Source organism: Symphalangus syndactylus, chromosome X (assembly GCF_028878055.3).
Source record: "Symphalangus syndactylus isolate Jambi chromosome X, NHGRI_mSymSyn1-v2.1_pri, whole genome shotgun sequence".
Taxonomy (NCBI): domain Eukaryota; kingdom Metazoa; phylum Chordata; class Mammalia; order Primates; family Hylobatidae; genus Symphalangus; species Symphalangus syndactylus.
This window is the reverse complement of record NC_072447.2, coordinates 107,318,579-107,390,667: the sequence shown is the minus strand read 5'-3', so window position 1 is coordinate 107,390,667 and position 72,089 is coordinate 107,318,579. Positions and strand designations below refer to the sequence as shown.

The 72,089-nt window shown below is 41.6% G+C and overlaps 3 protein-coding genes across 5 annotated transcripts; 2 read left to right on the top strand and 1 right to left on the bottom strand.

The window, feature by feature from the left end:
- Nucleotides 1-1,082: 1,082 nt before the first annotated feature.
- Nucleotides 1,083-4,193, top strand: TCEAL5 (transcription elongation factor A like 5). Of its 2 annotated transcripts, XM_055268926.2 has the most exons (3): nt 1,083-1,210; nt 2,542-2,609; nt 3,294-4,193. In XM_055268926.2, exon 3 carries the CDS (start codon nt 3,321-3,323, stop codon nt 3,939-3,941), a length of 621 nt encoding a protein of 206 aa, XP_055124901.1. In that variant the 5' UTR covers nt 1,083-1,210; nt 2,542-2,609; nt 3,294-3,320; the 3' UTR covers nt 3,942-4,193. The 2 variants fall into 2 exon arrangements, with proteins under 2 accessions (XP_055124901.1, XP_063491167.1); XM_063635097.1 differs by lacking the exons at nt 1,083-1,210; nt 3,294-4,193 and adding an exon at nt 1,232-1,717 and having other exon boundaries at nt 2,542-2,610.
- A 19,381-nt stretch (nt 4,194-23,574) lies between these two features.
- On the top strand, nt 23,575-25,769 carry TCEAL8 (transcription elongation factor A like 8). Of its 2 annotated transcripts, XM_055268749.2 has the most exons (3): nt 23,575-23,684; nt 24,085-24,157; nt 24,745-25,769. In XM_055268749.2, the coding sequence occupies exon 3, from the start codon at nt 24,783-24,785 to the stop codon at nt 25,134-25,136; it is 354 nt and encodes a 117-aa protein (XP_055124724.1). In that variant the 5' UTR covers nt 23,575-23,684; nt 24,085-24,157; nt 24,745-24,782; the 3' UTR covers nt 25,137-25,769. The 2 variants fall into 2 exon arrangements, with proteins under 2 accessions (XP_055124724.1, XP_055124726.1); XM_055268751.2 differs by lacking the exon at nt 24,085-24,157.
- A 24,124-nt stretch (nt 25,770-49,893) lies between these two features.
- Nucleotides 49,894-51,987, bottom strand: BEX4 (brain expressed X-linked 4). The gene is made up of 3 exons (XM_055268693.2): nt 51,841-51,987; nt 51,320-51,398; nt 49,894-50,933 (listed from the first exon to the last, which is right to left on the bottom strand). The coding sequence occupies exon 3, from the start codon at nt 50,926-50,928 to the stop codon at nt 50,566-50,568; it is 363 nt and encodes a 120-aa protein (XP_055124668.1). The 5' UTR covers nt 50,929-50,933; nt 51,320-51,398; nt 51,841-51,987; the 3' UTR covers nt 49,894-50,565.
- Nucleotides 51,988-72,089: the final 20,102 nt, after the last annotated feature.

The following is a 72,089-nucleotide window of genomic DNA, read 5'->3' as shown; positions in this document are numbered from 1 at the left end:
AGGTATATTCTTGGAGCGAGCAACAGAGTCATGTGCCTGAATGCAGGGGATGAGAAATTCTAGAATATGAGGGGGTGGAGAAGAACACCTTCCCCTGATCTTGGCAGGGCAGGGAGGATAGGACCATTTCTGCATCCTTCACATCTCCTGCAGCCTTGGTCTCACAGCTCTTCCCTTTGCCTAGAGCTAAACATTTGAATGAAAATAGCCATGAGCCAAATTTTTTAAAGAGACATTTTTGAATTTTCTGTCAACCATCAGATTCCAGCAAGTCTATTTAGCACTCAGTAATCATTTGGGAACATTAAATGTGTGTGTGTGTGTGTGTGTGTGTGTGTGTGTGTGTGTGTGTGTGTGAAATAGAACGTGAGAGAACCAGCTATTTATGAAAAAATTTTTAATGTATATTTTGCTTGTTGCCAATTGAATTCCTTGTGTATATGGCAAAAGTTAATATTATGAACTTAATTTGGTCTCTCTTCTGAGTAGAAAATTTTGCAATCTTTTAAGTTTTTCTCTCTCTTAAACACTTTCTCATAAATGAAATAGCTTTATTTAATTTTGTGCTTATAAGAATAACCCATGCTGAGGAGAGTGAATTAAATAAGACCAAAAAAATTTTAAAAAATAAAACCCCTATTTTAACTACTTGTATCCCTACTTGACAATCCACCTTGTACCCATTATGAGAAGGTCTGGTCCACAGGCAGAATGAACATCAGTGGCTGCGTGTAGAATTAGATCGAGTAGGTGCCTTCGGATAAATGGAGAGAAAGAAAAAAAATTACTCTGAGATGTACCAATGGCCAATAGCTCTAGAAGAAGGTGCAGTCCCTCCCGGATAACCACGGAAAAATAAATACATACCACACAGAAAAAGGGTCACATTTGACCTCTGGGATTAGCAAAGACCAAAATGAGTGACAGGGCCCCGTGCCTTGGGGCGAGAGGGCTAAGCCGCGGTTGGGGGTGCGGAGGGCGCTCAGACGGACAGACTAGTGAAGGGAAGAAGTGGGCTGGCTCCTGACGCACTTTCTGCGGGTGGGAGGGGAACTAGGGACCCGAGCCCACTGGTGACGTTTTTCTCACGTGATCTGAAGCCGACGTGTGCAGAAGTCCCTCTCCTCCAGGTACCAGATCCCTGTTTCCGTGGAGGAAGGCAGACTTCAGACTGAGGGACAGAGAAGGCAACTGCTCTACAGCCCTGCAGGTCGGTACAAGCCGGGGACCCCTGAGGTAGGGATGGTAATGCACATAGGCTACAGAGGATCGGATCTGCTTTCTAGATACCGCCCCGTTCTACCCCCATTCATTTTGGCGCAGAAATTTTTTTGTGTTGGGCAAGAGGTATGGGTACCAGCTTTTATTTCCCTGGAGAAGTGCAGGCTTCTGGCAGAAGGAAATGTGAGGAAGAGTCATTTCCCCGAGATGGCTACGAACCCATCCACAGCCTGTGGATCCCTGTGGTTGGGATGGCAGAGGGCAAAGACCAGAGCAGGTCCAGGGCTGGATTCTCTCCACTCCTTTCCCGATGCTCACTCATTTGGTGCAAGAAATGGAGGGCTTGGTGCGGGGCGGAGAGGGGGGAGGGGGGCGGAACTCGAGAGAGGTCAAGGGTTGAGAATTGGGTACCAGTCGGGAACTCCTAGGAAGCGGGCGACCGGGCGATGTCTGATGGAGGAGGAGGAGGATCGGGGAAGAGAACAGCGACGAAACGGCAAGAAAACGGCCTGATCCCTGCAAGGCAGCGGGAGGCGGGCGCAGTCAGTGACCCCAGGCTGCGGAGGGCGGACCCTGCAACGGGTCCAGGCCTGAGTTCCCCGGTGTCTTTTCTCCATCCTCCCTCCATTTTGGAGCCGGAAATGGTGGGCTAAGGGGGTCCAGGGAAGGAGGTGCTGTAGAAAAAGGGAGACAGAGGTTTGATCTGGGGATCACCTCCCTATCCAGGAGGAGTGGCTTCTGAACTAGGAGGATTGAGATGAGGTAGCAGCAAGACCAAAAATGTTACCGGGTTTGGAAATAATTTGTCTCTTGCATTGCAGAAAAATGTGGGCTTTCTGTGTATGTGGGGAGGCAGGAGGTGGCAGGAGTGTTTTGGACATTTCTGCCCTGCCCCCTATCTCTGTTATCACCACTTTCAGAGAAGTGGTGGGCTCTGCTATTTGGCTACCCTAGGGTGAGGGATTTGGAATGTAGAGATCTGAGGGCAGCAGAACACTCTGTCTTCAGAACATCCTTGTCTCTAACCCCACTCATTTTCGTGCCAGAAAAGTGAGATAAAAATTTGGGAGGAAGATTCAGAAACATAGAAACGCTTTGGAAATAATCTTTCTTGCCTATTTCCCAGAAGTAGAACAATGGAGGCTCTTAAGAAGGAGCTGCCTGCAGAGGGGGAATCAGAGAATGCAAGGGAAAGGGCGAGGAGGTGATAGGAGCTGGGAAAGTTTTGACAAATAGGGTCCCAAAGAACCAGTGTCCAAGTTACAAGTCATTCACTTTCTCAATTTCTCATTCACCCACCTGTTTCTTGTCTTTCTGCAGGTCTTCACGTCTGTGGTTGTGAGCACTAACCTAGATAAGAAAACGAAAGACCTGCAGTATCAGTGCAGGTCAGTGGGAGAGGGCTACTGCACCAGGACCCTTGGGAGTAGGAGTGACTTAAGCCAGAGCAGAAGTTGGGGAGGCCACTGCCTGCCACCCCTCCTCCAATCCTCCCTCTTGCAGTTTCGGGATACATGACTGCTGTCAAGACCCTAAGGGAATATGGTGATCTGTGGCTGGTGAGGATAGAGGGGAGAATACGAAAGTAAGAGAATGGAGGTGTAGTATCTGTGATGCCCCCTGAGGATATAAGAGTAGCCCTGAAATCTGAGAACTGGCTATGGTTCTGTTCTGTCTGCAATTTTATAAGTCTTACAACTGCATGCAAGGGGAAAAAGAAGAAAACTGCCCAGGATTTCTGCAGGTCAGTGTAAATTGGAACCACCCAGTTAAAATTGGTATGGGTAGGCATAGCCAAGGCCAGAGCAAAGTTTAAGGGCCAATATGCTCCTACGCATTTCTCAGCACATCCTCCTTAAATGTAGGGAGAAGCACCTGTGGAAGTTTCTGTAAGGTTGGCTCGTGTGAACAAGTGTAAAGTGAAAAAGAAAGGAAGGAATGTAAGGGTGGGAGTGCACCTGGAAGATGGGATAGGGTCAGGAAAACCCTAAGTTAAGAAAGACAAGTACTATAAGGACCTGCGTTCAACCCCCAAAGCCCTCAGTGTCCTGTGTCTTCTTTTTGTCTCATAGGAAAGGCAAATAAGGGAACATCTCAACATGGAAAAGCTCTACAAAGAAAACGAAGGAAAGCCAGAGAATGAAAGAAACCTAGAAAGTGAGGGAAAGCCAGAAGATGAGGGAAGTACAGAAGATGAAGGAAAGTCAGACGAGGAAGAAAAGCCGGACATGGAGGGGAAGACAGAATGCGAGGGAAAGCGAGAGGATGAGGGAGAGCCAGGTGATGAGGGACAACTGGAAGATGAGGGAAGCCAGGAAAAGCAGGGCAAGTCCGAAGGTGAGGGCAAGCCGCAAAGTGAGGGCAAGCCAGCCTCCCAGGCAAAGCCAGAGAGCCAGCCGCGGGCCGCTGAAAAGCGCCCGGCTGAAGATTATGTGCCCCGGAAAGCAAAACGAAAAACGGACAGGGGGACGGACGATTCCCCCAAGGACTCTCAGGAGGACTTACAAGAAAGGCATCTGAGCAGTGAGGAGATGATGAGAGAATGTGGAGATGTATCAAGGGCTCAGGAGGAGCTAAGGAAAAAGCAGAAAATGGGTGGTTTTCACTGGATGCAAAGAGATGTACAGGATCCATTCGCCCCAAGGGGCCAACGGGGTGTGAGGGGAGTGAGGGGCGGAGGTAGGGGCCAGAAAGACTTAGAAGATGTCCCATATGTTTAATGTCTTTGGCCTTTAATTCTGATTTCTCTGATGGGAATATTGCCAGTCCTGCTTTTCCTGGCAGGCATTTGCCGGGCTATGTGCTTTAACCTTAAGCTGATACTTTCCTTTAGGTGTCACTCTTGTTACCAGCAGACTTTTGACCTACCTACAGTGCTCTGTCTTTTAGTAGAGGATTTTCACCCATGTGCATGGAATAAATGTTCATGGTACATTGTAAAATAACAATAAAAAAGAGTTTTCAGAACCATGTATACAGTATCAGCCCATTTCTGGAAAAAAAAAACGTTTACATAATATATCCATACATGGGGGACACTATGCAATTGAGTAGACCAAAGAGAAATCATGATTTTCTTTGTGTGGTGGGACTGAAAATTATTCTTTTTCTCATCTGTACTTTTTTAAATCTAAAAAGCACAGGCTATTTTTGTTTTAAAAGAAGTAATAAAAGGTAAACAAAATAAGAAAATAGTAAATACTAGGCAATCAAAAGAACTATTCATTGATCATATGAAGGCAGTGGAGACACTTACAATTATTCTTAGAAAACAAAATGGTAGATAAAACTCACATTACCCCTGGGACTTGAAGTTGGAGGAATCAACCTGGCAGTTACTACAGATTCATTGCTGTAAGTGACAGCCTTGTGTGAAATGGGGCTAAAACTTACCTCCCAGGGCTGTGGAGTAGATCAGATATGATGCTTGAGTCTGTGACCTGTGTTAGGCTGGCTCCTGCCCTCTCCCCTGCACTAACAGTACCAAGTCAGACAGTTGGTGAGGGTGTGGAGTGTTTCTGAGGGAGGTCTCACCTGTGCCTAAAAATAGGTACAGGAAGCTGAGAGATAGTTGCCACTTTCCCCTGGGTAATGCCACATCTGTTGGGCATTGTGTCCCCTCTCCAGGGTCCTGCACCCTCTAAGGCCCCAGTTGTTGCTGGTGGGCTAGAGTCTTCCAGGTAACAAAGCCCTTTAGATTCACCTGAAGTCCCTGGTGAATTGAATCCCCAATAGGTTCCCTTCTGAACTGTGGAGAATGTCCGTCTTCTCTCTTTATAGTTATGTTAATACTGACATGAAATGTGGGAAAAATGCTTCATAAAATCTTAACTAATATATTTGTCAGGCATTGTAATTACCCCAGTAGACTTGCCCTTTAAAGCAGAGTTTATCTTACTCATTTTGTTACTCCATAGCACATAATAGAAGCTTACAAAGTAACTACGTTAATTATTGAGTCAGAAGGCCTCAGTTCTCCGCCCAGTTCTGCCCCTGATTGAATACATAGCCTTGAAACTGTAATGTTATTCTTTAGCAACTGAAACTTGCCACTTCAAAAGGAACACAGCAGGAGATGGATTATATCAAAATTCATTGCTAAATGATTTTAACATTGGATATAGTAGTGTTTTTCAAAGTTTGCTACTTACTAGCAGACCTCCTGCATCGAAATCACCTAACTATCTTGTTGAAAATGCAGGATCCTGGCTCCCACCTCAGACCCAATGCGTCAGAATCGCATTCTGTCTCCACAATGTGTGTGTGTGTGTGTGTCTGCATGTGTCTTTTGCTTTTAGCTCTTTTTCATTTTTATCAAATGAATACACACACAAATTTTTAAAATCTTATGGTACAAGACTTTTTTTTAATTATTAAAAACTGCAGTTTTCCTTGCCATTCCACATTCCCACTCCTCAGAGGCTACTACCATAGGCAACTACCATAAACATTTTTGTTTTATTCTAGCATTTACCTCCATCTTTCTGAATAATGTGTATATGTTGCTATTTCTTTTTTAACAGCTTTATTAAAAGGTAATTCACATACCATAAAATTCACCCTTTTACAGTATACAATTCAGTGGTGTTTAGTATATTAGCAGACTTCTGAAGTCATTATCATTATCTGGTTCCAGGATATTTTCATCACCTGAAGAAGAAATCCCATATCCATTAGCACATAATGTCATGCCCACTCCCCTGTTCTCCTAGCATCTGGCAAGCACTGACCTCCTTTCTGTCTCTACAGATTTGCCTATCCTGGACATTTCTTATTAATTGAATAATACAATATGTGGCCTCTTATGCCTTGCTTCTTTCACTTGCCATAATGTTTTAAAGATTCATTCATGTTGTAACACATATCATTACTAAACATTTGTATACATATTTTGTGTGTAGATATGTTTTTGATTCTCTTGTGTATACACCTAGGAGTGGAATTGCGCAGTAATGATAACTCTATGTTTAAATTTTGAGGAACTTCCAAAACTGTTTTCCAAAGCAACTATGGTATTTGACAATCCCACCAGCAGTGTAGGAAGTTTCCAATTTCTCCATATCCTCACCAACACTCGTTATTGCCTGTATTTTTGATTAAAGCCATCTTAGTGGATATGAAGTGGCGTCATATTGTGGTTTTAATTGGCATTTTTCTAATTGCTAATGATGTTCATCATCTTTTCATGTGCTTATTGGCCATTTGCATGTCTTCTTTGGAGAAATACGTATCCAGATCTTTTGTCCCTTTCTAAATTGGATTGTTTTCTTATTGATGAGTTGTAAGAGTTGTTTGTTTATTTTGAACATAAGTCCCTTATCAGATATATGATTTGCAACTGCTATTTCTTGACTTGTTTATTTTAGTCATTAAGATTTTCTGATATGATAATGGATTAATTCTTTCTTACCATCATAACCCCCATTGTCTATTGCCTACCCCCAATATAGCTTTACCACATACAACGTTTATTTTAGCAAGCATCCCAGTGACTCTGTTGCTTAACTTTGAGGACGATTTGTGTTTGTCAGGTTAGGCTAAGCTTATGCTGAGGTAGCTAACAGCCCCAAACCTCACTGGCTTAACACAACAAAGGTTTCTCAAACTTCATGAAGGTTGGGGATGGAGAAGCCCTGCTCCTCATAGTCTGTCAGGGATCCATTGCAGCAAAGAAAGAGAGTGCATGAGGATCTCACAGTCACTTTTCTACACTGTGGTCTAGAAGTGACAAAAATCACCACTATTCATAGCCCACTTCTTCATATTTCTAGCTCCTTTAATTCTGACAAGATTTCTCAGAGAGCTGTTATTTATGCCCTCTATATAGGTGATTGATTTCTGAGAGCTGTTATTTATGCCCTCTATATAGGTGATTGAACTGAGGCTCAAAGAGGAAAATGATTTATTCAATGTTCCATACCAACAAAGAGAAGAGCCCAGATTGAAATCCAGGTTTATTTGGCTCTAATGCAATAATTCTTAACTAGTTTCCTTTCCTTTACTTTTTTTTTTTTTTAGATGGTGTCTTGCTCTGTCACCCAGGCTGGAGTGGGGCGGTGCAATCTCGGCTCACTACAACCTCCTCCTCCTGAGTTCAAGCAATTCTCCTGCCTCAGCCTCCTGAGTAGCTGGGATTACAGACACATGCCACTGTGCCTGGCTAATTTTTGTATTTTTAGTAAAGACGGGGTTTCATCATGTTGACCAGGCTGGTCTTGAACTCCTGACCTCAAGTGATCCACCCGCCTCGGCCTCCTGAACTGCTGGGATTTCAGGCGTGAGCCATCGCTCCCGGCCAGTTTCCTTTCCTAAACCAAGGATTTCATTTTCATTTTCACTTTATTGTCCAACCAGTCCTTTAGGATGTCAAAAAAGTGATAATGTTTCCTTGGATGACAAACCTAAAGAACAAGGCTCACAATGGCATTGCTGCCTCCATCATCAATGCCTTAGAAAGGCATTTTCACACCAATTCACAGCTTGACTATATTGGCCCCCAAATTGTGAACTGTTTCTGCAGTGAATGTGAGTATTCAGACAGATGGTAGCATCCCTTTTATTTTGAATTGTAGGAACACATGCTCCTACAGGCAAGGTCTTTTTGCTTGGGGCTCCTTAAATTTTGGGGCCTGAGTTGACTCGAACATCAGAAGCATTGTTCCAAGCAAACACAGAACTGAAATCACCACATAAACACCAAAACAGGTCTAGGCACAATCAAGGCTCTTCTGAGAATCTGAGCAAAATAGGTTGGGATTATTTTTCCAACTACATACCTACCTGAACCGTTCTAGGGGCTGTTTCACTGCACTCTGGGAGAATAGTTCAACCCTCCTACCTTAACCCCAAATTATTTGGTCAAATTCAGATTGCAGCTGGCTGTGACAAGGACAAATGCTTTAAAGTTTTTTTGCTGTGAAGTTTTATATCCATCCCTACAAAAGTCTCCTACATATCCCAAAGGGAAAGAGGACAGGGAAAAAATGCAAAGCTTTATGACAGAAAAATGAAAGCAGTTCTTAACACTGGAGACTATTGAATCTATCACCAGTTCTTTCAAGCCAATAGAAAATGGCCAATGATGCTAAGCACAACCATATAATAGAGGATATGAACTTTACTTCTCCCTCACTTCTCTCCCAAACCTAGGAAATGTTTCTGGGATAAGGAGAAAAATGTTCCTAAGAATAGACTCCAACTGCCTGTCTGCTACAAACTCCTAGAGCAAAAGGGTATATGTTGCTTATTGGAACCAAAGCGAACCTTAAATTGAATATACTATTTAAATTGTAAAATGAAGAAGACAATTGCCAGTTTCAGCTCCAAATGGAGAGCTGAAAACAATATAACTTACACGTTTACAATAGGGGAAAAAGTTGGATAAACTGCAATATAACATTTTTTCTTAAAACCACCAGAGAACTCAGGTCACAGGGCAAATAATTATCCTGAAATCTAGAGAAAGACACTTGGGGATAGAAATAGCAGTAACCAAGCATTTCCTTACCTGAAATAGATACCATCAAATGCCACGTAGGTCAGTTAAAGAAAATTGAGCTAGAAATTGTCAATGGATTTCTAAGGACTGAGTGAGGACCAGCATGAGAGTATGTGAAGTCTCTGAGGGTCACAGACATAAAGGAACTTGCACCCTCCTTCAGGCTTAACTCTAAAAACTCCACTAGATGTTCCCAGGGAAGATCAGTGGGAATCCATAAAAGCTTGCCCTATAGTGCCAGCTAAGAGAGGGAAATAGCAGTCCCTTGCTGACATTTCAACTAGATCCAACTCTCTTAGTAAACAAAAGTCTTAATCTGCGGGAAGAAGGACAACAAAACCCATATCATGAAGTTACTGGTGGAAATCCACTGCAGCTGAGGAAAGCAGACAGGAAAACAAAAGCTATATGAAGGGGAGAGTGCAGGCATGTGTGCTAGGTCCAGCATTACAGGTGGAAGAGAAGCATGAACACATGTGAAGTCTACACCACCAACACTCAGGCTCTCAGTGCTTACCAAAGATGAAGACATGATCAGAACATCAGAGAATGCCCTTTCTGCTCCCCAGCACCATGCTAACAAATACTGAGTAAAAATACACTGAATGACAGCAAGGGACATATCCTTCCTAGGGAGCAGTAGAAAGGGAAAATGCAAAGCCAGGTGGAAAGAACTAGATATATATGGTAAACAAACTGTCAGACTCAGCAAACTCAGCCTAACTTCTAAGTAGATTTAAGCAAACCTTCCGCCTAAAACATAGCAGAAGGAAAGATACAGACATACCCAAGCATAAAATCTATTTACCTCAGTGATTACTGCCTTGCACATAACCCACCTTTCAAGTACAAATTATGAAAAATACAAAAAGGCAAGAAAATAAAACATTCTGAACAGACAAATAAATCATCAGAACTAGAATCAGATATGACAGAGATTTTGGAACAATAAGACCAATAATTTAAAATAACTATGATTGATGATCCACTGCCATGGCAACATGAGGTCTGAGGATATACTCCTCAGTGAAACTGGTGAAAGAATATAACTATTTAAACTCTTTGGAAATGGTCCTAAGGGCAAATAAAGAAACATTTCTTCAAAAATATCTACTAAACTTAATAAGAACAATGAAATCTGTGGCATTTGAACCAAGATTCTCTTCTTGTCTTCTCACTTCCAATTCAGCATGATGAAAACACTCCAGAAGGGTTCAGCCAAAAACACAGGTCTCACTCTCTCCCACCAGCTCATACTTGGAGGGTCACAGTATTTTCCCCAGACAGACATAAGTTCTCATCCTGCCTTGAGCTATCTGTTGCAGAAGCTAAAACCTGGAAGAGTGCAGCTGAGAGGTGAGGGCTTCCTTCTGCCTAGGCCCCACTCATTAGAAGGCGGCTTTACTTCCAGCATAACGTGCTGAGAATACTGGGGCACCAATTGCCTGGGAGGGGCAAGCTAAGAAGACATGAAGGTAATGCCCACTCACAGTCAAGTGCCCAGGTCCTAAAGCAGAACTTCTATTCAGAGAGAATTGTGCCACCATTCCCATCCCCAGCTCCAGAGCCTTGTGTAAGAGTTTTTGGCCAGGAGAGAGTCATGCTTTAAAACTCAGAGCTCTAAATCTCTTTCCAAAAGAACTGATTTCATTTGTCACACAGTGTGGAGAAACTGAAGGCTAAGGTGCTATAAAAATGGAGGTTGTAGTGAAAAGCAATTAAGAGGAAGTTGGTAGATTCATGAGAGATGTAAGCTAAATGTTAGACCAGCTAGTTTACCAGAGACAACCAGAGAAAGGCACAGCTAAGTAGAGTGCTCTTGGGGTCAAAGCAAATCTCAAACACTCACCTCAAAAACTATCTCTGCAGGCCAGGCATGGTGGCTTATGCCTGTAATCCCAGCACTTTGGGAGGCCGAGGCGGGCAGATCACTTGAGGCCAGGTGTTCAAGACCAGCCTGCCCAACATAGCTAAACCCTGTCTCTACTAAAAATACAAAAATTAGCCAGGTGTGGTAGCACACACCTGTAATCCCAGCTACAGGGAAGGCTGAGGCACGAGAATCTCTTGAACCCGGGAGGCGGAGATTTCAGTGAGCCAAAATCGCACCATTGCACTCCAGCCTGGGCGACAGAGCAAGACTCTGTTTAAAAAAAAAAAAAAATTGCTATCTCTGCAAAGAAGTCCAAATTTAATACCATGAACCTGTGGAGCATTCTATGCCCTAGTGTATTGCCGAAAACAATAGAGCAGTCAACCAGTAATTAGTGTAGCTCAACAGCCAGGTGTATCCAGGGAAAGAGATGGTGAAAGACAAAATTGCAAAAACCCAGATTGACTGTGGACAAACTCAAGGCTGTGCCCTATGAAGAGTGATGTAAGAGGCTTTACACAGCAGGGGTGTGGGGGAAAATATATTCTATAAATACATACTTGCTTTCTTTGCTTTTTTCATCTTCCATACAAGACAAAATTATATAAAGTAATAATGATGACAATGATTGGATTTATAACATTTATACATTATAACATTTATAGACATAATATGAAAATAATAATACCACAAAAAGTGGGAAATGGGAATAGAGCTATATAGAAGTGAGGTTTTTATATCTCACTAGAATTAATTAGTGTCAATCTGAAGTAGATTCTGATAAGTTGATATGCATATGCCAAATCCTAGGGAAGCCACTAAAAAAAATTCCAAAAAATATAATGAAAAAATTATTAAAGAAATTAAAATGCTTCCTCAAAACATATTCACTTAATGCAAGAAAAAAGCAAGAAGGCCGGGCGCTGTGGCTCATGCTTGTAATCCCAGCACTTTGGGAGGCCGAGGTGGGCGGATCACGAGGTCAGGAGATCGAGACCACGGTGAAACCCTGTCTCTACTAAAAATACAAAAAAATTAGCCGGGCGTGGTGGCGGGTGCCTGTAGTCCCAGCTACTCGGAGAGGCTGAGGCAGGAGAATGGCGTGAACCCGGGAGGCGGAGCTTGCAGTGAGCCGAGATTGTGCCACTGCACTCCAGCCTGGGCAACAGAGCGAGACTCTGTCTCAAAAAAAAAAAAAAAAAAAAAAAAAAAAAAGAAAAAAGCAAGAAAAAAGTAAAAGAGGAACAAGAAAGACAGAAGACATATGACAGACAAAAGGTAAGTTGGCAGACATAAATCCAATTATATCAATAATAACATTAAATGTGAAGGATTAAACAATTCAAACAAGAGGCAGAGATTGTCAAACTGGATTTTTAAAAAGATCCAACTATATGCTGTCTACAGAAGACACACTTTAGATTCAAAGACACAAATAGGTTGAAAGTAAAAGGATATATATATATACACACACACACACACACACATATATACACATACACACATATGTACGTATATACTGTAAACAACAAAAATAAAGCTGGAGTAGATATACTATTATCTGACAAAATGGAATTTAAAATAAAAAATGTTACTAGAGATAAAGAGTGATATTTTATAGTGATAAGATGTATTTCATCAGAAATACAATGCAATCCATCAGAAAGATGCAAGAGTATTACACATATATGCAATTAGCAACTGTGCCCCAAAATGAACGAAGCAAAAAGTGACAGAATTTACAGAAAAAAACAGACAATTTATCCATAATAATTGGAGAGTTCAACATTCTACTTTGAATAATGAATAGAACAACTAAGCACAAGATTAAAAATAAAATTTGAACACTGAAAAAATACTGTAAGCTAACTATATCAATAGAATAAAAAAAATCCACAGTTCTCCAAAAATGCAGAAAATAGTTCAACAAAATCCAACACCTGATTGCAACAACCATGCAACAAATTATGAATAGAAGAAAAGTTTCTCAACTTAAGGGCATCTACAAAAATCCCACTACTAATACCATACTTAGTGGTGAAACACTGGATGTTTCCCCCTAAAATATGGAAAAAGACAAGAATATCTGCTCTTGTGACCGACTATTCAACATCATACTGGAGGTTCTAGACAGGGCAATCAGGCAAGAAATGGAAAGAAAAAGCATTCAGATAGGAAAAGAAAAAGAAAACATTTCTATCTGGAGATAACATGATCTTGTACTAATATTTAGAAAACAGTAAGGAACAAACTAATAAACTATTAAAATTAATATACAAGTTTAGCATGTTGTAACATACAAAGTCAACACACAGAAACCAATTGTGTTTGTATATGGAATCAATAATTGGACTGAAAATGCAATTAAGAATACAATTCAATTTACCATAGCATCAAAAAGAATGAGATACTTAGGTATAAAATTCATAAAAGAAGTGCATAATTTGTAATCTGAAAACTACAAAGCACTGTTTTAAAGAAATTAAAGATCTAAATAAAAGGAAAGGCAACTTATGTTTAAGCATGGGAAGACTTAATATTTTTAAAATACTAATACTTTCCATTGATCTACAGATTACATTCTATTCCATTGATCTGAGTGTCCATCCTTATGCCAGTACTGCATTGTCTTGATTATTGTGCTTTGTAGTAAGTTTGAAATCAGAAATGTGACTCCTTCCAACTTTGCTGCTTTGTTTCTTCTTGTTTTGTTTATTTTGAAAACTTTTTGATATTCAGGGTTCCTTGCAATGGCATATGAATTTTAGAATTAGCATGTCAAATCCTTTAAAAAAAATTCCAGCTGGGGTTCTGATAGGGACTGCATTGAATCTATAGATCAATAAATTTAGTGTATTCCTTATTATTATCTATATACAGGACCATATAATTTCCAAATAGACATCATTTTTCTTCTTTCTTTCCCATCTGGAATTTTTAAAAATTTTCCACTACTTTTATTTAGTACACTAGTAGAAGTCCTAGTCCATGAAGTAAGGCAAGAAAAAACAAATAAAAAACATACAAATGGGAAAAGAAGAAATAAAACTGGGTTCACAGACATGATTATCTATATAGAAAATCCTAAAGAATTCTTGAAAGAGTCTAGAATTCTTCGGTGAGTTTAGCAAGGTTACAGGATATAAGGCCAACCTGTCAATTTTATCCCTATATACAAAAAATGAAAAATTAGAATTTAAAAAATTTTAAATGCCATTTACAATAGCACCAAAAAATGGATCACTTAAGTGTAAATCTAACTGAGTGTGTGCAGGACCTATTTACTGAAAACAATAAAACACTGATAAAAAGAAATTAAAGAAGACATTTTAAGATGGAAACATTCTGTGTTTATAGATTGGAGGAGTCAGCATTATTAAGAAGTCAGTACTTCTCAATTTGGTGTATATCCCAGTGGAAATCAGAGCAAGCATTTAAAAAAATTTTTAATTTTTATTTTATTTTATTGTATTTTACTTTAAATTCCGGGATACATGTGCAGAAGGTGCAGGTCTGTTACATAGGTATGCATGTGCCATGGTGGTCTGCACCACCTATCAACATACTTCATTTAGGTTTTCAAGCCCCGCATGCATTAGCTATTTGCCCTAATGATCTCCCTCCTCTTGTCCCCCACCCTACAATTGGCCTCAGTGTGTGTTGTTCCCCTCCCTATGTCCATGTGTTCTAATTGTTCAACTCCCACTTATGAGTGAGAACATGTGGTATTTGGTTTTCTGTTCCTGTGTTAGTTTGCTGAGGATGATGGTTTCCAGCTTCATCCATGTCCCTGCAAAGGACATGATTTCATTCTTTTTTATGGCTGCATAGTATTCCATGGTGTATATGTGCCACATTTTCTTTATCCAGTCTACCATGATGAGTAGTTGGGTTGGTTCCATGTATTTGCTATTGTAAATAGTGCTGCAATGAACATACGTGTGCATGTGTCTTTATAGTAGAATGATTTATATTCCTTTGGATATATACTGAGTAATGGGATTAGAGCAAGCATTTTTGTAGATATCAACAAGCTAGTTGCAAAATTGAAATGAAATGTCAAAGGAAATAGAATAACCAAAACATACAGAAAAAGAAGGACAAAATTGGAGGGCACACACTAACCAATTTCAATACCTTCTATAAAGCTACATTAAGCAAGATGGTTTGGTAACAGAAAAATAGTAGGTACACAGATCAATTAAACAAGACAGCTCATAAATAAACCCACGCAAATATAGTCTACTAATATTTGACAAATGCACAAGGGTAATTCAAGGAAGAAAGAATTGTCTTTTCAACAAATGACACCAAAACAACTAAATATCTATCTGCAAAAAAAGAACCTTATCTCATACATAATATCTTGCACAAAAATTAAATCAAATATATCAAAGACCTAAATGTAAAATGTAAAATTATAACATGTCTAGAAGAAAATATTGGAGAAAATCTATATGATCTTATGTGTGGTGATGAGTTTTTAGATATAATACCAAAAGCTAACAACTTTAAAAACTGGATATCATAAAAATTAAGAACTTTTGCTTCATGAAAGACACTGTTCTGAGAATGAAAATACAAGCCACTCACTAGAAGTAAATATTTGCACATCACATATCTGATAAAAGATTTTTATCCAGAAGAAATAAATGACTCTTAAAACCCAACAATAGAAAAGCAAACCCCAAAAAAGGCTACGGGAAGTAAAGATATGAACAGAGACTTCATTAAAGTATATATTCGGACAACAAATGATGCTTAGCATTGTGAGTAATGAGGGAAACACATATTAAACCACAAACAGATACTACTGTACTTAGGATGGTATAAAGTGAACAAACAAATGAAAATCCCCAAATGAAAAAATAACAATTCTAGTGAGGCTGTGGAACAAAAGAAATTCTCATTCATTGCTCTTTGGAATGCAAAATATTACAGCCAGTTTAAAGATCATTTTGACAATTTGTTATAAAGTTAAACATACAATTGCCACACAATCCAGCAATGCCACTTCAAGGTATTTACCCAAGTGAAATTAAAATGTATGTTCATACAAAAACCTGTACGGAAATGTTCATAGCAGCTTTATTCATAGTTTCTCCAAACTGGAAATATCCCAGGTGTTCTACAGCTGGTGAAAATATAAACAAATTGTGGTACATCTGTACAATGGAATACTATTCAGTAGGAACAAACTACTGATTCAAGTATGCATCTCAAATGTATATTGCTAAGTGAAAGAAGCCAGACTCAAAAGGGTGTGTATTGTACAATTTCATTTACATGACATTATGAAAAGGCTAATTTATAGGGATGCAAAACAGAGGCTGTCAGGGGTAGAGATGGGAAGATGGGCTGACTACAAAAGCACCACAAAAGGGAAATTTCAGGATACTAAAACTCTTCTGTATAGATACTATGGTGGTAGATGCATGACTTTGTGAATGTGTTGAATTCCACAGAACCGCCAAAACATGAAAGGTGACTTTTGCTTTATGTCAATTAAAAATGTAGGGGGAACCCAAAATGGAAAGCATACTGTGGCACATGAATCTCAGTGTATCACAGATGTATGACGTAACTTCACTGAAAAGGGTGTGGGAAAAAGGGACTGACCTAATTTGCTTTGGAAACCACTGTTTTGACTGCATACTGTAAAGCTCAAGAAAAAACTGTACATAAATGTTGTATTCTGGTTGGGAAGTTTATTTCTCATGGGGTACATGATAGCCATTTTAAACTACTTTATACACTAGAATTAAATAAGTAAATAAATGATAAACAAGAAGAACCAGGTTTCTCACTGCCAGAGATAGAAGGTAAAAATAAGCAAGAGATGAGAAAGCTAAATGAATACTTGTGGTAATGGATTAGAGTCAATGTGTCAGTATGAGCTTATATATGTGTATATATAATTAATATATACGCAAGTATATGTGTATAAACAGTTTAATATACATATACACATGTATCTACTTGTTCTAACAACTGAGAAGTCCTAGAATCAATGACACCCCAACAGTAACCAGCACAATCAACACCCAGATCTTAATTACTAAATATGATTATCCAATTAAAGTAACCAAGACTCCCTGGAGAAATGGCTGATCACAGGGCTGGGAAAACGAAGATAAAAGATGAACCTGGTACGTCTTGTAGTGCCAGAAAGCAAGGAGACAGAAAAAGGATGAAAGAAAGCCCACCTGAAAGAGCTCCCAATGGCCAAGGCGCGAACAAATTGAACAGCAATAGCAATAACTAATGATAGTATTGGATTATAGCTCAAAGAATTTTTAAAAATCTGTGAGTCATACTGACAGAAATAAATAATTGTATCAATAAATAAATAGGGTGGGGGAGAATGGGAAAGTCTTCTTACAGGGTAATTTGAAATATTAAATGTAAAAGGAATGAGGGATATTTTTAAAAATCACCATCAGCACATCATAGTAGTAATTGCTGCAGGCAAAATTCATAGTATATTTGCATAGTCTCAAATTATCTGCCCCCAAATATTTATTGATTACTGTAGTTGTTTTCAAGCATATATTCACAAATTCATTGACAATCCTGTCTCTAGGAGGTAGAGTTTAATTCCCCACCTTTTTAGTATGGGCTACATTTAGAAACTAGCTTCTAACAAATAAGAGTATGAAAAGGGAAAAGTCGTAACTTTACAAGTGGAGAAACCCAGAAGAGAACCTTAACCAAATGATCAAAGTTAACATCACTAGTGATAATTCGTTCTAATATCATATAATCCTGACATTAGATGAAAAGGGCACTTTACCTCTGTAGTATTCTTCCTCAAAATCAAAAATCCCAATCTAACCATAAGAAAACATCAGAAAACCCAAACTGAGGAACACTTTACAAAATACCTCACTCTTAAAATGTGTCAAGGTAATGAAAAACAAGGAAAGACCAAGAAACTGGCACAGGGTAGACTAAATAGACATGTTAGCTAAATGCAACATTGTTTCCTGAATTGAATCCTGGAACAGAAAAAGGATATTAGTAGAAAACCTGGTGAATGAATCGTTTTTATTTAATAGCAGTGCACAAATGGTAACTTCTTAGTTTTTATAAACGTATCATAATTACTAGGCAAAGTTGGGTGTGAGGTATATGGAAACTGTGGCATTCCTTATAGCTAAAGTTATTTCAAAATGAAACATTTAAAAAATAGACCACAGTGGCTCACGCTTGTAATCCCAGCACTTTGGGAGGCCGAGGCGGGCAGATCACAAGGTCAGGAGATCGAGACCACGGTGAAACCCCGTCTCTACTAAAAATACAAAACAATTAGCCGGGCGTGGTGGCGGGCGCCTGTAGTCCCAGCTACTCGGAGAGGCTGAGGCAGGAGAATGGCGTGAACCCGGGAGGCGGAGCTTGCAGTGAGCCGAGATCGCGCCACTGCACTCCAGCCTGGGCGACAGAGCGAGACTCTGTCTCAAAAAAAAAAAAAAAAAAATAGACCAGACTTCTTTTTCCTTCTCTTTGAATGCCTTTGGTACAGACTGAATCTTAAGAACTCAAAATAGCCGGGCGCGGTGGCTCACGCTTGTAATCCCAGCACTTTGGGAGGCCAAGGCGGGCGGATCACGAGGTCAGGAGATCGAGACCACGGTGAAACCCCGTCTCTACTAAAAATACAAAAAATTAGCCGGGCGTGGTGGCGGGCGCCTGTAGTCCCAGCTACTCGGAGAGGCTGAGGCAGGAGAATGGCGTGAACCCGGGAGGCGGAGCTTGCAGTGAGCCGAGATTCCGCCACTGCACTCCAGCCTGGGCGACAGAGAGAGACTCCGTCTCAAAAAAAAAAAAAAAAAAAAAAAAAAAAAAAAAAGCTCAAAATAAAACTCTTAATGAATGAAAGTGACCTAATAGTTGAGGAAATAAGTGAACGTGTCATTAAAGAAATTTATTATTTAGTGAGAAAGGGGGGTTTGACAGATCACAATTGACAGCAATTTCTAGAAAAAAATGAAACAATTCCATATTTATATCAAAAATTGGAACCACTTACTAAGCTAGTTGCATACATATATATGTATGTGTTACATGTATATATGCATGGAACTATTCTCTAAACAGTGTTCTGCCACTTTTTTCACTAAAAATATAGCTTTAATACAATTTCGTGTCACTATATGTGCATAATTTTACTCCTTTTTGTATCTGAAAAATTTCCGCACTATAATTTATTTAACGATTCCCATATTAATGGAAATTTTAATTGTTTCCACCAACTTGACATTTCCACATTGGAATGGTTTACAAAGTTGAACCAGATATAGTTTTTGTCCTTGTGGCACTTGGAGACTAGTGAGGGATACAAAGTAGAAAGCCAACAAAACAGGGTGAAAGTATTAGGATGGGTAAATACCGAGTCTAAAGAGTCATGTAGCACTGGCAACTAATGCAGAATCGAGAGGTCAGCAAAAGCTTTCTTTGCATTATAAACTGAATTTTTAAAAGCACCTGATCTGCAGCAACAACACACTCTCCCCGACAACTGTGCTTCTGCCACAGGAAAGAGTTGCCCGGCCAGCTGAGATGTGCTTCTCCACCAACCCAGCATGATCCTCTACATAGATGCAGACCTCAAGCCTTAAGAAAAGCAATCTCAAAAATCTTGCTGAGGTGGATCTTGAGCATGCTGTTACATATTAAAAGTTTAAGCAGTCAGGCATGATGGTCAGGCCTGTGATTCCAGCACTTTGGGAGGCCGAGCGTGAGGATGGCTTGAGCCCAGCAGGTTAAGGCTGCAGCGAGTTGTTATCATGCCACTGCATTCCAGCTTGGGCAACAGTGTGAAACTCTGTCTCAGAAAAATAAGTCTAAGCAAACCCACTCAGGGCCATTTGAAATGGCAGTAGTTACAACACAGCACTTTAGGTTCATAGCAATTCATAAGCATTATGTTCTGGATAACTAGAAACTTCTTGCCACAATCATCTACAATGTATGCAGCATTTAGCTGTGAGTTCAGGCAGTGTACAGAATCATGTGGAAAAGATCATAAGTATCATACAAGCTGTGCTTCAAGTTATATTCACTTACCTAAATGTGGCCAATGACTATTCTGGATATTTTGCAGAATATCCAGATACATTGTGAAATGTATTGTTGCCAAACTTGAAAAACATACCATTATGTCAGGGAATGTGGTGACGGGGGATGGCAGAAGAGTTTCTTCTTTCTGGAGCACAAACAATCTAAGTAGAAATAAGCCCAGGCTCTGTGTGTACCAGTTGCACCAAAACATGGGTGGGCTACCCTTGGTTGTGCAAAGTGATGGAATGTGCTGAATCTGCTTTCATTCTGAAGGGGCAAATCATCTCAGATGGAGGCTGCTGGAGTGCACACCATAGGATCTGGTAGCTAAAGCTTTGGATCTGGGGAAGATTTTGCCATGTAAGGAGTGATGCTTTCAAGACGTACAGATCATGCTAAAGAAGTGATAGATAAGAATGGTCAGCTCAAGTTCTATGGGAAGACCTTTGAAACAGCAATGAAAAAAAATGCAGGAGGAGTTGCTAAATATAGAGTATCAGAACACAAGACTACGGAAGGAACATAGGAAACACTATTCTGTATACTATAATCTTATATAAGAGCTTTCTGGATACTCGAATTGTAAAATGCTGACTGCTTTCTCCTCCTCTCACATAACCTGGAGGACTTTGGACTTTGGAACTATCTCTAGTGCTCTCTTGGTGCACAAAAACAGGACATTGATTGGCTCAGAGGCCCAGGGTTTCTACTCTCCAGAACTTATATCCTTATTGTTAAAATTAACGTGTACACCTTTTTCTTTCCTTTATAAAAAGATAGTTTTTACTTCAGTAGAATGCTATTTTCAAAAATTTACTTATATTTAAAATCTACTCTGATTGACTTAATTTCAAAGGTAGCTGAGTGTTATATTGACACACTGAAATTGCCCCGGAACAAGGATGAAGTTGAAGGCCTGTATCACCTGGCTCTTTGTCAGGTGTGTACCAGTGAGCTAACTAATCTCTACTGTGAGTATTTAGGAAGACAAGGTCAATAACCTTTGCCAATAGCTCCATAAACATGGTATTAATATTGCTGTGGCTATATGTAAAGCAGAATAAGTAAAGGAGAGTACAATAAAACTTCTGCTTCAATTTTGTGCAGGCAAAATGAAGTTCATCTGTGAGCCAAATGGCAAACAGCTCTTTCTGAGACCCTGAGATTTCTGAGACCCACTATTTAACATTACTAGAGCCACTAAAGAAGCATAATAGCTGGAGCCTTATCCTTGCTCCCTACTCTCAACTCACATCTGACCATCTTCCTGATTAGATACCCTCCACCCCCAACACACACATACACACACACACACACACACGGAAAGGTACAAGGTAACCTTTGTTAAGGGTTACACGAAGGGTGCAGATCTCATGTGCAGCAATGACAGAGGAGGGAGAGATCACTTCCAGCTTCAGAGGCTGGGTGATTAGGTCTTGGCCTCTAAGAATGAGCAGCACCAGGATCTAGGAGGAAGAGGAGGGCAATCAGGAACAAGAAAATGACAAACAAGGACAAAGAGAGAAGTATAAGGCATCCTTGGGCACAGTGACTAAGGGTTGTTTATTATTCTTATTTTTCAATTTTTACTTTGATCTCACTGCTTCTGTAGACAATGAAGTAAGGGTTTATTTTGGATGGGGCAGAGAAGGAGATGATGAGGCTAGAAACATGTCCTGAGGCTCAGTTCTGATGGAGGCTGAATGTCAAGATAAGGAGTGCAGGATTTACTTGGTGAGTGGTGGGGTTACCATCCAGGGTCACTGAGCAGGAGAATAACCATTGAAAGCAGGGACAAGGTAATGTGTAAGTGGATTAAAGGGAGAGAGGGAGGCGCTGGAGGCAGGAAGTCCAGAAGTGAAGCAATAAGGGCCTAAATCTGTACATGAATGTTTACAGCAGTTCTTTTCATAATTGCTTAGAGCTGGGAACAACTCAAATGTCCTCCAGCAGGTGAATGAATAAGCAAACTGTGGAATAGCTAAATAACAGAATACTACTCAGCAAAAAAGAGAATAAACAATTGATACACGCAACAACTCAAACGGATGTCCAGGGCATTATACTGAGTGAAAGAAGCCAGTCCCAAAAGAAGCCAGTGCACAAAAATTGAAAAATGAAATCATTTACATAATATTCTGAATAAGACAAAAGTGTAGTAATGAGGAATATATTAGTGGTTGCCAGAGTTTAGGGAAGGCAGTCAAATAGGACTACAAGAGACAGCATGCAGGAGTTTCTGGGGGTGATTGAACTGTATCCTGATTGCAGTGGTGGTTAAACAAATCTATACATTGGTTAAACTTCATAGAAGTGTACACACACACAAAGTCCATTTTGCTGCTGATAATTTTTCTTTTAAAAGATCAGAGTTGTTCCTCACTAAATGGTTACATTTAAAAGAGTGGAAACATTTGGTGATAGGCAATGATTAAATCTTTATAATTTGCCAGTTATATTTATATCAAAAGCTCTCTCTCAAACAATAGAACATTTATCCCTCAAGTGTGGAAGAAATTTGTCATGCTTCAACTATAAATCATTAAATCCAAAAAATATTTATTTTTTTTTCCAACCGTTCTTTTCTCTTCTCTGGTGGGTGTTATTGTTGGCTAAGGTATCCTGCTGTGACCACCCTAGACAAAAGACCCCCTCTGCCTTCTTCTGACTCTCCAGCTGGCTCCATTGGCCAGAATGCCACTCCAGGCACCACCATCCTTCCAAGTACCAGTGGATTCTGAGTTGCAGGGATATCAGTTTCCTGTTTAATACTATTTTTTACAGCAATGTTGTTCTCTTTCCTTTCTAATCATAACAATTATGCATGTCAATAGTTCTTTTAATGGGACACAGTGGATGATACCAGACTATCTCAAGAGTGCCATGAATGAATGAAAATGCCATGCAAAGAAGCCTCATGCCCGATGGTGAGATACAGAGAACTCTCTTTTCTGAGTGTTTCATGAGTATATGAGTTATTTCCCAACAACAAAATGTTTTCCAAAAAACATATTTCTTTGAGTTCCAAAAGAATCTTACTCAGTGGAAAGCAGGCTTTTCTGTGGACTTATCTGATTAACAAGATATTGAATCCTACAGAGGAAATGGGGAGGAAGTCTGTCTGAAGCCTCCAAGTGAAACCTTAGTGGATGCCACCAGTGGTCATCAATGAAAAAGATCAGACATCCAACACTTGATAACTTGAGTTCTGCCAGAAATAGAAAGAGTAGTAGATTACCTATATAAAATTGCTAACAAGAGAAAACTGGGCCTCCTTCCACACATTAATTTGGGAGTCAAGTTTTTAAGTGCTGTTTGGTAAGATTTTTAAAAATTCTAACACATCAATAGGTTGTGAATACTGTCATTTCATTTCCAGCCATTAGAAAACTTTTCCAAAGTCTTACACATTGATATAACTAATTTGTCTTTCATATTAAGTGTTACATATTGCTTATGAGGCATCCGTTTTCTGATACCATTTTTAAAAGTATGCTGATTGCTGAAAACAGAACACAACAGAAAACTATTCGAGAGGACTAGTCAAATCCTCCACTTTCAACCTTCTTTGCCAGCCCCCCCTTCCCGATCTACCACCTTTGCCCATTTCAGTGCTGGATAGGATTCCAGGGGAAATGGTGGACTTTAGGGGTCTTGGAGGAGGGGAGGAGGGAGTATTGGGAGCAGGAGAAAGAGATGATTCCTCAAAGAAGGAGAAATGGTCGTTACCCCTAAAAGGCTGATCCTCCTGGTAATCTGAGAAAGGCGAATAAATACTGCAGGGCGAAGATAACAGTTTATTGCCTCTGATTGGCAAATACGAAAAAAGATTGACAGTATCAAGTGGAGGGAACGCAGCGGGCGGGCAGCAGTGTTAATGGGAGGGGTAACTGGGGACTCGAGCTCAGTGATGACGCGACTCTCACGTGACCAGGAGTCGACGTGTGCAGAAGTCCTTATAGTCCAGGGCCTGTTTCCCTGTAGCAGCTCCCTATTGCTGGAGAAGGAGAAAAGTGCCCAAGATCCTTTCAGGTTAGTATAAAGGTGGGCGCTGACTTGGAGACCCTGGGGTCGAGGAGGCCGAGAGCAGAAAGCAAGCGGGGCCGGCACTGCTTTCTCCACTCCTGTTCCGCCAAACTCCCATTTTGTGCAGGAAATTTGGGGCTGTTTGGTGGGGGATGGCGGGTGGAGAGAGAGAAGGGTAGCTAATTAAGGGTCCTGAGAGAGAGACATAGAAACTGTTTGGAAGAAACTTGCTTTTCCTACTCCCTGCTTGCAGAAAAACGGTGGGCACAGAGGAGGGCGGGGTTGCCATAAAAGGAGGGCGAGGATGAGGACGTGGGACACTTTACACCAACATGGCCTAGAATCATGAAAGGGACCCGTGATCCAGGTACTAGTCTGCTCACCAAACACTCCCATCTGTCTGCAGGATATTTGGTTTTTTGGGCGCGACACAAATCGAGGTGAGGGAAGAGAGAGGAAAATCCCCTGAATCCCTGCAGGTCAGTTTTTGTAAAGGTGCAATTGCTTCGGGTCTCTTTGGGTGGGGGTGGAAGTGTGAATGACACCAAAGCACATCCCGGGGTCGCAGCAGCCCCTCCCCATCCGGATTAAGTGCCAGAGGCCGGTGCCGAGCCTGCAGCGGAAATGAGGCGGGGGAGGAGGAGGCTTAAGAGACGCTGAAGGGGGAGGGGAGGCCAGAGACTGGACCAGCCCTCTCAGGTGAGAGGCTGGAGGTTGAGAGGGCTTGGGAAAGTCTGAAGGGCGGGAGTGTTGGAGACCAGAGGCGGGAGAAGGGTTAATTGCTTCCGTACTGCTCCCATTTCAGTATTAGGAGAGGCTTGTAGCAGGGCCTGCTGGGAAGATGGTGGGCAGGAGCAGGAGGAGAAAGATGGAGCTGGAACGAAAGGGGGCGGGAAGGGAGGTGGAGTCAGGGGAGTTCTGAGCCTGAGGATCCAGCTTTCTCTAGTTGGAAAACTTTTGACAATTAGGGTACTGAGTCAGAAAAGGCCAGTCGCTATGGGACCCCATACTCTGACTGCTGGTCTGTTTGCCTGGAATCTAGTAGTTTTGTTTCCTTGTTTTCTAGGATTAATTTATTCAAAAAGGAAATAAAAAATACTCAATATGCAAAAGTCTTGTGAAGAAAATGAAGGAAAACCACAGAACATGCCAAAGGCCGAGGAAGATCGCCCTTTGGAGGATGTACCACAGGAGGCAGAAGGAAATCCTCAACCTTCCGAAGAAGGTGTAAGCCAGGAAGCAGAAGGAAACCCCAGAGGAGGGCCGAATCAGCCTGGCCAGGGATTTAAAGAGGACACACCCGTTAGGCATTTGGACCCTGAAGAAATGATAAGAGGAGTAGATGAGCTTGAAAGGCTTAGGGAAGAGATAAGAAGAGTAAGAAACAAGTTTGTGATGATGCATTGGAAGCAAAGACATTCACGCAGCCGTCCTTATCCTGTGTGCTTTAGGCCTTGAATTCATTTTTGCCTAATATTAAAATCTGGCCCCAGCTTTCTTTTCTGTTAGCATTTTCTGATGTATCTTTGACCTCCATTTTACTTTTAATCATCTGATGAAATTTTGTTTTAGGTAGTTTCCTTGGTACCAGCATCTCATTGGATTTTGGATTTTGACCCATTTTCCAGGTCTATTTTTCAATTGGAAACTTTCACACATTTGCATGGGAATATGTTCATTCCATATTGCAAAGTAAAACATAACAGGTTATGGCAAAGCAGCATATTTAATATCAGCTCACATATGTAGGATAAAATTCCAAACTTTGTGTGTGTGCGTGTGTGTATACATACATCCATATAACATATGTCACAAACTTAACCAAGCTTATTTCTGTGTGGTGTGAAATTTTATTTGTTTTCTTCTTTTTATTCTTTTTGCTTATATGTACTTTTTAATGAATACGTGTCTCACACACAAAAAGAATTAAGGATTTTTTTTACAAGTAAGAGTCAAATAATTTGCAACCAGCTTATGAGGGCAATGGGGGCACCTAAACTCTTGATGAAAGAACTATAGAAAAGAAATGTAAACCTCAAATTACCTCTGGATCTCTTAGCCAGAGGAATAAACTGGCAATTATTACATATACACACGTTTAAGACTCAGTCTTTTCATGGGGAAAATATTTGCTTCACAGGGCTGCAGTGGGGAAGAAATGAGGCAGTAACAGCTGTGCTCAGGGGGATCTTGTTCCCACCTGTGCATACGGAATCCCAACCCACTATAGAAGCACCAATATTTAAGGGAGGGCCTGGCATGACGCAACTTGTACTCAGGATCAAGGCCGGTAGGCAGAGGTGGGGGCTTCCCTATCAGTCCTCTGCTATTGAACCCTGTCTCCTCCCCTGGGTCCTGCCATGCCTGCCCAACACTGCTGCCTCTTCTGCTGAGTGCTGTGCTCCCTGCTGGCCCCACTCCTGCTGATGCACTGCAGTCCTTGAGGGCCAAAACCCCACCGAGTTCCCTGGAGTCCTCAGTAGGTTGAACTGTCACTGTCTTCTAAAGCTTCTCTCTGCTTTATAGTGACACAACACAGGTGGGACGTCTCTAGGGTTGCTTGGGCCACAATGTCTTTCAGAGCCCTTAGCAAAACAACCCTTTCTGTTTTCAATCACAAGACCCTTCTTCTCCGTAGGAGTCAGGTGTGATGACTCCATTTGGGATTTGGACTGGGGTATAAGTTTGAGTCAAAGACATGTTGTAATCACAGTTTTTGCTCTAAGTCTAAGGAATGAGGTTTTGTCCTCGTGGGATGATCTCTTCCTGAAGGCTCCTGGGCAGGCCTGACTTACTGGTTCGGAAGACTGCTGGGGAACATATATAAATTGCACAAAGTGATGCAGGGAACAGATCTAAGGAACAGTCCCCTAAATTCCATCTCTTCTTCTGTTGACCTGTGGTTAAAAAAAACTTTCAAAGTCAATAAGAACCTTATAAATGTACTTGAAGCAGAATGCTATTATATAAATGTTAGAGATTATACTTCCCCTGTTGAACAAGCAAAGACTATCTCTTCCTCTTGGTATCCCACATATGAACACTTGTAGGTGTTTAACTGGCACATTGTGTTTTAATATTTAATTGATTTTTTGATTGCTACTAAGAGCCAGTAGGTTTGTCCAAATTAGGTTACTCGCTGAATAATCTACAAGTCTTTTTATTTCTCTAGAGTTATGACAAGCAATTCCAAGAAGAAACAGGGCAGAGAATTGATTGTACTCTCATTGTTTTGTTATCAAAGTATCTCACATAATCACCTGCATCAGAATCTGCTGGGGAGCATCTTAAAAATACTGATTCTGGGCCCCGCATAAGGCCCACTGACCCACATTCTGGAGGTAGGCTGTAAAATTATAGCTTGCAAACTCCTCCAGGTGATAATGATACGGACTGAAGAATGAGAACCACTAGTAATACAGTATGCTTTTCATTATTACAAATATTAACTATAAATAATTGGCAGGAAACCTTGGTGAATGCTTACTGACATTCAGGAAATAGAAGGCCTATACAAGCATTTATTGTTTTAAGTATGAATTTTTAAAGGAAAAGATGGACACATCTATACATAAAATTTAAAAGATTCGTGTTAACAAAGAAAGACAAGATAAAAAGCTAGGGGGAAGAAAGTAACATAAGATGCCTTTTTATTGACTGAACACCATATTAAGCCATGCATTGCCTCCTTCCAATATGAGTAAAATGTATCAGAAATAAATTCAAAATTCTCTTTTAGTAATCATCTCAAAAAATAATTGAGCCAACCCTGCGCCCTTGGCTTTCTTCTGTTTCTATTTTTTCACTGTATGATGTCATTTGCAGGGAATCTTTATGTCTCCAGACCGTTCTTCAAGGTGACTGCAGCCTGATAGGTGCTGGTCAAACTGGAATTCTAGCTGGAGTGAGATAAAGTTCCAGGTTCACCGGAACCAGTTTTACAAGAGAGGATAAATCCTCCCCCCAGCCCCCAGAGGGTGGTGCTCAGACAGGATGTTAAATGGTTGGCCGAAGCAACACTTCTGACTTTGTCCCTCCACTCCAGTCTGCAGCAGGTACTAGGCTCTCCTAAGGCTAATGGCCAGGCTATCCTGGACAGACACATGTGGAGGAGGATGACTGTCCTATTTCAGGTCAGAGCACTTTGCCTTTCCCTCCTTTTCCCTTTCTCTTCTGGGGAACGTTTTGTAGGGGAAAAGAAAAGGCTCCATAACTTCCCAGTTGAAAACATTGACTGGGATAGTCTTTGAGCAAGCAAATGTCTGAACAGGTCTGACCAGGTAACTTGGGGTTGAAGCCAAGCCCCTTGGCTGACCCTTCTCTCAGAGTCCAGTGAAGTAGCCCACAAGACAACTGGGGCAAAAACAGAGTTAGGCAGCACACAAAACCTCACCCATCCCTCTCACACCCACCTTGCGCAGACTCCCAGAAGGGCCTCGATGTGCCCCAGCCTGTTTGGTTGGTTCTGCAAGGACTTTAGCTCTGTGTCTTCCTGGTGCAGTGCATCTGATGCCTGAGCCAGACCAGGCCCTGAAGCACAGGAGACCCCAGGTAAAGGGAACTTGCAAAGACATGTGGTCTTATAACTCAGGAGAAAACGGGTGTCCCCTCCTATCTGAAAACCCACATGCACTGCAGGCCCAGCTCACGACTTGGGGGTCAGGACAGTCAAACTGTGAATTGGTGTGAAGATGCCTTTTTAAGGCATTGATCATGCAGAAAGTAATCCAACTATGAGCCTTGCTCTTTAGGTCTGTCATCTGAGGAAACATTACCAAATTTCTGACAGCCTAAAGGATTGTTTGAACAATAAGACAAAGATGAAATTCAAATCCTTAGGTTTAGGAAGGAAAAAAGTGATTTAAGTATATGGCCATAGTGTCGGATAAACCTGGGTTCCAATCTGGGCTCTTATCCTTATTGGTATGTGAACTTGTATAAATTATTTATGCTCTTTCTTGGAGGATAACTACCTTCTCAGAGACCTGGCCATTCATGGGGCCCCCAGACATAAGACTCTTAGATCAAACAGAAAATGTCCTCTCCACCACCATCATTGCTGTCAACATCATTATCATCATCATCATCATCATCATGGGATGGTGTTGAGTGAATATTTAATGGATTCTGGTTGGGGACAGGTCACATACTGAGAAGATTTGACATAATCAGTTACTTTGCCCTGGAAGTCCATCATCTAAAAGGGTGGACCCAATATAATAGCAAAAGAATTGGATTTCCTGCTCATAAGAAGTGTGAGGTCAAATTGGTTCATTCATCTATAAAATGAGTATGACCATATATAACCTACAAGACTGTATTGTGAGAAGTAAATGCAGAAAACTGTATGAAATGCCTGGCATATAATAGGACTTCAGAGAATGTTAGATCTGCAGTCATTATTATCTCAGTGTCATCATCGTCATCATCATTGTCATCAGATGATGTTAAGATAATACTCAAATAGGAACTGAAAAAGTCTGTGCTTTCTTGACCCCATGCCACCCTTCTAAAGCAAAAGCCTAATCTCATTCCTTTCATCCAATCTTCTTTCTTGCATAAAAGAAGCAACTTTTATATAAGCTAAATATAATAATGGTCATTCATTTGGAATTGAAAAGCAATAATTGAATTCTATAAACATTTACATTATTTATGCACTCTGATGCTGTTTCTTTATTGCAGGATGAGAAAAAAAATTCCCTCCACATTTCCATTTTATTTAGTTACCTGCCAGAAAAATTTCAAATCATGAGGAAAAGTCTTAACTATCATGAATTGCAAAATATAATATAGAAATATATCATTAACATGGAAAAAACCTGCTTCAGAACACACAGACACACACACACACACACACACGCACACAGGCACACACAGTTTATGGATAAATATCAAAATACTTGAAGTGGATATTTCTAGATGACATTATTATGGGAAATTTATAGTTTCATCTTTATCCTCTGTATTTCCAGTTTTATTGTTTTCAATGAGTGTGTGGAGCTTTTATAATTAGAAAAAAAAAGTCATAAAGTTGAAAACAGTATAATTCCGTTTCTCCTTTTGCTTTAGCTGATATAGGGGCTGTTGACCCTTCCAATTCATCATTTGCTACCTGTTTCATCTTACTTCTAAGAATAACCTGGTAAAGTGTCAGATTTCTGTGGGTCCCGGCTAAGAAGCTTCCCCTCTCTATACTACCTGCTTGCCACTTTCCCTCGTCAACTAAATTTATGCTGTAGTTCTGTCTTTGGTCACATGGTGGCAATTCATAACTACTTTCTAAATATTCTCCAATAAAGTTATGTTAATTTTCAAAAATATACAGTAGTAATAAACATAAATTTCAAAGACCATTATGAAACTGATTTCCAGCACTGCTTTAAAAATATGTAAGTGTAGAGAAACAATGGAAGGCTATGCCTTTGGTTGCATTTTCTTGAGGCTCCCAAGTTCACATTTCATTTATTTACTCATTCAACAAATATTTACTGGAAGCCTACAATGTGTAAAACTGTGCTAGCCAAAATCCATTCATGCATTGTAGACTTTTCTCCTTAAACCTCTATATTCAACTGCCTGCTCAAATTGACCACTTGGACCAAGATAAATATTATCCAACTATATGGACATGACCCTGCATGGACACATACTCATTGCTTTAGCCAATCTATCCCGTAAAACTGGAGGTTCACCATGTAAAGTGGAGGCAGTATGAAAAGGCAGGGAAAGCCTGGGATTGAGAGTCAGGAAGATCTGTTGAAATTGCCATTTTCTTACTTCAGAACTCTAGTAATTGATCAACAGGATTCTTGGTAACCCAGAAAGTAGATTAATACCATGGCTTATTATACATGGTTTTAAAATACAAGACATACCTATATTATCTAGGATTGAGAGTAAAAATCTCTATTATGCGTTTCACAACCATTGATGTAGATGATTTCCAAGGCGTGCTTCTTGTATTTTCAACATTTATTGAGCTCCTGCTAACTGCTTTGGCCTTTGACTAGGTCTTGAAACATAGTGTACAAAACAAAGTTTCTGCCTTAATGATGCTTATATTCCGATTTACACTCTTTTAAAAAAGTGAGGTAAAATTCACATACAGGGAAATGCGCAGATCTTAAGTGTGCAATTATATACAATTAACTGTGTAAAATAGAATATTTCTATCACTCCAGAAAGTTTCCTGTCCCTCTTCCCAGCTACATCTCCTCCAATAACCACTTAGGTTATTTCTACAAATTTTTCTGTTGTAGAACTTCAGATAATTGGAATCATACAGTATATATTCATGTCCAGCATCTTTCACTCAATATAAAGATTCATCCTTATAATTTTATGTATTAGTTGTTTATTCTTTTTAAAAATTATTGTTGTATAGTATTGCATAGTGTGAACATACAAAAATTTGGTATATCTATTCAGATGTTATTGGACATATGAGTTGTACCCATTTTTGCCTATTATAAATATAACCACTATGAACATTCTTGTGTAAGCCTGTTTGTGAATATATGTTCTCATTTCTCTTGGGAAATACTTAGGAGTGGAATTTCTGCATTATAGAAAAGGTAAACATTTAATTTGATATGAAATTGCTAAACAGTTTTCCAAAGTGGTTGTACCATTTTATACTACCAATGTATGAGAATTTCAGTTGTTCAACATCCTTAGCAAAATGTCAATGTCATGAAAGAAAGATGGATAGAGAACTGTTCTAGAATAAAAGACATACCAACTACATGTAATGTTTGAATAAGGATTGTAAGTTAGATAATGGTAGTATATCAATTTTAAATTTTATGAATGTGATCATTGTATTGTTATTGTTTAGGAGCGTGTCCTTGTTGTCAGGAGATAAAATGCTGGAGTATTATGATGATGTCTACATCATCTACAGTTGGTTTTCAAATAGTTCAGCAATGTTAAATATATATATATTATATATAGAGAGAGTGATATATATATATATAAAGCAATTGGCAAAATATTAACTGGTGAAGGCAATCTAGATGAAGAAATTGAAAGTGTATTTCAATTTACTTTATTATCCTTAAAACATTCTGTAGGTCTGAATTGTTTTCAAAACAAAACTTTGATGGGGATGGAGGCAATGATATCTGTCAGCCTTCCAGAAGAAAAGGTGGCTGAATGAGAACAAGCATAAGATTGACAAATTTGGTTATGTGCAATCATGAAATGATAGTTTGCTCTAACACCTTTATAGAGTAACAAAAAGAGAGAGACAGCAGGCTGCTATCTGCTTCTGGTGGTAGTTTAAGAAATCATTCTATAGGCTGGCTTGTTGAAACAGACCACCACATGTCATCAAGACTTTTTGTAAGAATTAAAATAGCAGTATTTATATATCATGGATATGATCTGACTCCTGTGGGAGGAAGAGAGTTGGGGAGCTTGAGAACATCTTAATATCAATTTAGGTAGACTGGAAGCAACCATAAAGAGTTACGACAAAAAAGATAATGTTCTAGTAAGAAAAATCTAGTTTATTGTATCAGACTTTGATGTGGAAAGACAATGTGTGAGCTGCTTTGCCAGCAATGAGAACATATATTGATTTATTGGTCACAGGGACCAAGGCTGGTCTTGTTCCATTCAACCACCATCTATTATGGGATGAAAACAGTGATCTGCAGCTCCAGAACAAGTGTTCAGAAAGAGAGTGGAAGGAAACTTAAGAATGATAGGAATGGAGTATCAGGTGGTGTGAGGATGTAGGAAGGATGGGAATAGAGCAAAACTCCAAAGTAAAAGTAACATAATCTGTATTTACACAAGGGCCAGAGGTGAAACTGGATTCAGACTAAAAATATATCAGGGATATAGTATAGTAATCCCTCAGGACATAAAGTTGTTTCCCAAGAGCTATATTTTTCCTCCAATATTCTAAATATTCCGCAAGTGGAGTTCATCTCCAAAAACAGCTCATATAAGAATACATGAAAGTATTCACTGCAAGTCACCTTCTTTTTGTCTTAGAGAAGTCTGCTTTTGCAGAATGAGGATTTCCCAAAGAAATACCAATTTCATAGGGTTGTTTTAAGGATTATTGAATGTGATATCTTTTTATATGGTATTCTGGAGTCATCCTTTTATGTGATGGGGCAATACTTCAGGTAGGGAGACCAGAAAGAAGCTGTTGCAGTAGTTTATGGGAGGTAAAAACAACAGGTCTTGGTGGTTGATTGGATGTGAACACTAAGAAAGTCTGGCGTGGGGAACTAGTTGAATCTTGGTGTCATTAATATAGATAGAGACCCGAGGTGAGATTTGAGGTGCAGTGAGAGAACTGAAAGAGAAAACTATATTTAGTTCAAAGTGAGATATTTGCATGTCAAAGTTCAAAATAAGTTGGATAAAATATTCGGGAGCTCAAAAGAGAGATATATGCTGGACATACAGGTTTGGGAGTCAACACTTATATGATAGTGAAAACCGTAAGATCATTTGAACATTGTGGTAGGCTAATGATGTCCCCCAAATATATCCACGTCCTAATCCTTGGACTAGGTTAATTTTATCTTATGTGGTAAAAGGGACTTTGCAGATGTGATTAAGTTAAAGATCTTGAGATGGGGAGATTATTCTGGTGGGCCCTAAATACAATCACAAGTGTCCCTTATAAGAGAGAGGCAGAGGGAGATTTCACTTCAGAAGTCAAAAAACCAATACGATAATGGAAGCAGAACTTATAGTAGTGAAACCACAAGCCAAAAAATGCTGGCAGTCAACCAAAGCTGGAAGAAGAAAGGTACAGAGGAACCAGCCCTGCCAACACCTCGAATTTAGCCTTCTAAGACTCAATTTACAGTTCTGTCTTCCAGAACTGTAAAATAACAAATTTCTGTTGTTTTAAGCCACCAATTTTATGGTCATTTGTTACAGCAGCAATAGAAACCTAATACAAACATCTTGAGAAAGAAGAAAAGGTCTATGAAAGAATACCTGAAGGATACTGATATTTCAGCTGGGTTACAATATAGTTTATTGGCTATGACCACAAGCGGTGGTGTCAAAGAGATCTGTATTCAAATTCTACTCTATACTCACCAGCTATGTGACTTTGTACAAGTTATTTAAATGATATGTTGAGTTTTTCTATCTGTAAAATTGGGATGATAATAGCATATACCTCAAGGGGCTTTTGTCAGGATTAAAGGCTAATATCCAATTAATGAACTTGGTACATAGCAAATGATTCATAAGTGGTTGTTTTGGAGATGCAAGTGTGTTAGCATGATTTACAGCTGATAATCACTATGTAGTTAATAAATGTTTTTAATGTGGGGGTAAACCAACACCGAATGCTTTTCTTTTAGAGAAGTTATATTGAATTACCCATCTCAGTTCAGCAATGTAAGAGACTACATGAAGGCTTGGGACCAAAGCCTGCATTGTTAAAAAATAATGCATCTGGGCTGGGCGCGGTGGCTCACGCCTGTAATCCCAGCACTTTGGGAGGCTGAGGTGGGTGGATCATGAGGTCAAGAGATCAAGACCATCCTGGCCAACATGTTGAAACCTCGTCTCTACTAAAAATACAAAAATTAGCTGGGCGTGGCGCTCCTGTAGTCCCAGCTACTCGGGAGGCTGAAGTAGGATATTCACTTGAACCGGGAGGCAGAGGTTGCAGTGAGCCAAGATCGTGCCACTGCACTCCAGCCTGGTGACAGAAAGCAGACTCCATCTCAAAACAAACAAACAAACAAACAAATAAATAAATAAATAAATAAATAAAAATAATGCATCTGGCCAGGCATGGTGGCTCATGTCTGTAATCCCAGCACTTTGGGAGGCCAAGGCGGGTGGATCATTTTTGGTCAGGAGTTCAAGACCAGCCTGGCCAACATAGCCAAACCCTGTCTCTACTAAAAATACAAAAAAAAAAAAAAATTATCCGGGTGGCACATGCCTGTAATCCCAGCTACCTGAGAGGCTGAGGCAGGAGAATCACTTAAGCCCGGGAAGTGGAGGTTGCTAGAGCCGAGATCACGTTCACTGCACTCCAGCATGGGTGATAGAGGGAGACTCTGTCTCAAATAAATAAATAAATAAATAAGTAAATAAATAAATAAATAAAGCATCTATGTGGACTGCTCTCTCTCTCTCTCTTTCTCTCTCTCTCTCTCTCTCTCTCTGTGTGTGTGTGTGTGTGTGTGTTGCATTTATACTTTTGGGACCAAATAGGCCAAAATGCAGGTTGTTGAGGATCTGAGACAGTAGTAAAATCTTTTTCTGCTTTGACAGTTACTTTATATCTGTGACAACAATGCCACATTCTCTATTAAGGTCTTTCTCCTTTCTCCCCTCCTTAGAATTTTCAGGTGACATTTACATTGAAATGGTTACATGGTTACATTAATGATAAATTACCTATTCCTAAGAGCATAAACTTGAACTGCTTTTCAAAACTCTTGCTTCTAACTAAAGTTTCTAAAGTAAAATGTAGAACAATGACCAAGAAATGTGAAAGGTGTAATGCAAAAATTGAATCTGGAGCTAGTGGAATGTTAAATAAAGGCCTTAAGAAAAACTTTTCTCCTCCCAAATGAAAATAGCTTTATTATATTTATGATTTTTAAAGAAACTATGCAGGAAAATATTGAGAATTACTGAAAATTACACTATAGATCCCTGACACTGTGCATGACAAAAACAAGGAAGTTGGTGGGCACAGGTGGCTTGGGGTGGGGTGAGGAGGAAGAGTGGTGACAGGAGGGACAGGTAACAAGAAGCAAGGCCTGGTGGGGTAGGGCGTAGGAGGATTGGTTGGATAGGGGATGCAGACCTTCATTAATAACCAGAAAAGGGCAAATGCCAACCTTCATCGGTGATGCCATTTTTGACCCCTCAAGATTGGCGAAGACCAGAGTGACACGGTGGTGTGCACTGAGGCACTGTTCACAGAGGGGTGGAGGTGGGTCTCTCTGTGTATGGTGGGAGTGTGGTGGGGGTTTCTGTTGCACTGCCTGCCAGCCTAGAGGTGGGGTGCGAGAGTTGGGAGATTAAACTCTGCCGTTAGTCGAGACCTTCATGTGACCAGGAGCCAAGGTGTGAGTAAATTCCTCTTATTCAGGTCTTTTTTATTTTTGCAGCACTCCCCTTTTCTGTTGAGACAGGCTAGTGTCTGGCCCAGAGGATGAGGGGGAGAAAGACACTTTCCCAGAATGGAGCAGGTCTGTGTGAGCAACTGGACTTGGAGCTGTGCATCAGTGGTGGTGGCGTAAGGGGGTGTATGTGAAAGGGAAGGAAGGCAAAAACTGAAGCAGGTACAGGTCTGTTTGCTTTGACACCTCTTCAATATTTTGAAACAGAAATGATATGCCTTGGGATGGAAGGAAGGGCTGGAGAAAGAGGGTCAGGAGGGAACACACAGACCTGGGGGTAGCTTGTAAATAATTCACTTCTTTTACACCCTGCCTGCAAGGGAGTGCTGCATAAGCACCAAGATGAGGAGTATTGAGATGAAGGGGGAAGGACGTAAAAGAAACCGTGGTTATGTAGGGTGTGCAGATGTGGAAAAATGGAGACTAAGAAATCACTGAAACTATTTCCCTTAATCCAATGTGGTGGGCATTTTAGAGCAGGAGATGGGGATGAAACAGGGGTGAGAAGAGGAGCTTTGAGACTTGAAGGGATTGGGTATCCAGTCTTCAAAGAAGCCCTTGTCTAGTATACTGGTCCATCCACCAAGCACTTCAGTACCACTATCTTTCTTCTGTCTGCAGGTCCAAATGCCTATTAGGCTCAAGAAAGGAAAGAGGAAGAGGAAACTGACTGGGATTTGGGCAGGTCATTATGTGCCATGCTCTGGACTAGAACCCCTGGGGGTTGGGGGTGAAAGGATGGAAATGGCCCAGGCCAGAACATAACTAGGAGGAGACACTGCTCCTACTTACGTTTCATTCAGTCCAAGGAGAGGCTGGTAGAATGGTCTAAAGGAAAAATTGTTGAGAGAGACTGAGAGAATATATATGTGCTCTTTAGGTGTGGGAGAAGGGCAAGAACCTGGAGGGAATAGAGGAGTGAATTAAAGGAAAGGTGAGACCTTTGCACTCATCCCCCTGATTCGGGAAAACACACGGGTACTGGAATGAACAGCACACATTCAGTATTTCCTCCCTTTTTTCTCCAAGGAGTAATTGCAGTCAAAGAGGAAAAGGGAAAAACGACTGTCAACATGGAAAATTCCCACCAGGAAAATGAAGAAAGGGTTTGTAATGTAAAGGAAGAGCTACATTTGGAAGAAATTGAAGGCCAGGAAGCTAGAGGAAATAATCACCAGGAACAAGCACAACCTACCCAGGAAGATGCAGATGGCTTGCCCCATAGGCATGTCAATAACAATGAAGGGAGAGGGAGAAGGAGGAAGAGGAGGAGGAAGGAGACGGGGAGGAGGAGAAGAAAAGTGTCCAAAAGAGATTTTTAAAAATTAAGAAATAAATTTAGAGTAATGCATTGGATGAAAAGACAGTCCAGGAAGTGGCCTTATCCCATTTAGTGCTTTTTGTCTTGAATTGAATTATTTTTTCTTGTATTTCTAGGGCTTCATTTTTTTTTTTTTTTAATCCCTTCTCTGTGTGTAGGCCATTTACCCTCAAGGAAATTTTCACAGAATGGCTCTGCACCCTGTGGACAACCATTCCTGGACACAGTGAAGTGTCGTTAAGTTGACAGGGAGCCCATCAGCGCAGCACCTAATTACTTCTACTGGCAGGTTGCACCAGCATGAAACAGGGCCCCAGGGGACAGCATCACCTCCTTTGCCTCAAATTCCCTGAAGCATCTCTTTTCTTTTTTTTTTTTTTATTATTATACTTTACGTTTTAGGGTACATGTGCACAATGTGCAGGTTTGTTACATATGTATCCATGTGCCATGTTGATTTCCTGCACCCATTAACTCGTCATTTAGCATTAGGTATATTTCCTCATGCTGCCCCTCCCCCCTCCCCCAACCCCACAACAGTCCCTGGATTGTGATGTTCCCCTTCCTGTGTCCATGAGTTCTCATTGTTCAATTCCCACCTATGAGTGAGAACATGCGGTGTTTGGTTTTTTGTCCTTGCGATAGTTTACTGAGAATGATGTTTTCCAGTTTCATCCGTGTCCCTACAAAGGACATGAACTCATCATTTTTTATGGCTGCATAGTATTCCATGGTGTAGATGTGCCACATTTTCTTAATCCAGTCTATCGTTGTTGGACATTTGGGTTGGTTCCAGCTCTTTGCTATTGTGAATAGTGCCGTAATAAACATACGTGTGCATGTGTCTTTATAGCAGCATGATTTATAGTCTTTTGGGTATATACCCAGTAATGGGATGGCTGGGTCAAATGGTATTTCTAGTTCTAGATCCCTGAGGAATCGCCACACTGACTTCCACAATGGTTGAACTAGTTTACAGTCCCACCAACAGTGTAAAAGTGTTCCTAACTAAAATCAGAGCTGAACTGAAGCAAATAGAGACACAAAAAACCCTTCAAAAAATTAATGAATCCAGGAGCTGATTTTTTGAAAAGATCAACAAAATTGATAGACCACTAGCAAGACTAATAAAGAAGAAAAGAGAGAAGAATCAAATAGATGCAATAAAAAATGAAAAAGGGGATATCACCACCAATCCCACAGAAATACAATCTACCATCAGAGAATACTACAAACACCTCTATGCAAATAAACTAGAAAACCTAGAAGAAATGGATAAATTACTCAACAAATACACCCTCCCAAGACTAAATCAGGAAGAAGTTGAATCTTTGAATAGACCAATAACAGGTTCTGAAATTGTGGCAATAATCAATAGCTTGCCAACCAAAAAGAGTCCAGGACCTGATGGATTCACAGCCAAATTCTACCAGAGGTACAAGGAGGAACTGGTACCATTCCTTCTGAAACTATGCCAATCGATAGAAAAAGAGGGAATCCTCCCTAACACATTTTATGAAGCCAGCATCGTCCTGATACCAAAGCCTGGCAGAGACATAACCAAAAAAGAGAATTTCAGACCAATATCCTTGATGAACATTGATGCAGGGCTTCACTTTTATTTTGGGTTGCATTTTCTAGTCATACTTTCACTCATTTTTGTGTTTTTAACCTTTTGATGATATTGGATTTAGATGTTCTTGTTGTCACCAGTATCTCACTAGATTTTGTTTTATGGTTTCATATGCAAGTCTGCATTTTAATACGGGATTTTTTTCCATTTGCATAGAAAAAGTTCATATATGTACACAGAAGTACACAGACACATACACATATATATGATATCCCAATTTAAAATAGGTATATTTATATGTTACATATGTGCATAGAAAAATTTGGATAAGATGTACATGAAAAGCTTAACAATATTGGTTTCTCTCTAAGGGGCAGATTTATGGAAAATTTTGTATTTCGAATATCTGTATTCTTTCATTTTTTCAAAAGAATATGTTTAACTTGGCCGGGCGCAGTGGCTCACGCCTGTAATCCCAGCACTTTGGGAGGCCGAGGTGGATGGATCACGAGGTCAGGAGTTCGAGACAAGCCTGGCCAACATGGTGTAACCCTGTTTCTACTAAAAATACAAAAATTAGCCGGGCGTAGTGGCATGCACCTGTAATCCCAGCTACTCGGGAGGCTGAGGCAGAAGAATCTCTTGAACCTGGGAGGTGGAGGTTTCAGTGAGCCAAGATCGTGCCACTGCACTCCAGCCTGGGCAACAGAATAAGACTGTCTCAAAAAATAATAATAAATGAATAAATAATAAACTCCCTTTCATATATACATATATCCTGTTAGTCCTGTCCCTCTAGAGAACCCTGACTAATACAAGGGATATTTGTCTTAGTTTTCTTTATTTGCACTATTATTTGTCTTGACTGGTGTCAGGGTAATGTTAGGGCTGTAAAATCAGTTGGGAAGTATTTCCTCTTCTTCTGTATTGGTTTTATATTGCTGTCATAAGAAATTACTACAAGCTTAACATCTTAAACAATACAAATATATTATCTTACAATTATCTAGGTCAAAACAATATAGGTCTCACCGGGAAGAGACCAAGATGTCTCATTTCTTTCTGGGGACTCTAGGGAAACATCTATTCCTTCCTCATTGAAGTTGTTGGCAAAATTCAAATCCTTGTGTTTGCAGAACTGAGATCTCTATTTTCTTGGGCAAATCAACAACATAAATGTTGTAAATACCTGACAGACTTTAAAGCTAAGAGCCATTCCCAGTTTCCAAAGGTGGGTACTTCAAATACTGATCTTCTTCTCCAATACATATTCTAGTTAATATTTACTTTTCAGATACCTCAAATATCTACACCACACATTCTGTCTGGTTTTCATAGCTGTGTTCACTGCTGGAGAAAGTTGAAATGTGTTTATTCCATGTTACCTAGAACCAGAACTTCACTGTACAAATTTTTATATTTACTGTTTTTTTTTATTTTGAAGGAAAAAATAGCAAACTTATAAAAAATTGCAGGGACAGTACAGAAAATTTTTTCCCTGAATTATTTGAAAGTAAGTTGCCAGCCTGATGTCCCATCTATCCTATGAGAGGCAGAATTTTAAGATAATTCCTATGACTTTCACCTCCTGGGATTACTCCTATCACTATGTTACATTGCACAGCAAAAAGGAAATTATCTGGGTAGGCCTAATCTAAGCCCGTAAGCTCTTTAAAACGAGAAAGTTTTATCTGGCTGATGGCAGAAAGGGAAGTCGGAGAGATTTGAATCATGATGAGGGTTGAATGCATCTCCATTGCTGGCCTTGAAGGTGGAGGGGGCCACATGCAAGGACCAGAAAGAAGCCTCTAGGAGCTGAGAGCAGCTGCCTGTTAAAAACCAGCAAAGAAATGGAGTCATCAGTTCTACAACTTCAAGGAACTGAGTTCTGCAAACAACCTGAATGATCTTAGAAGGGGATTCTTCTCCTGGCCCTCCAGATAATAGCCCAGGACAGCCAACACCTTGATTTCAGTCTTGGGAGACCCTAAGCAGAAAACCAGCCAAGGCTACCCAGAATACTGACTTGCAGAACTATGAGTTAATAAATGAGTGTTGTTTCAAGCTGCTTAGTGTGTTGTAATACGTTACCTGCAATAGAAACTAAATATAACCCCAAATATCTTTAGTGCATATTTCCCCCAAACACAGACATCTTCCTATATAACTGCAATATGATGATCAAAATTTTAAAAATTAACATTGATATATTATTGCCATCTAAACTTAGAACCCAATAATTTTTCACCAGTTATTCCAGCAATGTTCTTTATGGCAAAAGGATCCAGTTCACAATCACCTGTTGCATTTAATTGGTGACTCTTTATTGTACTTTCATATAGAGTATGTCCTTAGGCTTTTGTTGACTTTCATGATCTTATAGTTGTTATTTTCTAGAACGTCCCTTATTTTGGATTTGCTTCCTATTTCCTCTTGAATGGATTCAAGTTATGCATCTTTGGCAGGACTATTACCGAAGTGATGTTGTTGTATTCTCTCTCTTTTTTTTTTTTTTTTTGAGATGGAGTCTCGCTCAGTGGCCCAGGCTGGAGTGCAGTGGCATGATCTCTGCTCACTGCAAGCTCTGCCTCCCAGGTTCACGCCATTCTCCTGCCTCAGCCTCCCGAGTAGCTGGGACTACAGGAGCCAGAGACCACACCCGGCTAATTTTTTGTATTTTCAGTAGAGACGGGGTTTCACCGTATTAGCCAAGATGGTCTCTATCTCCTGATCTCGTGATCCGCCTGCCGCGGCCTCCCAAAGTGCTGGGATTACAGGAGTAAGCCACCGCGCCTGGCCTGTAGTATTCTCTTCCTGTTCTATCAGGTGGCACACAATTTTGATTTGTCCCATTACTTATAATATCCTCATTGCCCATTTGTTTAAGATAGTGACTTCCAGGCCATTTTGGTACTATTTTTTCCATTGTAATTATTAATATTTTATGGTGAGGAATTTTGAAATTATGTAAATATTTATTGTGTATTTATATATGTATATTTATTTATATACTGACTTACGTTTTCTTTTTTTGATTCAACAGGCTATACTGTGTTCTATAGTTCTTTATTTTGATGCTCACAATGTCTCCTACTTGACTTGTAGAAGCTTCTTCAGGCTTGCTTCCACGTCCTTTTGGTATGCCTCCATCATTTCTTTAGCACTTTGCTTTCTGGCACAGCAAGATGTTCCGGATTCATTGTGTTATTTTCCTATCCTGTCCAACAATTCTCCAAGGATTCCTTGTTCCTTTTATTTAATAATGGCATTTTGAAAGCAAGATATGAACAATTAGGTGTGCTTATTGCTATTGAGGTGTTGTGGCTCCCAGGCCCTCTAAGTGGAAGGAATCAGGCAATATTTGTATATACACAGGGAGACACACACACAAATTCTCACACAAATATACATTCACACATTTACATCTATATTTCTGTATCTGTATCCATTGAAGCCATGATTTCACACTGATACCTAACTCCAATACAATACTACCAAGTTCATTCTAGTTTTCTCCCTTTCTATATTTGTAACTCTCTTCTATGACAATGAGAACCTCGGATCCCATTACCTTTACTTGATCAATTCCCCTATATGTAAACAATCTCCCATTTCCTACACTCCTCCTTCCCTGCTTGGAAGCCCCACTTGACATCCTCCCAACTGTGGATTACAATCCCTGTTTTCCAACCCACTTTGTAGACCTGTTCTGGCTGAGACATAGTGCAACAGACTTCCTCCCTACCCAACTTCTACCATACAGGTACCTTTCTCACACTGTTAGCAGCATGGACATGCTTCTTCACCTCCTCAGACTCTGAAACCCTGCTCCAGTCTGCCACACACTTCCTCCACATGGACACCCTCTTCAACCAGATAAAACTCCAATGGCTGTCTCCTGTCTGGGAAGCCCTCATCGTAATTCTTAGGCTCTGACTCCCTGCAATGAGCTGCTCTCCCAGCACGAATGCCTTCCTCACCCTGCTCAGGCAAACATAGCTCCCTCCTCTCATCTGATAAAGACACCTATCTCGACCTTCCCCATCTCACAGTGTTGGGACTGAATTGTTGAGGAAGGGAAGGGGGAAGGGCTGAGGACAAGAAAAACAAACATTTATTTCTGTTTTATGACTGAACTATGTAACTACGTTACCAAACTAAAAGATATAAGCAGCATTGGGCTTAAGTTAAATTCAAAAGTAAGTATAGCCCACGTGTGGTGAAACTGTTCACAAAACAGCACTTGATCACAAACGGATCACCATCTTCATGCCCAATTGAGGATATCCTCTGTCAATAACTCCATTAAAATGATGGTAAGGTTGCCTCTGACTACATGTAAGCAGCAGAGGAGTCAACAGAATCTTTGTTTTTAACTTGGTGCAGGAAGAAAAAAGGGATATTTGTGAGCCAATCAGCAAATAGCTTCTCTCAAGCCTCTGAGATTTCTGGAGACACACCAAGTAAACATTACAGATGCTACTAAAGCAGAATGAAAGTGGGCACCTGCCTACTACCCTGGCACCTAACTTTCTGAAGAGATGGGCTCTCTCTCTCTACACACACACACACACACACACGCATGCACAGGCACACACACACCTAAGATAAAAGAGACAGGGCAGCCTTTGTTAAAGGCCACAGAAGAGGTCAAGGCCCCATGTGCTGTGCATCAGTGACAGAAATGGAAGAGATTGCTTCTAGTTGGCATGATCTCAGACACTCTATGATCAGGGCTGGGCCTTAAGAAATAGGTAGTATGAGGAAGAGGAAGCCAAGATAGAGAAGGGGGAAAATGGAACTCTGCTTCAGAATACCCACAGTTTCAACCCTTATTAGGTCTTCCTTACCAGCTAAATCAGCTCCTCCTCCTCTATATGAGTAAGGCTGTTCCTACTTTGTTTGAAGATCCATAACAACCTGCCTCAAGATCCCTTGTAAGGGAGACCAATTGTCCTCATTCCCTCCTCATTGCCCCACAGATGTACTTATTTTCTCTAAATCTGTAATTAGAATCAAATCCCAGTATGCTGGAGTGTGGGAAAGTGGGAAGATTGAAATTAGAAAATCAAATAGCTCACACACCAGATAAATTACAAGCTTTTTAATATTTATATTGTTATAATGGGAAATATAACCTTACCTATTTCAGCCTCATTTTTGGTTGGGACCCCAAGACAACTGGGTGTCAACTACTGCTAAATTCCAAAGTGGAGAGTAAGGTGATAAAAGCAGGTTTTGCAATGGACATGAATGAGCACTGATTCTGTTGCACTTAAATAACCACCGACTTGCAGCCTACAAAAAACATTTGAGAGGCCGAGAAGATTGCTGGAGATTAGAAGAAAGTTTGTTTGTTTTTTTTCCTGTTGAGACAAAAAAAAAATAATAAGCTGGAATGCAGTGGCACAATCTCAGCTCACTGCAACCTTCACCTCCCAGGCTCAAGCCATCCTCCCACCTCAGCCTCCCAAGTAGCTGGGACTACAGGCTTGCACTACCACAGCTGGCTAATTTTTGTGGGTTTTTGTTGTTGTTCTTGTTTTAGAGATGAGGTTTCACCATGTTGCCCAGGCTGGTCTCCAACTTGTGAGCTCAAGTGATCCACCTGCCTCGGCCTCCCAAAGAGCTGGGATTACAGGCATGAGCCACTGCGCCTGGCCTAGAAAGGAGTTTCTAATGAGAGCTGTTGGTATTCCATGAGTGCCCCCACATAAGGAAGGCACAGGGGCTTTTCATATCACATCAAGCTTGCGGCGAAAATCTTCAATTTGGCCATTCAGAGCTCCTGGAACTTGATAACATAGTAAGCATCCGAATTATCCCTGAGAAATCCAAAAAACAAGAGACTGGCTGACCAGCTACCTTGATATCAGAGTGAAGAAAGTTTGGGGAGAGCCTGGACTCTTTGAATTTGAGAGTCATTTTGGGCAAAGGATGTGTAAGTGCTACGCATAGACTTGACATGGGCCATATGGAAGACAGAAGCAGCTTGGAGATGTAATAGATTTAGATCATGATGGTCTTTTGGAGAAGACAAAAAACACCTTAAAATAAACAACCTGGAGATATACTGCTGGAAGGTTAAAGGCTAAATAAGGAGTCAAAAGCAACTAGCCCAGGGATATGTTTTTCAAGAGAACAGCAAGGGAGTGCTCCTCAACAATGGGAGACTCCCTATAGTACTCTGAAAAATGTCACATAAGAGGAGGAGTCATAGAAAGTGCCAATACTGGATGGCTATAACAGTATCAATTATATAAGATTTTAATTTCTTCTCACCTCCTCTCTGCCCTCGTTGAATAGAAACTGTTTTTTTTTTGTTTTTTGTTTTTTGTTTTTTGTTTTTTTTTTGAGACGAAGTCTCGTTCTGTCGCCCAGGCTGGAGTGCAGTGGCGCAATCTCGGCTCACTGCAAGCTCCGCCTCCCGGGTTCACGCCATTCTCCTGCCTCAGCCTCTCCGAGTAGCTGGGACTACAGGCGCCCGCCACCACGCCCGGCTAATTTTTTTGTATTTTTAGTAGAGACGGGGTTTCACCGTGGTCTCGATCTCCTGACCTCGTGATCCGCCCGCCTCGGCCTCCCAAAGTGCTGGGATTACAAGCATGAGCCACCGCGCCCGGCCTCTTTCTCATCTTTGTGTGTTGATGTTTCTTCAATCTTTGAAGCTGCTGTCCTTTGGATTTTTTTTTTCTTTTATCCTATTTGATGACCTTGGGGGTTTCATTGTGGTATAGTTCAGTTGACTGGTTTCACTTCTGGAAGATTTTAGGGGGGCAAAGTTCAGCTCAGGACTCCTGGACTATGTGCTGCAACACTGGGGGACTGGCATCAGCCCCCACTTTGTTCTCTGGCTCCTTGAGGTTAGGAACCTGCTGTGCTACAAGAGCTGAGGTGTTCCCGGACTGCTGGTTATCACACTACGATGGGAGGTGCCAGCCAAAGCACTTCCTAGGGCGGTAGCAGTGGGATCCATCCTTGTTCGTATGTGGCAGTAGCATCTGCAGCTACAGCATGGTAGGGTGCACACTCATCTGCTGCGACAGGGTACTCATGGGTGCTGTGTTGCTGGCCTCTGTGCGGGCCTTCGCAGCAGCGGCTAGCATTGACAGCGCGGCTGTGGGGGCGGGGCGGTGACAGGGCCCAGCCGGCGACTGTGTGCATGTTCACACTGGTGGTGGTGTTTGCGCCCTTTGTGAGCTGTCCAGCTGGCAGCAGTGGCCTCTTAGGGCAGGGGCGGGTTCAGTTTTCTCTGTGCTTAGTTTCGCACCTGGAGGCCATTTCCACGCACAGGGGTGGGGCACTCTGCCTGCCAACTCTCCAACAACAATGGTGGTTGGGGAAGGGGGCGGGGTGCACTCACGCCAGCAAAAATGGCATGGCCGGGTGCACAGGCACACCCGCGCTGGTGGGAGAGGGAAGGCAAGGTCGGCCTGCCAGCACACACGCACTGGCAAAGTGATATTGGGGGTGGCCAAGGGTGAGTATATGTGGGAAAAGCGGCCTGGTGAGGCTACAGTTGGGGGAGAGTGCGGGCGAGCTGGTGCGTGTCAGCGGGGACCGTTCTGCTAGGGCATTCTGCTGGTTAGGTAAGATCTTCCCGCACCAGAGCTATGATGTGGCATGGGGGCTGCATTGCAAGCAGGCGCGGCTACGCTGGGCCCCCGCCAGAGGCCAGCGGATTGAGAGGTGCTCAGGTCAGACCGGTTCCGTCTCCTGGGCAAGATTGCTTTGCAGAGTTCAGGTCCCACAGTTGCCCTAGGGCTAAAGTCTCCTATAAGAGCGAGTCAAGCCTAGGGGGATGGGCAACACTGACCATGCTCCCACTACAGATGCTCCTGCACCAAACTCTCTGGCCTCCACTCTAGCTGGAGTTCTACCCCTACCACTTCTCTGAGCAGCTCTCCCTGCCAATTCAAGTGTCCACAGTGGTCAAGGTTCTCCTCCTGCCAGGATTCCAAAGGCCTGTGGGCAGAGTTGGTTGCTCTTTGTCTGTTCATCTCACCCCTTCCCCAGGAGTAGTTGGGGACTAGGAGTGAGTCCTGGTGTACCTGCCCCAGGCAGTGTTCCCAGTTTCCTCCCCCTTTAGTGCAGCATCTGTGTCTCTCCTCTGTCTGCTCTCAATGCCTTCCCTCAGAAGATCTGCTCGGAGTGTGCCAGTCGATGCCCTGTCCCTCCATGGGAGATGTTCCTCCTGGCTGCATCTAATTGGCCGTCTTACCCCCTCTCTTGGTAGTTTATTCTTGTTATATTTGAACTGTTTATTTGTTTTTGCTTTTTTCATTAGAAGTTCAATTATTTTCTTGCTGGCTGTCCTGACCCATATGGGCTGCTATAACAAAATATCATAAACAGAGTGGCTTATAACAACAGAAATTTATTTCTCACAATTTTGGATGCTGTGAAATTCAAGATTGGGTGTTGGTAGATTCCGTGTCTGATGAAGGCCTGCTTCCTGGTTCACAGAAAAGGTGAAGGAGCTCTTTGGGTCTCTCTCTCTTTTTTTTTTTGAGACGGAGTCTTGCTCTGTCACCAGGCTGGTGCAGTGGCATGATCTCGGCTCACTGCAACCTCTGCCTCCCGGGTTCAAGCGATTCCCTTGCCTTAGCCTCCCCAGTAGCTGGGACTACAGGTGAGCACCACCACGCCTGGCTAATTTTTTATATTTTAGTAGAAATGGGGTTTCACCATGTTGGCCAGGATGGTCTCGATCTCCTGACCTCGTGATCTGCCTGCCTCGGCCTCCCAAAGTGCTGGGATTACGGGCGTGAGCCACCACGCCCAGCCTGGGGTCTCCTTTATAAGGGCACTGATCCTATTCATGAGGACTCTGCCCTCATGACCTAATCACCTGCCAAAAGCGCCACCTTCTAATACCATCACCTTGGGAATTAGGTTTTCAACATTTTAATTTTAGGAGGGACACAAATATTCGGTCCATAACACTGGCCTTTTTAAAGACTTCTTCAGTGGTATCTCCAATTTCTGTAATATGAAGGCAGCAGCATATGCTGCTGTGTAAGATTAGACTGACTCTCCTCTTCTCAGAGGTCTCGTCAGTCTTTCTCCTCTTAAGTTCTGGAAGATTTGCCAGGCATTAGTTCCCAGGCATCCATCCCAAGCTTTGCTCCAAAATCCATAAAAACATGCACATTTTCCTCAAGAAACTAAAATTTTACAAACATGAATGTATAAACCACTGATAGGGATGAATGTGTTAGCCCTTTTTCTTCACTCTTGGTTTATTTGCTTTTGTTGGTTTTTATAAAAAGAGCCATTATATTTTCTTGCTAGTCTCTTTAGAGGCATTCACTGACATCTCTCTGTTGTCACCTTAAAAAGACAAAATGTATTGCCCACCAAGATCAAGGAAAGCTGACCCTCCCATGGGATGTAGAAATGTGTTCACTGTGATAGCTCTGTTCTTCTTCAGTCACCTTCTGATCCAGCCCCCTCTAGCTTTTTCTAGAAAGTTCTCTCTTTACTCCTCCACCCTTGCAGCAACACAGAGGTAAGGGAGTTTTCTTCAGTTCTTCAAACAATCATGCTCCTGATCATGTTCTGGTTACTGAACTTTATGTCCTCTAAAGTTTTCTGCTCACCGCCTACCATCACAGAAACTCCCAGGATAGGAGTCTTAATTTAGTTCTCCTTCAACCAATTACATTGTGACCCCATTCCCTGACCTTTACCATTTCCAGCAAATTCTGTCCTTATCATCCCACTCTCCCAGAAACACCAAGGAGACAGGGCTCATTTTGGTACTTCAAAAAACCATATTCTGAACCCAAGCATTGACACTTATTTCTTCCAGAAAGTCTGTCCTTATTCCTCATCCTCCCCCAAAAACCCCAGTGAGGAGGCTTCAGCTTTCTTTCAACTAATCATGTTCTGATCTCACACCCCCACAGCTAGCTTTTTTTTGTGAGGGAGGTAGATTGAGGCTACTTTGGGAAATCCACAATTGGTCGTTGCCAGAAGGCACAGTACTCATTTTCAGAGGAACCAAAAGATCATTCATGGACTCTACTCAGTCAACTAGCCTTTTTGAAGTGCCTGAGTTCACCACTGTGCGTTTTCAGATCAGACTCTATATCATCCTCTTCCTCTAGACAGGTGAAAAGATCACTCCAGCTCCAAAATTATCAGAGGCACAGGGTTTCCCTTAAATGTGGTTTTCAGTTGAACATGCAGGCAGAAATTCTGATGACTAAATAGTGTGAAGTTCATATAAAGTGATTTTTGCGTAAGTTGTATATGCTTTTCCATTTACACTGATTGGCAATCAGTACTTACTGCAAAAATTTCCAAATAATTCTTTCTGGAGGCAATGTGGCGAGAAGACAAGCACCCTGAAGCACTAAGGCTGTGGTCACAGCTCTTCCATTAATTGGCTGTGTGACATTAGGAAAAATCGCTTTCTTAACAGTTCCTCACTTGTGAAACCAAGTTTGCACCAAGTAAGTGATTTTCATTCTTTTTTTTTCACTGTGATCTAGTTAGAAATACATCTTAAAGGTGGCAATATTTACTACACAGAACACATTATTTTCTCAAAAACAATTCTTAACACTACTCACCGGTGACAGGATGACTTTTGTTTTTTTAAAAAATTGCTTGTTGTAACCCACAAAACTGATTTCAAGAGCCATAGAGTGGCAATCCTAACTTTGAACAACACTGGAGGATCTTATTTTTTTTATCCCTCAATATTCTAAAAATTAAAGTGTACTTGAGATGTAGAAAAACAACGTATAGAAAAACAGCCCCATTCTTGCTGATTCTCTTTTACCATCCTCAGCTTGTCATGAAGTTACAAAAGTCAAATATTCTGCATCTCCAGATGATAAGGTCCAATAGAAAATGGCCCAGGCTGGATTCCCCCACCCCCAAAATATTCAGCAGGGGTTAGCCTTGGTACTTAACATCTCTAAGCCCCAGTGACCTCATCTGTAAAAGTGGAATAACAATACAGATTTTATAGGTTGTTGTAAGAATAAAATGAGATCCTGGATGTGATTCTGCTGACAGGGGTGATGAATTGAGTTCCTCAGGCTGTGACCTTCAGGCATGTTTTGTTTTGCACAGTGAATAACTTTGCCACTGTCCCTACCACTCCTATAATCATCAGTCTTATTTTAAGGTCTCACACTTTTCTTTTTTAATTACTTGCCCATCAAAGTCAGATTCATCTTGATATTCTTTATTGTTTACGGTTATGACACATTATACACACACACACACACATCTATATAGTTACATACACACACACCAATGGCACTGATTTTGGTACACATCAGAATTACTTAAGAGAGTTTGTTAAAAATGGAGATTCTGGAGCCCCACTCTGTGAGTCTGGACAATAGGTCCCACATTTTTAAATGCCCCTGCCCCCAAGGTGTTTTTATACAGATGGTAGACTCACTCTGAAAACCACTAGAACATACATTCTTAAAATATCAAACATTGAATTCTGGGTATGATCATTCTTTTTTGGTCAGGGACAAGAAACAAATTGTCAAAGACAACTGAGAGTTTGAGTCCAGGTAGCCGGAGGAGGAAAAGTAATATTTACAAAAAATAAGGACTGGAATGAAAGAGGAAGATGATGGAATACAGACTGCTTTTTGAACTGCTTTATGCATTTCATATTATGAAAAGAGTATTTTTCCTAAAATAGGTGAATTGCCATGCTGACCGTAACTTTTAGGCTGAGACAAAACAATATTCAATTAGAATTCTAATTTCCATTAGAAACTGGTAAGTGGAAACACCAAAAGGCTTACAGAAAAAGTAAATCACAAAAATACAAGCTTGTAAAGCAGTGTTCACATTAACCTCAGCAAAAACTTTTAGGATTCAAGGTATGAGGCAAAAGTCATAATGGTTATCAGGTTCAGGAGTTTGGAAGCGCATATAGTGCCTCATCTGCTGTTCCCTAGTCTTTCTCTTGATTTCCATCATCTGCCCTACAAATCTTTCTACATCATCTCTGGCTTCATTGTGCTCAATATGCCTATTAGGTATGGCCCATCGAAAATTAGGCACAAGTCGCCTAACTCGCCCCCGCCTGATATTTCCTCCAGGCTTCTGGCCTTCACCCCCTCCCAAATGGCGGGATTCTTCTTCATTCTTCGTGGGGGCCTGCTCCCCTCCTTCGTTTTCTTGTTGGGCATTTTCCCCGTTGAGATTGTTTGCCGCTAGTTCCTCTTTGGACTCCATTACTCCTAGGAGACAAGAGAGAGAAAATGGGCCGAATTCTTGGTGGACTGATAAGCACTGAGGACAGAGGCCCTACTAGGCACCTTTTAAAATTCAGAGCCCTGGACTTGACTTTATACTCCTTAACATTTCATTTTTTTCCACCTGAGAAGCCAGTATGCCCTGTGGGGTGCCCCCAATCCGAGCCCCTCCCTCCCGCAAAGCCCACCATTTTGCCTGTAGATCCATCTCCAGGCTTTTGCAGGCAGCAAAATGGAGGACGAGGATGGGGTGTGGGAAGGGGAGGGTTGCATGGGGTACAGGGGGGCGAGGGTGAAGGCATGGATAGGTGTCTCAGACTGGGCTTTCCTCACGTTCCGGCCCCCACCTCACCACCGTCCCTCGCACCGACCTGGGCCTATCCTTGCAGTCTCCTCCTCCTCCCGATTCTTGACGCGAGGTGCTCCGCTGCAACACTTAGCCCCGCAGACCTGCAGACGGCCGGGGTGGGGGAAGTGGGGGCTGCTGCAGCAGAACGCTAGCTAGGACCTACCGCCATCAGGCCCCTTCCCTGCCCCGCCCCGGGCCCGGGCCGGGGCCCTGGCCTTCCTCGCCGCCCTCGCCCCCCGCCTCAGCCGCCCAACCCCGCAAGGTGAACACCATTTTCTGCACCAAGAAGGGCGGGGTAGGGGTGTCGGAAAAGCTTGCGCTGGTGGCGGAAGCAGGTGTTTCCGAAGGGTCGTAGCCCCAGGACCGCCGGCTCCCTGGGGGCCGGGCACCTCTCCGCTCAAGGAAGGCTCGCGGGCCAGCGGCGGGGCCCTGGGGCTGCATCGCGGACCGATTGCGTCTCCGCACGGCTCCCCTGGGGTGGGGCATCCGCAGGCCGGAGCCACTCCCCCACACCAACCCCAGGGACCCCTCCGGATCCCTTACCTGCTCCCCCTCCGCTTCCTACTTTCGGGGCCGCCCCTGGCCCACACGTACTCAGGGCCACCGGGAGCAGGTACCACCGCCGAGAAGGGAACGAGCGACGATGGCTTTGACGCCAGAGCGAGACAAGACTCAGTGTTGGCCGGTCACGTGGGGCTGTTGTCATCGCCAACGGCTCCGCCCCCGTCCCACGCCCCCTCCTGCAGCCCGGAGTCAGGCGGGGCTTTCGGGCCAGCCCCTATCCTCATCCGGAGTCTCTTTTAGTATCTCCAGCCTGGCCAGCCCTTCCAGTCTCCTGTCTTTGTGTATTCTTGGGACTTCCTCTGCCTTCCCAAGAAGGAAGCTGTCTTCTCAGGGAGCTGTTGGCCATTCCCACTTCTGTGGGGACTTGCCTCTCCCTGTCCTGGGCTCCCAGGATTTTCCCCACATCTCCCAACCAGGACCCGGGCGCAGAATTTAAAGGGGTGCAAAATGCCTCAGCAGTCAAGAAAAATAACATTTTAATGCAACATTTTAAAAAACAAAATTATTGCAAGAAAATTTATGATGAGCAAGATGTCAAAAATTTAAATAAAGAGAGCATCTGTCCCGCCCACCCCAATGGCAAACTGTGGTCCTTGTTACCAATGCTCACCCTTTTCTCTATACCAGAACGTTTGGGGGGAACAGGAAATGAGTCAAGGACAGTGGAGTTTTTTCTAATTCTTCTTAATACCTTTCTGTTCTGTTCCTTTTTTTTGGTGGGGGGACAGAGTCTCGCTCTGTCGCCCAGGCAGTGGCGCGATCTCGGCTCACTGCAAGCTCCGCCTCCCGGGTTCACGCCATTCTCCTGCCTCAGCCTCTCCGAGTAGCTGGGACTACAGGCGCCCGCCACCACGCCCGGCTAATTTTTTTGTATTTTTAGTAGAGATGGGGTTTCACCGTGGTCTCGATCTCCTGACCTCGTGATCCGCCCGCCTCGGCCTCCCAAAGTGCTGGGATTACAAGCGTGAGCCACCGCGCCCGGCTACAATTTTATTTTAAGACAGAAATATCATGCCTCTACTTGCAGTAGAAGAGCAACAGAAATGGTAAATATCTGGGCAAATATAATAGAATATTCTTCTTTTGTCCTTTAAAATAAGTTTGTTGAAAGCAAAAGTATAACATTGTGTGATAGGGTTTTCAGTGAATGTAGACATAGTACATGAGATATTTATAGATAATATAAAGGCATAAGGGGAAGGGTATAGGGTTATAAGATGATTTAATTGATTTCAACAAATCAATTAAAATGTTAAATTTTGATTCTAAAATTCTAAAAGACTGCAAAAAGTTAAGATAATAGTTTGTGCTAGATAGAGTGACCACTAAAAGTGTAAAACAAAGAAATAGTGTCAAAATCACCACAGAAAAATTAAAATGGACTATAAAACCTTTCAAATAAACCAAAGGAAAGATGGAAAGGGGAAATATAGAAATAAAAAATGGAGGAAATAAAGAGAAAATAAGTAATGAAATGGTAGACATAAATCCAAATATTTGAAAAATTACATTAAATGTAAAAGGCCTTTTGATATAATAAAAATAAATACTATATTTAGTCTTTGTCCCCAGTTCTTGGCACAGAGCTCCTAAAATCTTCAAAAGGTTTTATACAATAATGAGATGGCTCTTGCAGGGTGAGGGTGTAGTTACTTTCAGGATGCAGCCTGGTTGTCAGAAAAACCAACCAGGTAATTAAAGTGTTAGGACTTTCAGCCCCACTCCCTTGATATCCAGAAGGTGGAGAAATTAAGTGTAAGTCGCCAATGGCCAATGATTTAAATCAATCATATCTATGTAATGAAGTCTCCATAAAACCCCTAAACAATGGAGTTTGGGGAATTTCCAGACTGACAAACACATTGACGTGCTGGGAAGATGGTGTGCCCCAGAGAGGACGTGGAAGCTCCACATCCATCCTCCCCACCCTGCCTGGCCCTGTGCATTTCTTCCATTTGGCCATTCCTGAGTTATATTCTTTATAATATACCGGTAATAGCAGGTAAAAAGTTTTCCTGAGTTCTAAGAGTTATTTTAGAGAATTATCAAATCTATGGTGGGGGAACCTTAGAAACCCTTGAATTTGTAGTCAGTTGGGCAGAAGGGTGAGTTGCCTAGGGACCCTACTTGTTTGTGGCTGGCATCTGAACTTGGACAGCCTTACAGGACCGAACCTTTTAACTTGTGAGATCTGAAGCTAACTTAGGTAGATAGCATCAGAATTGAATTTAACTGTTGGGCACTGAGCTGCTGTTGAAAAATTGGAGAACTGGCTGTTAGTGTGGAAAAATGACACACACTTGATGTGAGAAAACACCACACAGGTCTAAATACACCAATAACGTGATAGAAATTATCTAGTTTTTGCATCAATTGTAGAGGGAAGAGTGTTGAAGTCTCCTAATAATGTCACGACTTTGTGTATTTTTCCTTTCCTTGCTATCAGTTTTTACTTTGCATATTTTGTAACTCTGCTGTTTGCTGTATATACATTTAGGATTGCTATATCTTCTTGGCGGATTGACTGTTTTATTTGATAATATCCGTCTCTGTATCTAGTACTTATCTTTGCTCTGAAGTGTACTTTATCTGAAACTAATACAACCACACTCCTGTTTTCCTTTATTTTCATAATGTATATTTTTCATCCTTCCATAGTCTGAATGTTTCCCCCAAAATTTATATGTTGAAACTTAATTGCCAATTTGAGCCTATTAAGAGGTAGGGCCTCTAGGAGGTGATTAAGTCATGAGGGCTCTGCCCTAATGAATGGGTTTAGCGACCTTATAAAAGGGCTACAGGGAACCAGATTTGCCCTTTTGCCCTTCCACCTTCTACCATGTAAGCACACAGCTTTTTTCCTTTTAATTACGTGAGAATATAGCAAGATGGCCCTCGCCAGACAATAAATACCAGTGCCGTGATCTTGGACTTCCCAGCCTCCAGAAATGTGAGAAATAAATTTGTGTTCTTTATAAATTACCCAGTCTAGGTATTTTGTTATAGTAGCACAAACAGACTAGCACTCATCCCTTTGCCTTCAGCCTACGTCTGTCATTTCATTTGAAGTGAGATTCTTGTAGCAGCATCTACATGATAGATAATAAAAAGATATTTAGTTGATTTTATTTGCATTCTTTACATAATTAACAAGTTAGAACATATTTTTTCATGATTATTGGCTATTTGCATATCTCTTTTTTTGAGACAGGGTCTTTCTCTGTCTCCTAGGCTGGAGTGTAGTGGCACAATCATGGCTCACTGCAGCCTCAACCTCCTGGGCTCAAGTGATCCTCCTGTCTCAGCCTCCTGAGCAGCTGGGATTACAGGTGTGAACCCCTGCACCGGGCCTCTTTTTTTTCTGTAGGTCAGATAACCTTGTTGGACCTCAATTTCCTACTTTATAATGACAAAGGAGTGTCTTTGGGTCAGCGCTTTAGAAAGTAGAGTCCCCAGACAACCGATATCATGAGGAACATGCATTCTCTAATAAAGGGACAGGTGTCATACTGAGGATGAATATTTGAAGGGACAGTCTCCAAACACATACAGATCAGAGATCCATAGACTCTTTAATAGATGTTGACAAATCAACCTGGAAAGAGGTTGTACTAAGTGACATCCCCACTAGCAATATGAGACAGGGTAGATGTCCCTGCATGCACACCTCACTGGAGTCCTGAATAGTCTTTTTTATACTTTGATAACATGACAGGTGGAAATTTTCTCACTGTAATCATATTTAACTGGATATTAAGGTAATTTTTAAAGAATTCTCTAGTAAACAACTACTCTGTTAATCATCATTATCACTATTTTTCAATGCGAAAGGGTCCAGTTACATATGCAGCCTAACAGACACAATAAGCAACAAGCACATGAGCCTGCAGGGTTCTCCTAGGGCTACTGCTGACATGTGAGTCCACGACAGGGTCCAAGGCCTTCCCTCTATGATTGGATGTTAGCATTATTAGTTTCTTCACTCCTCTGTGGCTTTTCTCAAATGACTCTGCTTGTGGACTCTAAATGGCACTACCTCTCTGGGTAGCAGTATGGCAATACTTATCAACAGGCTACATAATTGCACACCCTTTGCACCAACAGTTTTTTAGAAGGTTATCTTCAGGATGTAGCGAAGGACATTATTAAGGATTTGGATATAAGGATTGCCATCTTTTTTGTTGTTGTTGTTTTTGAGACGGAGTCTCGCTCTGTTACTCAGGCTGGAGTGCAGTGACGCCATCTCGGCTCACTGCAACCTCTGCCTCCCAGGTTCAAGTGATTCTCCTGCCTCAGCCTCCTAAGTAGCTGGGACTACAGGCATGTGCCACCACACTCGGCTAATTTTTTGTATTTTTTAGTAGAGACAGGCTTTCACCATGTTAGTCAGGATGGTCTGGATCTCCTGACCTCGTGATCCGCCCACCTCAGGCTCCCAAAGTGCTGGGATTACAGGCGTGAGCCACCGCGCTGGCCCAGGATTGCCATCTTAATAATTCTTTACCTTTCCTTCTGGGCTAGAATTTAGGAAGAGAGACCAATGGGAAGCAAAGACATCCAGGGGCAGAAGGAAACAGAGGGATATGTCGTTGTCAGTACAAACACACAAAGAGAGAGAGAGAGACAGAGAGAGAGAGAGGGACCTCAAACAGATTCTGTCATCACAATACTATAATTCTTCCAAGCCAGTTAGCTGGGCTCAAAGTGGGCACATTCCACTTACCAGTGCAAACAGCCACATGACCATTGCCCTGAACTGCACTCTTTAGCGGTGTACAGACTCTGAAAAGATACCATTCACAGAGTGTAGATAATAGGGAATATCAGAACACTCTAAATAACACGGGCTTGTGAAAACTGATTATGTCACATCTATAGGATGGAAATTTGGAAGGCAACAAAAACAAATTTTGATGAAAACAAAGATGAGAGATGATATGTTGCCTAGCAGATTAATAATAATTCCCATTACTTCTAATGTTCAGAGAGACAGGTATTTTCATGCTGCAAAGTTAAAATATATACAAGTAATATAATGGTTTTTTTGAGACAGGGTTTTGCTCTGTTGCCCAGACTGGAGTTCAGTGGAGTGATCACAGCTCACCATAGCCTCAACCTCCCAAGCTCAAGCAATCCTACCTCAGCCTCTTGAGTAACTAGGACTACAGGCACATGCCACCATGCCTGGCTAATTTTTTAAATTTTTGTAGAGATGTGGTCTCGCTATGTCACCCAGGCTGGTCTCCAACTCCTGGGCTCATATTATCCTCCCGAGGCAGCCTCTCAAAGTGCTGGAATTACAGGCATGAGCTACTGTGTCTGGTCAGTAATAGCATTTTGAATTCATTATGCTAATATAAAATTTTATCATTTACCAGGGTTTTGAAAGGACACTTTCAAGACTTTATTATAAAGAAACGCTTACTAAGATATTTTCATGTATATGAACAAGAACATTAAGTATGCTATAGTAAACTGACTATATTTCCATCACTAGGGTACTGGAAAAATAAATTTTGAGAGCTTTATACTATGAAACACTTGGTCCTTGTAAAAAAAAAAGTGAAATTTTGTTGCAAAGTAATTTAAAGTGCTAGCATAGAAATGTATTTACATGGAAATATATTAGATGCAAAAGCAGGTTGCAATGGTCACAAATAGCCTGGATCCATTTTTGTTTATATGGGTCTCAACCTATTTATCCAGATGTCCTGAACATAAAAGTAAAAATTACTCTTTTGTTCAACCTACAAAGCATAGAAAGAGGTTTCACTTTTTGCCTAGATACCCAGGGTATGTCTACTTTCTTCCCAGACCAGAAAACTGTCTGGCTTCCTGTTCATGGATGCTCAAGCTGCAGTTCAGGCCTATGTCACGAGGGGGCACCACTGTACCACTGTACCAAAATTAAGAAAAAATTCTTTTTTTTTTTTTGTGAGATGGAGTCTCGCTTTGTCGCCAGGCTGGAGTGCAGTGGCACGATCTCGGCTCAATGCAACCTGCGCCTCCCGGGTTCAAGCGATTCTCCTGCCTCAGCCTCCCAAGTAGCTGGGACTACAGGCGCATGCCACCACGCCCAGCTAGTTTTTGTATTTTTAGTAGAGACGGGGTTTCACCATGTTGGCCAGGATGATCTTGATCTTTTGACCTCATGATCCACCCGCCCCTCTTGGGCACCTCTCTCACTTCATTCAGCCTTAGATCTCTTTCTCGCTTTCTACTTTTCTGTCTCTCTCTTCCCCTTCAAAGACAAAGTTTCCAAAAGAATTTTCTACATTCCCTGTTCATATTCTTCACTTCCCACTGACTCCTTATCCCACTGTCCTACAGGTTGTTCCTTCAGGATTACAATGAATGTGATCTCACCAAGATCTCAATCCACCTTTTTGTCACTAGGACTAGCTATTTTGAAAATAAATATATTAGACTTGGCATGGTGGCACACGCCTGTTATCCCAGCACTTTGGGAGGCCAAGGCGGGCAGATCATTTGAGGTCAGGAGTTCAAGACCAGTCTGGCCAACATGGTGAAACACCATCTGTACTAAAAATACAAAAATTAGCCAGGCATGGTGGTGGATGCCTGTAATCCCAGCTACTTGGGAGGCTGAGGCAGGACAGTCACTTGATCCCGGGAGGTGGAGGTTGCAGCGAGCTGAGATCACGCCATTGCACTCCAGCCTGGGCAACAGAGCAAGACTCTGCCTCAAAATAAATAAATATTACTTTAAATTGCTTTAAATGCATGCATGTGCAGACTAGTGTTTTCATTTACAAATCTGTGACAGTTTTCAGGCTCTGGAGCATGACATACTGGACACAATCTAAGCTTTCCCACTCCCTAACTGTGCAGTTAATCAGGCAAAGTGCTTATTCTCTGTGTTCTTCAGTTTCTCAACTATAAAATGGGAATTAGCAACTACTTAATGTCTACTTCATATGGGGTGCTGTGAACATTAAATGAGTCAACACATAAGAATCACTTGGCACTTGAAGAAAAGAGTCAGACTCTAAAATATTTGAAGAGATTTATTCTGAGCCAAATATGGGTAACCAATGGCCCATGACACAGCCCTTACGAGATTCTGAGAACATATGCCCAAGGTGGTCGGGGCACAGCTTGGTTTTATACATTTTAGGGGGACATGAGACATCAATCAATATGTGTAAGATGTACATTGTTTCGGTCTGGAAATGTGAGACAACTCAAAGTGGGGACTTCTAGGTCATAGGTAGAAAGGAGACAAAAGGTTATATCCTTTTGGGTCTTTGATTAGCCTTTCTCTGAATACACAATTTATGTGTGAGAAGGGTGTAGAGGAATAGTCATTTATGCCTTAGTCTGACTCAGTGAATCTGCATTTTTACATAAACAATAAGGCAGAGGAAGCAATGAAATACGCATTTGTCTCAGGTGAGCAGAGGGATGACTTTGAGTTCTGCTTGTCTTTTCTCCTGCACTTGCAAAGATAAGCTGTCGACTTTACATTGCCAGGGTAAAATTCAACAGAACTGTTTTAGGGTAAATATCTTGAAGCCCACAAGGAAATTTCTTTTTTTAAATTTTTGTAGACATGCGGTCTCGCTATGTCACCCAGGCTGGTCTGGGTGACCGGCTAGGCAAATTGTGAGGGAGAAATGTAGCCTTTAATCTTTGTAGCTATCATATTTAGGAATAAAATGGGAGGCAGGTTTGCTTGACACCCTTTGACTTAGTGATTTTGGGTCCCGAGATTTATGCTCCTTTCACACACTGAAGGAGCACAGAGAGTTTCACCCCAAAATATGCCTCCATGGCATAATGAATATTTTGAATTAAAAACTCTTGGAAATCAACTGGCCTTGAAAGAGACTTTTCCCCTATCTTCCTAAAGATCAGATGAACCCATCAAGAAGAATAATTGCTTTTCCTTCTCTTCTCTGTTATCTCATTTATTTCAGGTAAGGAGAGGAAGAATGTAACCAGGTCTGGCCCAATCTTCTTACAGAATAATGCCCTTCTCTCAGGTTCAACTTCCAAAGAGAACCACTTACAAGTCAATCTCTGTTCCCTCCATCCATTCATTCTCCCAAGTATCCATTCATGTTTTTCCTGCTAATTATTTAATGCCCCTTAACGGAATTACCTATGCTCCCCATCTCCCCAGTCCACTCTGAAAGGAGGTTATATATGTTTAGACCCCAGTGGGAAATTGGGCGATCATTCTGCCATTCCCCTCATGTACTTGGTTAAAAAAATGTATGTGCCTTTTCTCTTATTAATATGACTTATTGTGACTTGATTTTTCAGCAAACCCTCCAAGGGCAAGAAGGAAGCTTCCCTTTCACCCCAATGGCATATATTTTAGCCATTTTTCCCTTCATATGTATTTTTATTGGCATTATTATACTCAGAAGCGTGAAAAAATAAGGTAAAGACTGATGTTGATCATGACAGGAGACAGGGATATACTGGGTAGAAGACGGCAGTTCCCCGGCAAAGGCACCAACCTCGATCCCAGACACCTGTGGCCCTATGTGAGAACATACATTCCTGTTTTTGCACCCCAAAAGTTGCCTTTTGGCCTGCCACGGCCCCGTATCCTCTACCCGTATAAATCCTGAACCCCAGGCTCCAGAAGGAGATGGGCAGAGGAATGGCAGAATGGTGCAGCAGAGAAGGAGAGAAGAGGAGTGCCTGAATGCTCCCCTTCCCATAAAGGGTTTGCGCTCTCAGTGGCAGAACAGAGAGCCACACCTCTGTTGCACGCCCTCTGAGGGGGTCCTGGGAACTCTCCTGTGTCAATGTTTAAGGCCGGGCACAGTGGCTGACACCTGTAATCCCAGCACGTTGGGAGGATGAGGCACGTGGGTCGCTTGAGCTCAGGAGTTCAAGACCAGCCTGGGCAACATGGTGAAACTCCGTCTCTACCAAAACTACAAAAAATTAGCCAGGCATGGTGGCATGCCCCTGCAGTCCCAGCTACTAGGGAGGCTGAGGTGGGAGGATCACTTGAGACTGGGAGGCAGAGGCTGCAGTGAGCCGAGATCCCGTCACTGCACTCTGGGTGACAGAGCGAGAAAGTATCTCAAAAAAAAAAAAAGAATAATGTTTACTCACAATTAATGACATTTAGGGTATGTTGTTAGTGAGTGTGTTACTTGCTTAGCATCACCACAACAAATTATCACACGCTTCATGGCTTAAAACATCAGAGATGTATCCAAATCATAGTGTTTTGTGTTCTTTTATGAGATCATCAATTAGGTACAGCCGTAAGAGGAGATGCAGGAGAGGTTTAGGAAAAAATAGAGTTTTACTCACAGGTCCTAGATGCAGGAGGCACAGCACATCACTCACAGCCACATGGGAAGCACGCAAGAGTGGTCAGGATTAGGGATAGGTTTAGGCCACTGCTTTCATTGGAGTTATCATAGGAAAAGCAAGGCAAGGCAAGGTGAACAATTAAAAATTGACTAGCTTGGGCCAGCTGCCCCACCGTCTGGGAAGTGAGGAGCGCCTTTGCCCAGCCGCCGTGCAACCCTTCAGTTGTGAAGTGGAAGTGGCAGCCTGTGTGTGATCTTTCTGCCCTCCCCAAGTCTGCATATTCGACAGTAAAGTTTACTTTTAAATTAAAAGATTTAAATTGGGGAAGATAAAAAAAATTGGCTAGCTTGAATAATTTTGGTGAGCTCTGTGCCACAGAAGTGGTCCCTAGTTTTCTGGTACCTGGCCCTGGGATGATTAAGGCAGAGGAATATAGCCTTCTGGAGTATGTGTGGCTCTGAATTGGTTAGTTTGCATATCAAAGGTATGCTCCTGGCAGGGCCCTTTGCTATCACTAAGAATTGGCTAACTCCCGGAGGAGCAGTCTCTTCCCAGCCAGAAATGTTTTAAGATATTAAAACATCATAATATAGAGTACATTAAAAAATATATTTATGGAGGGGCATGGTGGCTCACGCCTGTAATCCCAGCACTTTAGGAGGCCAAGGTGGGCGGATCATGAGGTCAGGAGATCGAGAACATCCTGGCTAACACAGTGAAACCCCGTCTCTACTAAAAACACAAAACATTATCCGGGCATGGTCGTGGGCGCCTGTAGTCTCAGCTACTCAGGAGGCTGAGGCAGGAGAATGGCGTGAAACCGGGAGGCAGAGCTTGCAGTAAGCCGAGATGGCGCCACTGCACTCCAGCCTGGGCGACAGAGCTAGACTCTGTCTCAAAAAAAAAAAAATATATATATATATATATATATATATGTGTGTGTGTGTGTGTGTGTGTATATATATATTTATAGGCCGAGTATGGTGGCTCACTCACGTCTGTAATCCCAGCACTTTTGGAGGCCGAGGTGCGCAGATCACGAGGTCAGGAGTTCAAGAGCAGCCTGGCCAACATAGTGAAACCCCGTCTCTACTAAAAATAGAAAAAAATAGCTGGGCGTAGTGGCAGACGCCTGTAATCCCAGCTACTCGGGAGGCTGAGGCAGGAGAATTGCTGGAGCCTGGGAGGCGGAGGTTGCAGTGAGCTGAGATTGTGCCATTGCACTCCAGCCTGGGCGACAGTGCAAGACTCCATCACAAATAAATAAATAAATATACACATACACACACACACACACATATGTAAACACATAGTCAAGTCTAGAGATAAATAATTAATAAGCAACTCTACCTCTCAGTACCTCAAAAAATGTATCGTGTGTGTGTTCCTCTCATTATATTCCTCCATGCGTGCATATATAATGTATATTCATTGTATGTGGGTCTCACATATCTTGACACTCAACATTTGTCAGACTGCATAAAACCAGTTATTACATGATTCGAAGTTTATACTGAGCTCTATCTGACTCCCAAGTCCCCATCCCTAACCACTGGGATACCCAATCGTTTTCTGTGTACGGCTGAGGCCAGCTCAGGGGAAGTGACTCGTCATGGTGGTATGGACAAGGAAGGATCTAGTACTGGAGACCAAAGTCTCCTGATTTCAGTCTGTTGTATAGCAAATGCTCCTTAAATGCTGTTATTCAATACTGTCCCCCATTCTTTGCAATATCAAAATGTAAAATAGAAGAAGAAAATAAGAAACCAAAAACTAAAGAGCAGATGATTTACTTTCTCTTGTTCACCATTCTCAGGTATTTCATTCTTCAAAGAAATGGCACTAAAGGCCGGGCATGGTGGCTCCCAGCACTTTGGGAGGCTGAGGTGAGTGGATCACCTGAGGTCAAGAGTTCAGGACCAGCCTGGTCAACATGGGGAAACCCTGTCTCTACTAAAAATACAAAAATTGGCCAGGCGTGGCGGTTCACGCCTGTAATCCCAGCACTTTGGGAGGCTGAGGTGGGCGGATCACGAGGTCAGGAGATTGAGACCGTCCTGGCTAACACGGTGAAACCCCACCTCTACTAAAAATACAAAAATATTAGCTGGGTGTGGTGGCGGGTGCCTGTAGTCTCAGCTACTCAGGAGGCTGAGGCAGGAGAATGGCGTGAACCCAGGAGCCGGAGCTTGCAGTGAGCTGAGATCGTGCCACTGCACTCCAGCCTGGGCAACAGAGCGAGACTCTGTCTCAAAATAAATAAATAATAAAAATAAAAATACAAATACAAAAATTATCCAGATGTGGTGGCTGGCACCTGTAATCCCAGCTACTGGGGAGGCTAAGGCAGGAGAATCACTCGAATCCAGGAGGCGGAGGTTGCAGTGTGCCAATGCACTCCAGCCTGGGTGACCTCTGTCTCAAAAAAAGAAAAGAAAAGAAATGGCACTAAAACTTATCCATCATATGAATACATATACATTTCACTTCCTGCTGCTTCAAATCCAAATGATATCTATAAGATGTTCATATTTAAGTCATCTTGTTTGTGGGAGGGAGAACACAAAGGAAGTCTATCTATCTATCTATGTAGATGGATATATAGATGTATGAAACTTTCTGTAGGTTTTTTCTTCTCCTCATAATGGTTCTATGAGGCAAGTATCAATATGTCCATTATACAAATGTTCAAGGTCAGCCTCAAGAAGGAAATATCATTACTCTACAGTAACACATCTACTTAGAAGCAGGAATGGGGTTCTATACACTATATGTACAAATATATATATAGACAAATATATATAGATACATACATATTTATGAAATATATATCACATAAATTTGATAATCTACTTGTCTAAATCACAAAAAAGCTGATGGTATTTAATTTAGATTACATTAAGTTAATTAACTTGGGGAAATTGGCATCTCTATGAAATTGAGTGTTCTTACTCAGGAACATCATGTTTTTTTCTGTTTGTCCAAGTCTAGTTTTGCATTCTGTATAGGTTTTGAATATTTGACTCAGTTCTGTTGTATTGTTTATACATGTGAAAAAATATAAAATTATTTATGTAACTTTACATATATATAAAATTTTACTAGGTATTACACTGGATTGTTGGTTTTATTTGCTCTCTTTTTTTAGTTGGTAGTTAGAATTGTTATAGGCTTATTATTATTATTAATATTGAGACAGAGTCTCTGTCACCAGGCTGGGGTGCAATGGTGCAATCTTGGCTCACTGCAACCTCCACCTCCCGGGTTCAAGTGATTCTCCTGCCTCAGCCTCCTGAGTAGCTGAGATTACAGGCGACCGTCACCACACCCAGCTAATTTTTGTATTTTTAGTAAAGGCGGGGTTTCTCCATGTTGGCCAGGTTGGTCTAGAACTCCTGACCTCAGGTGATCCACCCACCTCGGCCTCCCAAAGTGCTGGGATTACAGACGCGAGCCACCACGGCTGGCCTAGTTTTATTCTAATGGTTATATTTACACTTTTTTTTTCTTTTTTAAAAAACAGGGTTTCACTCTGTTGCCCATCCTGGAGTGCAGTAGTGCAGTTTCAGCTCACTGCAGGCTTGACCTTATGAGCTCAAGGGGTCCTCCTGCCTCTGCCTCCTGAGTAGTTGGGATTGCAGGTAAAAGCCACAGTGTCCAGCTTATGCTAACTTCTTAACTAACCTACTTAATATACTTGATATGGGAAAAAAGCTCTTAATAATGGATAGAGAAATGAGCAAATGATATTAACAGATAATTCACATAAAAAGCAGTATAAGGCCACGCATGGTGGCTCATGCTTGTAAGTAATCCCAGCACTTTGGGAGGCCGAGGCTGGATGATCACCTGAGGTCAGGAGTTGGAGACCAGCCTGGCCAACATGGAGAAATCCCGCCTCTAATAAAAATACAAAAATTAGCCTGATGTGGTGGCGGGCACCTGAAATCCCAGCTACTCAGGAGGCTGAGGCAGGAGAATCGCTTGAACCCAGGAGGCAGAGGCTGCAGTCAGCCGAGACTGCGCCACTGCACTCAGGCCTGGGCGACAGAGCAAGGCTCTGTCTCAAAGATAAATAAATAAATAAATAAATAAATAAATAAGCAGTATACGTAGTCATTAAACTTTCAAAAATGCGTCAAATTACAAAAAGTGCAGAAATGCAAAACAATATTCCAGGCTAATATGCTGAGTTAAAAAGGCATATTTAATGTGATCTCAGTTTTTTTGTTTTTTGTATTTTGTTTGTTTGTTTTGTTTTGAGACAGAGTCTCATTCTCTCACTCTGTCGCCCAGGTTGGAGTGCAGTGGTGTGGTCATGGCTCACTGCAACCACCACCTCCTGGGTTCAAGTGATTCTCATGCCTCAGCCTCTTGAGTACCTGGGATTACAGGCATGCTCCACCACGCCTGGCTAATTTTTGTATTTTTAGTAGAGACGGAGTTTTGACATGTTGGCCAGGCTGGTCTCGAACTCTTGAACTCCTGACCTCATGTGATCTGCCTGCCTCAGCTTCCCAAAGTGCTGGGATTACAAATTTATTTGGCTTAATAAACAGCAAGACTAGTCAGATAAACCCTACAAAAGAAGAAAGAGTGAAGGGAGGGAGTCCTACCAGGTACTAATGCATATAATAAAGTATGTGCAATATACAAGTATGACACTGGCTCATAAATAGACAGAAAAAGCTAATAAAATAGAGAAAACACTGATACAGTATTTATATTGTATTGTATTTGGAAATTTGTTAATAGCATGTGATTAAGGCAGCATTTCAAATCACTGAAGATATGATTGATGATTTTAAAAGTGGTATTCTGATAGCTAGCAAACCAAATAGTTATAAAGGCAAAAAGGGATTCATTTTACATCAGAATAAATTCCAAAGGGTGCAGATTTTAATGTAAAACATGAATGCATACAAGCATTAGGAAAAAACATGGGTGAATTCCTCTATCATGAGGAAGTGAAGAACACTTTCACAACTATGACTCAAAATCCAGGTGCATTAAGGAAAAAAGATTGATACATTTAACAACATTAAAATAACAACAGCAACATTGTATGACAAAAAACATGGTATACAGCTAAAAGACATCTAAAATATTCCCAACTGATATTTCTAAGAAAGTGTTGCTATCCATTCCATATAAAAGCTTAAAAATATAAAGCCATTAAAAACCAACAACCCTATCAAAGACTTGTAAGAAACAAACAGTTAACGGAAGAAAATGCAAAGAAACTCAAACTTGGTTCTAGTAAGAGAGATATAATTAAAACTATACTAAGTACCATTCTTCACCTATTAGATTGTTAAATATTCATAGGTTTGTCAATTCACTTGGTTCATGAGGGAGTGAAAAAAAGCACGTGTTTTTGTACATTGCTCACAAGGATGGAAAATGGTATGATCAAAGTAGAAGGCTTAATATTGGCCCCCAAAGATATAAGGTCTTACTGCTTGAAGACTGATGATATTACTTACAGGAAAAGGATCTTGGCAAATGGGATAACGTTAAGAATCTTGAAATGGAGAGATTATACTCAACTATCCAGATGGTCCCTAAATGCAATACCAAATGTTCTTATAAAAAGAGGCAGTGGCAGGGCACGATGGCTCACACCTGTAATCCCAGCACTTTGGGAGGCTGAGGCGGGCAGAACACGAGGTGAAGAAATTGAGACCATCCTGGCCAACATGGTGAAACCCCATCTCTACTAAAATACAAAAACTTAGCTGGGCGTGGTGGCGTGTGCCTGTAGTCCAGCTACTCGGGAGGCTGAGGCAGGGGAATCGCTTGAACCCGGGAGGCCGGGGTTGCAGTGGGCTGAAATCGCACCACTGCACTCCAGCCTGGAGACAGAGCAAGACTCCATCTGAAAAAAAAAGAAGCAGGGCTGGGCGCGGTGGCTCATGCCTGTAATCCGAGCACTTTGGGAGGCCGAGGTGGGTGGATCACGAGGTCAGGAGATAGAGACCATCCTGGCCAACCTGGTGAAACCCCGTCTCTACTAAAATACAAAAAATTAGCCGGGCATGGCGCCTGTAGTCCCAGCTACTCGGGGAGGCTGAGGCAGGAAAATCGCTTGAACACTGGACGCGGAGGTTGAAGTGAGCCGAGATTGCGCCACTGCACTCCAGCCTGGCAACAGAGTGAGAGAGAGAGAGAGAGAGAAAGAGACAGGAGAAAGAGAAAGAGAGAGAGAGACAGGAGAAAGAGAGAAAGAGAGGTAGGAGGGAGGGAAGGAAGGGAAAGAAAGAAAGAAAAAGAAAGAAAGAAGAAAGAAAGAAAGAAAAAGAAAGAAAGAAAGAAAGAGAAAGAGAAAGAAAGAGAGAGAGAAAGAAAGAAGAAAGAAAGAAAGAAAGAAAGAAGGAAAGAAAGAAAGAAAGAAAGAAAGAAAGAAGAAAGAAAGAAAGAAAGAAAGAAAGAAAGAAAGAAAGAAAGAAAGAAAGAAAGAAAGGATAATTGACACAGGACAGTAGAAGGCAGTAATGCAGTGTGACCAAGGATGCAGAGATTGGACCAATGAAGCCACAAACCAAGGAATGCTGGAAAACCAGAAACTAGAAAAGGTAAGAAATTGATTAGTTCTTAGAGCCTCTGGAAAAAGGATGGTCCTGCTGATACCTTAGTTTTGGCCCAATGAAACTGATTTTGAACTCTGGCCTCCAGAACTGTGACAATAAATTTCAGCTGTTTATAGACACTAATTTTGTGGTAATTTGTTACAGTGGCCATAGAAAACTAACACAACCACTGTGGATGGGAATTTGCTAATATCTAGCAAAATGCCCTGTGGCACTATTTGAAGAACAAAAGAATGGAAACAACATAAATACTCATCATTGTAGGGTGCATGAAATAGTATCATATAACCACACAAAGGTGGACACTAAGTTAGGTGTAAAGAAAACTGATGAAAATCTCCATATAGTGCTTTGGATATAGAGTAAGTTAAAAAAAAAAAAAGCAACATTCATAAAGATGTGAGTAGCATGGTACTTTTTAATGTAAGAAGGGGTCACTGCAAAAATATATACTTTTTTTTTACTTGTATTAAAAATAAAGAAAAGGACTTCTGTTTAGGGGATGAGATGAAATAGATACACTTCTCAGTACTATTTCTGCTGAGCGTGGCTAAAACCCCTCAATATTATAAGTAAAATAAACATAAGACTCTGAAAGGCTACCTCTAGACAAAGAACCAGAAAAGGGGACATATAGTAAGAAAGCAAGCTTTTAGACTCTAACTGCCCTGTTCTAGCAAAGGACAATGGAATAAAATACAGCTCCACCCCCACAATGCCAGCAGACTGAGTGGAGAGCATTGATTCCACACTCATCGGATTGTAAACAGACACCCATCTCCACCCTTTGGGGTGATACCAGAGAAGACTATGTGGAGAACAAGTGCTTTCATCCTCACCTGGTAGAAATGAATAACCCCCAATGGTGTCAGTGGACACCATGCAGGGAACTTGACTTGCACCCACACCCAATGATAATGAGATGCCCCTTCTCTTCTTTTCTGGGCTGGAGTCACCAGAAGTTGAGTGGGAAGGTGAAACGTTTGTGACCATCCAGTAATACGGGGCTTTCTTATCTTCACAGGGTCAGTGGAAGCTACATGGAGAGCAGTTACAATGCATCCTCCCCCTCCTGCCAGGGTGGTGTCAGTGGAGGCCTGGCAGGGAGTGAAATTTCACCTCCGCTAAGCAGTAACAAGGAGCCACTTCCCTTCCAGTCTCACACCTGCCCCCTCCACAATGTTAGTGGAGGCTGAGTGGGGAACCTAGACTTTTATCTCCACCCAGTAGTAATAAGCTTTCCCCATTCCCCTCCACACACACCATGGTGTCACTGGAGGCCACATGGGAAATAGCAAGGAGGCGTGCTGCTCTTCTTAGCCAGAGTAGTGTAGATGGAGGCCTAGTGAGAAGCCTGAAACCCATCTCTCCCAAGCAGTAATAAGGCACCACTTCCCCTCCCACCCTCCAGCCCCTGTGTCAGTAGAGGTTTGAGTAGCGAATCTAGGTTTTCATTTAAATAACATCCAGAGTTTCATAACATGATACCAAAAATATTTAGGATATAATTGAAAAATCTGTCTTTAACTGAGAATCTGGAAAATCTAAAATTGAGAAAGAAAATACAATCAATGGATACCAACACCAAAATTACATAGATGTTGGAATTATCCTATGTGGATTTTAAAAGTAGTCATCATGAAAATGCTTCAATGAAAAAATAAGATGTTCCAAACTGTGCTAACACCACAAAGCGAATGCTGGAAACCAATGAGAATACTGAAAATCTTAACAAATAAATAGAAGATATATAGGAGAACCAAATGGAACTTTAGAACCAGAAAATACAATAACTGAAATAAAACTCAGTGGGCCGGGTATGCTTGGCATGCAACTGTAATCCTAGCTACTCAGGAGGCTAAGGCTTGAGATTCATTTGAGCCAAGGAGTTCAAAACCATCCTGGGCAACATAGTGAGACCCCATCTCTAAAATAAAAGAAACACTCAATGCATGGATGCAACAGCATAATGGAGAGAAAAGATAAAAGAATCAGGGAACTTGAATACAGAGCAACAGAAATTAACCATTTTGAAAAGAGAGGATGCACTAAAAATATAGAACAAAGCCTCAAGAACCTGTGGGACTATGACAAAAGATATAATATTTGTGTCATTTTTGTGTTGGAAGGAGAAGAGAAAGAGTGCATGGGCAAAAAATTATTTGAGGAAATAATGGCTAAAGACCTTCAAATTTAGCAAAAGACATAAACTGAGAGGTACAAATCTGAGCATATCCCAAAAAGGATTATCCCAGAGAAATCCATGAAAAGATACATCATTATCAAACTTTAGAAAACTAAACACAAAGATAAGAATCCTAAAATCAGGAAGAGAGAAATAATGCATTGCCTATAATTAAAAAATACAGCACGTTTCTCATCAGAAACCATGGAGAACAGAAAGGAATGGCATATCATTTTTCAAGTGCTTAAAGAAAAGAACTGTTAACCTCAAATTATGTATTCAAGTAAATTATCCTTCAGAAATTGAGGATATACAGATATTCTCAAATGAAGGAAAAACAATTTTCAACCAGCAGACATACTCTAAAAGAATGGCTTTAGCCAAAAAGGAATTGATAAAAGAAGGGCTCTTGGAACATAAGAACAAAAGGATGGGTAAATACAATAGCTCTTCCTTCTCCTCTTGAGATTTGTAAATTCTGTTTGATGGTTGAAGTAAAAAGTATAACACCATCTGATTAGTTCTCAATATATGTAGAAGAAATATTGAAGACTATACTACTATAAGTGGCTGATGACAAGGAGACTTTATTGGCCTTGGCATTGGAAACAGCTGGACATACACACACTTGCCACTGCTCAGCATACCTATTACTCAAGAATACATGAAACAGTGAATGAATGAGAAGTATACTGGGATGGGGCACACAGTTTTCCCATGCTCTAAATAAACAGGATCTGAACATCACTCCCTTGGACACTTGGTTACTTTGGCCTCAAAGATATTTCCTCTTCCCTTAAAAAATATGTCTATTGGAAAGTAACACTTTCCGGATGTTCCAAATTGTGCTAACGCCACTAATCAAATTTTGTCAGATCCACTTCCTGGGTATTAAATGCTTCTTCCCTCAAGTCAAAGGACTCAGGGCAGCCCAGGAATCATCTCCTGCATCTTCATTACTCCTTACCTTAAGAAAGTTGACAGAGACATGAATTTAGAGAGAAATGAAAGGGGTATTGTGGGCCCACCTGGTAAATCACTGAAGGCATCCAAAAAGGATAGAGTGATAGGGCCAATTTTGCATGTGGGAACATGTGCAGACAACATGGTGGAAATCCAGTAACAAATGGTTACATCCCAGGGGAAATCTCACACAGAGAACACAGTTGAAAAGGTCAGGCAGTGTGTGGACAACAGAATAGTGCACATTTGAGTAAAGTAGAGTGATCCCATATGCTCACAACAGCACAGAGTTGCCCAACCATAAAAGGCTGTTTGGTCAATACATGCAGCTTTGTTAGAGTGGGATTATACATTTAACTCTGCAGAAATAACTGCAAAAATGCAATATGTAAAAGATAGTAAAGGTGAGTGTTAACTTGTGCCCAATCTTGTCAGAACCCTGTTGAGTTGTGATAGAACACACTGAGCTGATGAAAAGAGCTGAGGCAACAGAGGGAGAGAAAAGCCTTGTGAAAAATCTCAGGGAGGATGCAGAGAGAAAACAAATGAAAACATGGAGAGTGTGACCTCGTGGAGAGAATGTTCTGGTTAAGAATGTGACTCTAGGACTCACTGGCAGATAGGGGTCCATGGGGCTTGGGGTCAGGGAGAAATTAAAGTGGGTGGACAATTTACAGAAAGTGTGGGTGCTCAATTAGTGGTAAATCCTTCCCCTTGATATCCACTTCCCACTTTAATGAAGGTTTAGGGTGCTGACATCAATCACTTTACTATTGTCAGTGCTCCTGTTTCTTCCCTGCCCTCATGGACCAGTGAGAGGCATACAGGGCATTTCCCTTCTCACCATATTTGTGCAATTTCAGGTAAAGGTAACCTGCAGCATCCCATTGAAGCAAATGTGTCCTTCACCAGTTGGTCCCAAACCTGGATGGCCTCACACCTAGAGTGTCTGGTCAGTTATCTCAGAGCCCTGTCTGCTCTCCTGGCCCAGTCAGTCAGGCTGGACCCCCCTCTCTTCTCTTCTCCAACTACCCCCAACAAGTCCTGCCCATTGTACCAGGCCTAGCCTCTCTTTGAGGAGTCTCTGATTATTCTATTGAGGCCTCCCTGTTCTTGTGTAATAAGGTGGTTTTACAGAGGTCGCCATAACTTCCACAAGGACCTGGACTTTATGCAATGATTAC

Excerpts from the sequence above, each read along its gene's own strand:
- TCEAL5 (XM_055268926.2), top strand. The coding sequence starts at position 3,321 with ATGGAAAAGCTCTACAAAGAAAACGAAGGAAAGCCAGAGAATGAAAGA.
- TCEAL8 (XM_055268751.2), top strand. The coding sequence starts at position 24,783 with ATGCAAAAGTCTTGTGAAGAAAATGAAGGAAAACCACAGAACATGCCA.
- BEX4 (XM_055268693.2), bottom strand. The coding sequence starts at position 50,928 with ATGGAGTCCAAAGAGGAACTAGCGGCAAACAATCTCAACGGGGAAAAT.